Below are 69,192 nucleotides of genomic sequence, written 5' to 3'. Positions count from 1 at the left end.
CCATGCGGGCCATGGTTATATTTAGTCTTGCTGTGAAAGAGCAAATACGGAGGGTCCAGTTGCATGTGGGGCTGCAGAAAGTATCCCCTGGGGAGTTCATTTGTACCCAAAGCCTTCCTTTGGGGGCACTTCTGGATGGTCGAAAGGGGCTTGTAACGCATTTTCTGGGGCCCGAGTTTTCAGTCGTCTCCCATGCTTGCTAGGGCTATATTTAGTGTTGCTCGGAAAGTGAGAACCTGGAGGGTCGAGTTGCATGTGGGGCTGCGTAAAGGCTTCCCTGGGGAGTTCAGATGTACCCAAAGCCTTCCTTTGGGGGCACTTTTCGATGGTCCAAAGAGACTCGCAATGCGTTTTCTGAGTCCCGCTTTTTCAGTCTTCTCCCTTTGCGGCTAGGGCTATATTTAGGCTTGCGTTGAAAGCGTGAACGCGGATGGTCCAGTTGCATGTGGGGCTGCATAAAGGCTCCCCTGGGGAGTTCAGTTGTACCCAAAGCCTTCCTTTGGGGGCACTTTTGGATGGGCGAAAGGGTCTTGTAAGGCGTTTTCTTTGGCCCGATTTTTCAGTCATCTCCGAAGCCAGCTAGGGCTATATTTAGGCTTGCGGTGAAAGAGTGAACCCGGAGGGTCCAGTTGCATGTGGGGCTGCATAAAGGCTCCCCTGGGGAGTTCACTTTTACTCAAAGCCTTCCTCTGGGGGCACTTTTGGATGGTCCAAGGGGAATCGCAATGCGTTTTCTGGGTCCCGAGTTTTCATTCGTCTCCCATGCCGGCTAGGGCTATATTTAGGCTTGCTGTGAAAGAGCGAATACGGAGGGTCCAGTTGCATGTGGGGCTGCCTAAAGGCTTCCCTGGGGAGTTCAGTTGTACCCAAAACCTTCCTTTGGGGGCACTTTTGATTGGGCGAAAGGGGCTTGTAACGCATTTTCTGGGGCCCAGTTTTCAGTCGACTGCCAGGCGGGCCAGGGTTATATTTAGGCTTGCTGTGAAAGAGCGAATTCGGAGGGTCCAGTTGCATGTGGGGCTGCATAAAGGCTCCCCTGGGTAGTTCAGATGTACCCAAAGCCTTCCTTTGGGGGCACTTTTCGATGGTCCAAAGAGACTCATATTGCGTTTTCAGAGGCCCGCTTTTTCAATCTTCTCCCTTTATGGCTAGGGCTATATTTAGTCTTGTGTAGAAAGAGTGAACGCAGAGGGTCCAGTTGCATGTGGGGCTGCATAAAGGCTCCCCTGGGGAGTTCAGTTGTACCTAAAGCCTTCCTTTGGGAGCACTTCTGGATGGGCCAATGGGGCTTGTATGGAGCATTCTGTGGCCCGATTTTTCAGTCGTCTTCAATGCGGGCCAGGGCTATATTTAGGCTGGCTGTGAAAGAGCGAATACGGAGGGTCCAGTTGCATGTGGGGCTGCATAAAGGCTCCCCTGGGGAGTTCAGTTGTACTCAAAGCATTCCTCTGGGGGCACTTCTGGATGGGCGAATGGGGCTTGTAACGTGTTTCCTGGGGCCCGATTTTTCAGTCATCTTCCATGCGGGCCAGGGTTATATTTAGGTTTGCTGTGAAAGAGCGAATACGGAGGGTCCAGTTGCATGTGGGGCTGCATAAAGGCTCCCCTGGGGAGTTCACTTGTACCCAAAGCCTTCCTTTTGGGGCACTTTTGGATGGGCAAATGGGGCTTGTAACGCGTTTTCTGGGGCCCGAGTTTTCAGTCTTCTGCCATGCTGGCTGGTGTTATATTTGGGTTGCTCTAAAACATCGAACACAGAGGGTCCAGCTGCATGTGGGGCTGCATAAAGGCTCCCCTGGGTGTTCAGTTGTACCCAAAGATTTTTTTGGGGACACTTTTGGATGGTCCAAGGGGAATCGCAATGAGTTTTCTGAGGCCCGCTTTTTCAGTCTTCTCCCATTGCGCTGAGGGTTATATTTAGGCTTGCGGTGAAAGAGTGAACCCCGAGGGTCCAGTTGCATGTGGGGCTGCATAAAGGCTCCCCTGGGGAGTTCACTTGTACCCAATGCCTTCCTTTGGGGGCACTTCTGGATGGGTGAATGGGGCTTGAAACGCTTTTTCTGTGTACCCGTGTTTTCAGTCTTCTGCCATGCTGGCTACGGTTATATTTAGGGTTGCTCGTAAACAGCGAACATGGAGGGTCCAGTTGCATGTGGGGCTGCGTAAAGGCTCACCTGGTTAGTTCACTTGTACCCAAAGCCTTCCTTTGGGGGCACTTTTGGATGGAGAAAGGGGCTCGGAAAGCATTTTCTGGGGCCAAGTTTTCAGTCGTCTCCCATGCTGGCTAGGGCTATATTTAGGTTTGCTGTGAAAGAGCGACTACGGAGGGTCCAGTTGCATGTGGGGCTGCGTAAAGGCTCCCCTGGGGAGTTCACTTGTACTCAAAGCCTTCCTCTGGGGGCAATTTTGGATTGTCCAAGGGGAATCGCAATGCGTTTTCTGGGGCCCGACTTTCAGTCGTCTCCCATGCCGGCTAGGGCTATATTTAGGCTTGCGGTGAAAGAGTGAACCCGGAGAGTCCAGTTGCATGTGGGGCTGCATAAAGGCTCCCCTGGGGAGTTCACTTGTACCCAAAGCCTTCCTTTGGGGGCACTTTTGGATGGGCGAATGGGGCTTGTAACGCGTTTTCTGGGGCCCGAGTTTTCAGTCGTCTGCCATGCTGGCTAGTGTTATATTTGGGTTACTCTAAAACATCGAACACGGAGGGTCCAGTTGCATTTGGGGCTGCATAAAGGCTCCCCTGGGTGTTCAGTTGTACCCAAAGATTTTTTTGGGGACACTTTTGGATGGTCCAAGGGGAATCGCAATGAGTTTTCTGAGGCCTCCTTTTTCAGTCTTCTCCCATTGCGCTGAGGGTTATATTTAGGCTTGCGGTGAAAGAGTGAACCCCGAGGGTCCAGTTGAATGTGGGGCTGCATAAAGGCTCCCCTGGGGAGTTCACTTGTACCCAAAGCCTTCCTTTGGGGGCACTACTGGATGAGTGAATGGGGCTTGAAACGCTTTTTCTGTGTACCTGAGTTTTCAGTCTTCTGCCATGCTGGCTACGGTTATATTTAGGGTTGCTCGTAAACAGGGAACATGGAGGGTCCAGTTGCATGTGGGGCTGCATAAAGGCTCCCCTGGGGAGTTCACTTGTACCCAAAGCCTCCCTTTGGGGGCACTTTTGAATGGGCGAAAGGGGCTCGGAATGCGTTTTCTGGGGCCCGAGTTTTCAGTCGTCTCCCCTGCCGGCTAGGGCTATATTTAGGTTTGCTCGGAAAAGCGAACCCGGAGTGTCCAGTTTTATGTGGGGCTGCATAAAGGCTCCCCTGGGGAGTTCACTTGTACCCAAAGCCTTCCTTTCGGGCAGTTCTGCATGGGCGAAAGGGGCTTGTATCGCGTTTTCTATGGCCCAAGTTTTCAGTCGTCTTCCTACGGGCCAGGGTTATATTTAGGTTTGCTGTGAAAGAGCGAATACGGATGGTCCAGTTGCATGTGGGGCTGCATAAAGGCTCCCCTGGGGAGTTCAGTTGTACCCAAAGCCTTCCTTTGGGGGCACTTCTGGATGGGCGAAAGGGGCTTGTAACGCATTTTCTGGGGCCCAGTTTTCAGTCGACTGCTAGGCGGGCCAGGGCTATATTTAGGCTTACTGTGAAAGAGCGAATACGGAGGGTCCAGTTGCATGTGGGGCTGCGTTAAGGCTCCCCTGGGGAGTTCAGTTGTACCCAACGCCTTCCTTTGGGGGCACATTTAGATGGGCGAAAGGGTCTTGTAATGCGTTTGCTTTGGCCCGATTTTTCAGTCATCTCCGATGCCAGCTAGGGCTATATTTAGGCTTGCTGTGAAAGAGCGAATAAGGAGGGTCCAGTTGCATGTGGGGCTGCATAAAGGCTCCCCTGGGGAGATCACGTGTACACAAAGCCTACCTTTGGGGGCACTTTTGGATGGGCGAAAGGGGCTCAGATAGCGTTTTCTGGGGCCCGAGGTTTCAATCATCTCCCATGCTGGTCAGGGATATGGTTAGTGTTGCTCGGAAAGAGCGAACCCGGAGGGTCCAGTGGCATGTGGGGCTGCATAAAGGCTCCCCTGGAGAGTTCATATGTACCCAAAGCCTTCCTTTGGGGGCACTTTTCGATGGTCCCAAGAGAGTCGCAATGCGTTTTCTGAGGCCCACTTTTTCAGTCTTCTCCCTTTGCGGCTAGGGATATATTTAGGCTTGCGTAGAAAGAGTGAACGCGGAGGGTCCAGTTGCATGTGGGGCTGCATAAAGGCTCCCCTGGGGAGTTCAGATGTACCCAAAGCCTTCATTTGGGGTCACTTCTGGATGGGCGAATGGGGCTTGGAATGAGTTTTCTGTGGCCCGAGTTTTCAGTCTTCTTCCATGCTGGCTAGGGTTATATTTATGGTTGCTCGGAAACAGCGAATATGGAGGGTCCAGTTGCATGTGGGGCTGCATAAAGGCTCCCCTGGGGAGTTCACTTGTACCCAAAGCCTTCCTTTGAGGGCACTTCTGGATGGTCGAAAGGGCTTGTATCCCGTTTTCTGAGGCCCGCTTTTTCAGTCTTCTCCCTTTGCTGCTAGGGATATATTTAGGCTTGCGGTGAAAGAGTGAACCCGGAGGGTCCAGTTGCATGTGGGGCTGCATAAAGGCTCCCCTGGGGAGTTCACTTGTACCCAAAGCCTTCCTCTGGGGACACTTTTGCATGGTCAAAAGAGACTCGCAATGCGTTTTCTGAGGCCTGCTTTTTCAGTATTCTCCCTTTGCGGCTAGGGATATATTTAGGGTTGCTGTGAAAGAGTGAACCCGGAGGGTCCAGTTGCATGTGGGGCTGCATAAAGGCTCCCCTGGGGAGTTCAGCTGTACCCAAAGCCTTCCTTTAGGGGCACTTTTGGATGGGCGAATGGGGCTTGTAACGCGTTTTCTGGGGCCCGAGTTTTCAGATGTCTTCCATGAGGGCCAGGGTTATATTTAGGGTTGCTGTGAAAGAGCGAATACGGAGGGTCCAGTTGCATGTGGGGCTGCATAAACGCTCCCCTGGGGAGTTCACTTGTACCCAACGCCTTCCTTTGTGTGCACTTTTGGATGGGCGACTGGGGCTTGTAAAGCGTTTTCTGGGGCCCGAGTTTTCAGTCTTCTGCAATGCTGGCTAGTGTTATATTTGGGTTGCTCTAAAACATCGAACACGGAGGGTCCAGTTGCATGTGGGGCTGCATAAAGTCTCCCCTGGGGAGTTTAGTTGTACCCAAAGCCTTCCTTTAGGGGCACTTCTGGATGGGCGAATGGGGATTTTAACGCGTTTTCTGGGGCCCGAGTTTTCTGTCGTCTTCCATGCAGGCCGGTGATATATTTAGGTTTGCTGTGAAAGTGCGAATACGGAGGGTGCAGTTGCATGTGGGGCTGCATAAAGGCTCCCCTGGGGAGTTAAGTTGTACCCAAAGCCTTCCTTTAGGGGCACTTTTGGATGGGCGAAAGGGGCTCGGATAGCGTTTTCTGGGGCCCGAGTTTTCAGTCGTCTCCAATGCCGGCTACGGCTATATATAGTGTTGCTCGGAAACAGCGAACCCAAAGGGTCCAGTTGCATGTGGGGCTGCATAAAGGCTCCCCTGGGGAGTTCACTTGTACCCAAAGCCTTCCTTTGAGGGCACTTTTGCATGGTCAAAAGAGACTCGCAATGCGTTTTCTGAGGCCCGCTTTTTCAGTCTTCTCCCTTTGCGGCTAGGGATATATTTAGGCTTGCGTAGAAAGAGTGAATGCGAAGGGTTCAGTTGCATGTGGGGCTGCATAAAGGCTCCCCTGGGGAGTTCAGTTGTACCCAAAGCCTTCCTTTAGGGGCACTTTTGGATTGGCGAATTGGGCTTGTAAAGCATTTTCTGGGACCCGAGTTTTCAGTCGACTGCCATGCGGGCCAGGGTTATATTTAGGGTTGCTGTGCAAGAGCAAATACGGAGGGTCCAGTTGCATGTGGGGCTGCGTAAAAGCTCCCCTGGGGAGTTCACTTGTACCCAAAGGCTTCCTATGGGGGCAATTTTGAATGGTCCAAGGGGAATCGCAATGCGTTTTCTGAGGCCCGCTTTTTCAGTCTTCTCCCATTGCGCCGAGGGCTATATTTAGGCTTGCGGTGAAAGAGTGAACGCGGAGGGTCCGGTTGCATGTGGGGCTGCATAAAGGCTCCCCTGGGGAGTTCACTTGTACCCAAAGCCTTCCTTTGATGGCACTTTTGCATGGTCAAAAGAGACTCGCAATGCGTTTTCTGAGACCCGCTTTTTCAGTCTTCTCCCTTTGCGGCTAGGGATATATTTAGGCTTGCATAGAAAGAGTGAACGCGGATGGTCCAGTTGCATGTGGGGCTGCATAAAGGCTCCCCTGGGGAGTTCACTTGTACCCAAAGCCTTCCTTTAGGGGCACTTCTGTATGGTCGAATGGGTCTTGTAAAGCATTTTCTGGGGCCCGATTTTTTAGTCGACTGCCAGGCGGGCCAGGGATATATTTAGGTTTGCTGTGAAAGAGCGAATACAGAGGGTCCAGTTGCATGTGGGGCTGCATAAAGGCTCCCCTGGGGAGTTCAGTTGTACCCAAAGCCTTCCTTTGGGGGCAGTTTTGGATGGGCGAAAGGGTCTTGTAAGGCTTTTTCTTTGGCCCGATTTTTCAGTCATCTCCGATGCCGGCTAGGGTTATATTAAGTTTTGCGTAGAAAGAGTGAACGCGGAGGGTCCAGTTGCATTTGGGGCTGCATAAAGGCTCCCCTGGGGAGTACAGTTGTACCGAAAGCCTTCCTTTGGGGGCACTACTGGATGGGTGAATGGGGCTTCAAAAGCTTTTTCTGTAGCCCGAGTTTTCAGTCTTATGCAATGCTTGCTAGGGATATATTTAGTGTTGCTGTGAAAGAGCGAATACGGAGGGTCCAGTTGCATGTGGGGCTGCATAAAGGCTCCCCTGGGGAGTTCACTTGTACCCAAAGCCTTCCTTCGCGGGCACTTTTGGATGGGCGAAAGGGGCTCGGAAAACGTTTTCTAGGGCCCGAGTTTTCAGTCGTCTCCCATGCCGGCTAGGCCTATATTAAGTGTTGCTCGGAAAGATCGAAACCGGAGGGTCCAGTTGCATGTGGGGCTGCATAAAGGCTCCCCTTGGGAGTTCAGTTGTACCCAAAGCCTTCCTTTGGGGGCACTTCTGGATTGTCGAATGGGGCTTGTAACGTGTTTTCTGGGGCCCGAGTTTTCAGTCGTCTTCCATGCGGGCCAGGGTTATATTTAGGGTTGCTGTGAAAGAGCGAATACGAAGGGTCCAGTTGCATGTGGGGCTGCATAAAGGCTCCCCTGGAGAGTTCAGTTGTACCCAAAGCCTTACTTTGGGGGCACTTTTGGATGGGCAAAAGTGGCTCGGATAGCGTTTTCTGGGGCCCGAGTTTTCAGTCGTCTCCAATGCCGGCTACGGCTATATATAGTGTTTCTCGGAAACAGCGAACCCAAAGGGTCCAGTTGCATGTGGGGCTGCATAAAGGCTCCCCTGGGGAGTTCAGTTGTACCCAAAGCCTTCCTTTGGGGGCACTTCTGGATTGTCGAATGGGGCTTGTAAGGAGCATTCTGGGGCCCGAGTTTACAGTCGTCTCCCATGCCGGCTAGGGCTATGGTTAGTGTTGCTCGGAAACAGCGAACCCAAAGGGTCCAGTTGCATGTGGGGCTGCATAAAGGCTCCCCTGGAGAGTTCAGATGTACCCAAAGCCTTCCTTTGGGGGCACTTTTCGATGGTCCAAAGAGACTCGCAATGCGTTTTCTGAGGCCCGCTTTCTCAGTCTTCTCCCTTTGCGGCTAGGGATATATTTAGGCTTGCGTAGAAAGAGTGAATGCGAAGGGTCCAGTTGCATGTGGGGCTGCATAAAGGCTCCCCTGGGGAGTTCACTTGTACCCAAAGCCTTCCTTTAGGGGCACTTTTGGTTGGGCGAATTGGGTTTGTAAAGCATTTTCTGGGGCCCGAGTTTTCAGTCGTCTGCCATGCGGGCCAGGGGTATATTTAGGTTTGCTGTGAAAGAGCGAATACGGAGGGTCCAGTTGCATGTGGGGCTGCATAAAGGCTCCCCTGGGGAGTTCACTTGTACTCAAAGCCTTCCTCTGGGGGCACTTTTGGATGGTCCAAGGGGAATCGCAATGCGTTTTCTGGGGCCCGAGTTTTCAGTCTTCTGCCATGCTGGCTAGTGTTATATTTGGGTTGCTCTAAAACATCGAACACGGAGGGTCCAGTTGCATGTGGGGCTGCATAAAGTCTCCCCTGGGGAGTTCAGTTGTACCCAAAGCCTTCAATTAGGGGCACTTTTGGATGGGCGAATGCGGCTTGTAACGCGTTTTCTGGGGCCCGAGTTTACAGTCGTCTCCCATGCCGGCAAGGGCTATGGTTAGTGTTGCTCGGAAAGAGCGAACCCGGAGGGTCCAGTTGCATGTGGGGCTGCATAAAGGCTCCCCTGGAGAGTTCAGATGTACCCAAAGCCTTCCTTTCGGGGCACTTTTCGATGGTCCAAAGAGACTCGCAATGCGTTTTCTGAGGCCCGCTTTTTCAGTCTTCTCCCTTTGCGGCTAGGGATATATTTAGGCTTGCGTAGAAAGAGTGAACGCGGAGTGTCCAGTTGCATATGGGGCTGCATAAATGCTCCCCTGGGGAGTTCACTTGTACTCAAAGTCTTCCTTTGGGGGCACTTTTGGATGGGCGAATGGGGCTTGTAATGTGTTTTCTGAGGCCTGATTTTTCAGTCGTCTGCCATGTGGGCCAGGGTTATATTTATGTTTGCTGTGAAAGAGCGAATACGGAGGGTCCAGTTGCATGTGGGGCTGCATAAAGGCTCCCCTGGGGAGTTCACTTGTACCCAAAGCCTTCCTTTGGGGGCACTTCTGGATGGGCGAATGGGGCTTGAAACGCGTTTTCTGGGGCCCGAGTTTTCAGTCGACTGCCAGGCGAGCCAGGGTTACATTTAGTTTTGCTGTGAAAGTGCGAATACGGAGGGTCCAGTTGCATGTGGGGCTGCATAAAGGCTCCCCTGGGGAGTTCAGTTGTACCCAAAGCCTTCCTTTGGGGAAACTTCTGGATGGTCGAATGGGGCTTGTAACGCGTTTTCTGGGGCCCGAGTTTTCAGTCTTCTGCCATGCTGGCTAGTGTTATATTTGGGTTGCTCTAAAACATCGAACACGGAGGGTCCAGTTGCATGTGGGGCTGCATAAAGTCTCCCCTGGGGAGTTTAGTTGTACCCAAAGCCTTCCTTTAGGGGCACTTCTGGATGGGCGAATGGGTCTTGTAACGCGTTTTCTGGGGCCCGAGTTTACAGTCGTCTCCCATGCCGGCTAGGGCTATGGTTAGTGTTGCTCGGAAAGAGCAAACCCGGAGGGTCTAGTTGCATATGGGGCTGCGTAAAGGCTCCCCTGGGGAATTCAGTTGTACCCAAAGCCTTCCTTTAGGGGCACTTCTGGATGGGCGAATGGGGCTTTTAACGCGTTTTCTGGGGCCCGAGTTTTCTGTCGTCTTCCGTGCAGGCCAGCGATATATTTAGGTTTGCTGTGAAAGTGCAAATACGGAGGGTCCAGTTGCATGTGAGGCTGCATAAAGGCTCCCCTGGGGAGTTCACTTGTACCCAAAGCCTTCCTTTGAGGGCATTTTTGCATGGTCAAATGAGACTCGCAATGTGTTATCTGAGGCCCGCTTTTTCAGTCTTCTCCCTTTGCGGCTAGGGCTATATTTAGGCTTGCGTAGAAAGAGTAAACGCGGAGGGTCCAGTTGCATGTGGGGCTGCATAAAGGCTCCCCTGGGGAGTTCAGTTGTACCCAAAGGCTTCCTTTAGGGGCACTTTTGGATGGGCGAATTGGGCTTGTAAAGCATTTTCTGGGGCCCGAGTTTTCAGTCGACTGCCAGGCGGGCCAGGGTTATATTTAGGGTTGCTGTGCAAGAGCGAATACGGAGGGTCCAGTTGCATGTGGGGCTGCATAAAGGTTCCCTTTGGGGAGTTCAGTTGTACCCAACGCCTTCCTTTGGGGGCCATTTTGAATGGTCAAAAGAGACTCGCAATGCGTTATCTGAGGCCCGCTTTTTCAGTCTTCTCCCATTGCGCCGAGGGTTATATTTAGGCTTGCGGTGAAAGAGTGAACGCTGAGGGTCGAGTTGCATGTGGGGCTGCATAAAGGCTCCCCTGGGGAGTTCAGTTGTACCCAAAGGCTTCCTTTGGGGGCACTTCTGGATTGTCGAATGGGGCTTGTAAGGAGCATTCTGGGGCCCGAGTTTTCAGTCGTCTTCCATGCGGGCCAGGGCTATATTTAGGTTTTCTTTGAAAGAGCGAATACGGCGGGTCCAGTTGCATGTGGGTCTGCATAAAGGCTCCCCTGGGGAGTTCACTTGTACCCAAAGCCATCCTTTAGGGGCACTTTTGGTTGGGCGAATTGGGTTTGTAAAGCATTTTCTGGGGCCCGAGTTTTCAGTCGTCTTCCATGTGGGCCAGGGTTATATTTAGGTTTGCTGTGAAAGAGCGAATACAGAGGGTCCAGTTGCATGTGGGGCTGCATAAAGGCTCCCCTGGGGAGTTCAGTTGTACCCAAAGCCTTCAATTAGGGGCACTTTTGGATGGGCGAATGTGGCTTGTAACGCGTTTTCTGGGGCCCGAGTTTTCAGTCGTCTCCCATGCCGGCTAGGGCTATGGTTAGTGTTGCTCGGAAAGAGCGAACCCGGAGGGTCCAGTTGCATGTGGGGCTGCATAAAGGCTCCCCTGGAGAGTTCAGATGTACCCAAAGCCTTCCTTTGGGGGCACTTTTCGATGGTCCAAAGAGACTCGCAATGCGTTTTCTGAGGCCCGCTTTTTCAGTCTTCTCCCTTTGCGGCTAGGGATATATTTAGGCTTGCGTAGAAAGAGTGAACGCGGAGTATCCAGTTGCATATGGGGCTGCATAAACGCTCCCCTGGGGAGTTCACTTGTACTCAAAGTCTTCCTTTGGGGGCACTTTTGGATGGGCGAATGGGGCTTGTAATGTGTTGTCTGAAGCCTGATTTTTCAGTCGTCTGCCATGCGGGCCAGGGTTATATTTATGTTTGCTGTGAAAGAGCGAATACGGAGGGTCCAGTTGCATGTGCGGCTGCATAAAGGCTCCCCTGGGGAGTTCACTTGTACCCAAAGCCTTCCTTTGGGGGCACTTTTGGATGGGCGAATTGGGCTTGTAAAGCATTTTCTGGGGCCAGAGTTTTCAGTCGACTGCCAGGCGGGCCAGGGTTATATTTAGGGTTGCTGTGAAAGAGCGAATACGGAGGGTCCAGTTGCATGTGGGGCTGCGTAAAGGCTCCCCTGGGGAGTTCACTTGTACCCAAAGCCTTCCTTTGAGGGCACTTCTGGATGGGCGAATGGGGCTTGTAATGCGTTTTCTGGGGCCCGAGTTTTCAGTCTTCATCCATGCGGGCCAGGGTTATATTTAGGGTTGCTGTGAAAGAGCGAATACGGAGGGTCCAGTTGCATGTGGGGCTGCGTAAAGGCTCCCCTGGGGAGTTCACTTGTACCCAAAGCCTTTCTTTGGGGGCAATTTTGAATGGTCCAAGGGGAATCGCAATGCGTTTTCTGGGGCCCGAGTTTTCATTCTTCTCCCATGCGGGCCAGGGTTATATTTAGGTTTGCTGTGAAAGAGCGAATACAGAGGGTCCAGTTGCATGTGGGGCTCCATAAAGGCTCCCCTGGGGAGTTCACTTGTACCCAAAGCCTTCCTTTGAGGGCACTTTTGCATGGTCCAAAGAGACTCGCAATGCGTTTTCTGAGGCCCGCTTTTTCAGTCTTCTCCCTTTGCGGCTAGGGATGTATTTAGGCTTGCATAGAAAGGGTGAACGCGGAGGGTCCAGTTGCATGTGGGGCTGCATAAAGGCTCCCCTGGGGAGTTCACTTGTACCCAAAGCCTTCCTTTAGGGGCACTTTTGGATGGGCGAATGGGGCTTGTAAAGCATTTTGTGGGGCCCGAGTTTTCAGTCGACTGCCAGGCGGGCCAGGGTTATATTTAGGTTTGCTGTGAAAGAGCGAATACGGAGGGTCCAGTTGCATGTGGGGCTGCATAAAGGCTCCCCTGGGGAGTTCACTTGTACCCAAAACTTTCCTTTGAGGGCACGTTTGCATGGTCAAAAGAGACTCGCATTGCGTTTTCTGAGGCCCGCTTTTTCAGTCTTCTCCCTTTGCGGCTAGGAATATATTTAGGCTTGCATGGAAAGAGTGAACGGGAAGGGTCCAGTTGCATGTGGGGCTGCATAAAGGCTCCCCTGGGGAGTTCAGTTGTACCCAAAGCCTTCCTTTAGGGGCACTTTTGGATGGGCGAAAGGGGCTCGGATAGCGTTTTCTGGGGCCCGAGTTTTCAGTCGTCTCCAATGCCGGCTACGGATATATATAGTTTTGCTCGGAAACAGCGAACCCAAAGGGTCCAGTTGCATGTGGGGCTGCATAAAGGCTCCCCTGGGGAGTTCACTTGTACCCAAAGCCTTCCTTTGAGGGCACTTTTGCATGGTCAAAAGAGACTCGCAATGCGTTTTCTGAGACCCGCTTTTTCAGTCTTCTCCCATTGCGCCGAGGGTTATATTTAGGCTTGCGGTGAAAGAGTGAACGCTGAGGGTCCAGTTGCATGTGGGGCTGCATAAAGGCTCCCCTGGGGAGTTCAGTTGTACCCAAAGGCTTCCTTTGGGGGCACTTCTGGATTGTCGAATGGGGCTTGTAAGGAGCATTCTGGGGCCCGAGTTTTCAGTCGTTTTCCATGCGGGCCAGGGCTATATTTAGGTTTTCTTTGAAAGAGCGAATACGGCGGGTCCAGTTGCATGTGGGGCTGCATAAAGGCTCCCCTGGGGAGTTCACTTGTACCCAAAGCCATCCTTTAGGGGCACTTTTGGTTGGGCGAATTGGGTTTGTAAAGCATTTTCTGGGGCCCGAGTTTTCAGTCGTCTTCCATGCGGGCCAGGGTTATATTTATGTTTGCTGTGAAAGAGCGAATATGGAGGGTCCAGTTGCATGTGGGGCTGCATAAAGGCTCCCCTGGGGAGTTCACTTGTACTCAAAGCCTTCCTCTGGGGGCACTTTTGGATGGTCCAAGGGGAATCGCAATGCGTTTTCTGGGGCCCGAGTTTTCAGTCTTCTGCAATGCTGGCTAGTGTTATATTTGGGTTGCTCTAAAACATCGAACACGGAGGGTCCAGTTGCATGTGGGGCTGCATAAAGGCTCCCCTGGGGAGTTCAGTTGTACCCAAAGCCTTCAATTAGGGGCACTTTTGGATGGGCGAATGCGGCTTGTAACGCGTTTTCTGGGGCCCGAGTTTACAGTCGTCTCCCATGCCGGCTAGGGCTATGGTTAGTGTTGCTCGGAAAGAGCGAACCCGGAGGGTCCAGTTGCATGTGGGGCTGCATAAAGGCTCCCCTGGAGAGTTCAGATGTACCCAAAGCCTTCCTTTCGGGGCACTTTTCGATGGTCCAAAGAGACTCGCAATGCGTTTTCTGAGGCCCGCTTTTTCAGTCTTCTCCCTTTGCGGCTAGGGATATATTTAGGCTTGCATAGAAAGGGTGAACGCGGAGGGTCCAGTTGCATATGGGGCTGCATAAACGCTCCCCTGGGGAGTTCACTTGTACCCAAAGTCTTCCTTTGGGGGCACTTTTGGATGGGCGAATGGGGCTTGTAATGTGTTTTCTGAGGCCTGATTTTTCAGTCGTCTGCCATGCACGCCAGGGTTATATTTAGGTTTGCTGTGAAAGTGCGAATACGGAGGGTCCAGTTGCATGTGGGGCTGCATAAAGGCTCCCCTGGGGAGTTCACTTGTACCCAAAGCCTTCCTTTGGGGGCACTTCTGGATGGGCGAATGGGGCTTGTAACGCGTTTTCTGGGGCCCGAGTTTTCAGTCGACTGCCAGGCGAGCCAGGGTTATATTTAGTTTTGCTGTGAAAGTGCGAATACGGAGGGTCCAGTTGCATGTGGGGCTGCATAAAGGCTCCCCTGGGGAGTTCAGTTGTACCCAAAGCCTTCCTTTGGGGAAACTTCTGGATGGTCGAATGGGGCTTGTAACGCGTTTTCTGGGGCCCGAGTTTTCAGTCTTCTGCCATGCTGGCTAGTGTTATATTTGGGTTGCTCTAAAACATCGAACACGGAGGGTCCAGTTGCATGTGGGGCTGCATAAAGTCTCCCCTGGGGAGTTTAGTTGTACCCAAAGCCTTCCTTTAGGGGCACTTCTGGATGGGCGAATGGGTCTTGTAACGCGTTTTCTGGGGCCCGAGTTTACAGTCGTCTCCCATGCCGGCTAGGGCTATGGTTAGTGTTGCTCGGAAAGAGCAAACCCGGAGGGTCTAGTTGCATATGGGGCTGCGTAAAGGCTCCCCTGGGGAATTCAGTTGTACCCAAAGCCTTCCTTTAGGGGCACTTCTGGATGGGCGAATGGGCCTTTTAACGCGTTTTCTGGGGCCCGAGTTTTCTGTCGTCTTCCATGCAGGCCAGGGATATATTTAGGTTTGCTGTGAAAGTGCAAATACGGAGGGTCCAGTTGCATGTGGGGCTGCATAAAGGCTCCCCTGGGGAGTTAACTTGTACCCAAAGCCTTTCTTTGGAAGCAATTTTGCATGGTCAAATGAGACTCGCAATGCGTTATCTGAGGCCCGCTTTTTCAGTCTTCTCCCTTTGCGGCTAGGGCTATATTTAGGCTTGCGTAGAAAGAGTAAACGCGGAGGGTCCAGTTGCATGTGGGGCTGCATAAAGGCTCCCCTGGGGAGTTCAGTTGTACCCAAAGGCTTCATTTAGGGGCACTTTTGGATGGGCGAATTGGGCTTGTAAAGCATTTTCTGGGGCCCGAGTTTTCAGTCGACTGCCAGGCGGGCCAGGGTTATATTTAGGGTTGCTGTGCAAGAGCGAATACGGAGGGTCCAGTTGCATGTGGGGCTGCATAAAGGTTCCCCTGGGGAGTTCAGTTGTACCCAACGCCTTCCTTTGGGGGCCATTTTGAATGGTCAAAAGAGACTCGCAATGCGTTATCTGAGGCCCGCTTTTTCAGTCTTCTCCCATTGCGCCGAGGGTTATATTTAGGCTTGCGGTGAAAGAGTGAACGCTGAGGGTCCAGTTGCATGTGGGGCTGCATAAAGGCTCCCCTGGGGAGTTCACTTGTACCCAAAGGCTTCCTTTGGGGGCACTTCTGGATGGGCGAATGGGGCTTGTAAGGAGCATTCTGGGGCCCGAGTTTTCAGTCGTCTTCCATGTGGGCCAGGGCTATATTTAGGTTTTCTTTGAAAGAGCGAATACGGTGGGTCCAGTTGCATGTGGGTCTGCATAAAGGCTCCCCTGGGGAGTTCACTTGTTCCCAAAGCCATCCTTTAGGGGCACTTTTGGTTGGGCGAATTGGGTTTGTAAAGCATTTTCTGGGGCCCGAGTTTTCAGTCGTCTTCCATGCGGGCCAGGGTTATATTTAGGTTTGCTGTGAAAGAGCGAATACGGAGGGTCCAGTTGCATGTGGGGCTGCATAAAGGCTCCCCTGGGGAGTTCAGTTGTACCCAAGGCGTTCAATTAGGGGCACTTTTGGATGGGCGAATGCGGCTTGTAACGCGTTTTCTGGGGCCCGAGTTTACAGTCGTCTCCCATGCCGGCTAGGGCTATGGTTAGTGTTGCTCGGAAAGAGCGAACCCGGAGGGTCCAGTTGCATGTGGGGCTGCATAAAGGCTCCCCTGGAGAGTTCAGATGTACCCAAAGCCTTCCTTTGGGGGCACTTTTCGATGGTCCAAAGAGACTCGCAATGCGTTTTCTGAGGCCCGCTTTTTCAGTCTTCTCCCTTTGCGGCTAGGGATATATTTAGGCTTGCGTAGAAAGAGTGAACGCGGAGGGTCCAGTTGCATATGGGGCTGCATAAACGCTCCCCTGGGGAGTTCACTTGTACTCAAAGTCTTCCTTTAGGGGCACTTTTGGATGGGCGAATGGGGCTTGTAATGTGTTGTCTGAAGCCTGATTTTTCAGTCGTCTGCCATGCGGGCCAGGGTTATATTTAGGTTTGCTGTGAAAGTGCGAATACGGAGGGTCCAGTTGCATGTGGGGCTGCATAAAGGCTCCCCTGGGGAGTTCACTTGTACCCAAAGCCTTCCTTTGGGGGCACTTCTGGATGGGCGAATGGGGCTTGTAACGCGTTTTCTGGGGCCCGAGTTTTCAGTCGACTGCCAGGCGAGCCAGGGTTATATTTAGTTTTGCTGTGAAAGTGCGAATACGGAGGGTCCAGTTGCATGTGGGGCTGCATAAAGGCTCCCCTGGGGAGTTCAGTTGTACCCAAAGCCTTCCTTTGGGGAAACTTCTGGATAGTCGAATGGGGCTTGTAACGCGTTTTCTGGGGCCCGAGTTTTCAGTCTTCTTCCATGCCGGCCAGGGTTATATTTAGGTTTGCTGTGAAAGAGCGAATACGGAGGGTCCAGTTGCATGTGGGGCTGCATAAAGGCTCCCCTGGGGAGTTCACTTGTACCCAAAGCCTTCCTTTGAGGGCACTTTTGCATGGTCCAAAGAGACTCGCAATGCGTTTTCTGAGGCCCGCTTTTTCAGTCTTCTCCCTTTGCGGCTAGGGATATATTTAGGCTTGCATAGAAAGGGTGAACGCGGAGGGTCCAGTTGCATGTGGGGCTGCATAAAGGCTCCCCTGGGGAGTTCACTTGTACCCAAAGCCTTCCTCTAGGGGCACTTTTGGATGGGCGAATGGGGCTTGTAAAGCATTTTGTGGGGCCCGAGTTTTCAGTCGACTGCCAGGCGGGCCAGGGTTATATTTAGGTTTGCTGTGAAAGAGCGAATACGGAGGGTCCAGTTGCATGTGGGGCTGCATAAAGGCTCCCCTGGGGAGTTCACTTGTACCCAAAACTTTCCTTTGAGGGCACGTTTGCATGGTCAAAAGAGACTCGCATTGCGTTTTCTGAGGCCCGCTTTTTCAGTCTTCTCCCTTTGCGGCTAGGAATATATTTAGGCTTGCATGGAAAGAGTGAACGGGAAGGGTCCAGTTGCATGTGGGGCTGCATAAAGGCTCCCCTGGGGAGTTCAGTTGTACCCAAAGCCTTCCTTTAGGGGCACTTTTGGATGGGCGAAAGGGGCTCGGATAGCGTTTTCTGGGGCCCGAGTTTTCAGTCTTCTCCCTTTGCGGCTAGGGATATATTTAGGCTTGCGTAGAAAGAGTGAATGCGAAGGGTCCAGTTGCATGTGGGTCTGCATAAAGGCTCCCCTGGGGAGTTCACTTGTACCCAAAGCCATCCTTTAGGGGCACTTTTGGTTGGGCGAATTGGGTTTGTAAAGCATTTTCTGGGGCCCGAGTTTTCAGTCGTCTTCCATGCGGGCCAGGGTTATATTTATGTTTGCTGTGAAAGAGCGAATATGGAGGGTCCAGTTGCATGTGGGGCTGCATAAAGGCTCCCCTGGGGAGTTCACTTGTACTCAAAGCCTTCCTCTGGGGGCACTTTTGGATGGTCCAAGGGGAATCGCAATGCGTTTTCTGGGGCCCGAGTTTTCAGTCTTCTGCAATGCTGGCTAGTGTTATATTTGGGTTGCTCTAAAACATCGAACACGGAGGGTCCAGTTGCATGTGGGGCTGCATAAAGGCTCCCCTGGGGAGTTCAGTTGTACCCAAAGCCTTCAATTAGGGGCACTTTTGGATGGGCGAATGCGGCTTGTAACGCGTTTTCTGGGGCCCGAGTTTACAGTCGTCTCCCATGCCGGCTAGGGCTATGGTTAGTGTTGCTCGGAAAGAGCGAACCCGGAGGGTCCAGTTGCATGTGGGGCTGCATAAAGGCTCCCCTGGAGAGTTCAGATGTACCCAAAGCCTTCCTTTCGGGGCACTTTTCGATGGTCCAAAGAGACTCGCAATGCGTTTTCTGAGGCCCCGCTTTTTCAGTCTTCTCCCTTTGCGGCTAGGGATATATTTAGGCTTGCATAGAAAGGGTGAACGCGGAGGGTCCAGTTGCATATGGGGCTGCATAAACGCTCCCCTGGGGAGTTCACTTGTACCCAAAGTCTTCCTTTGGGGGCACTTTTGGATGGGCGAATGGGGCTTGTAATGTGTTTTCTGAGGCCTGATTTTTCAGTCGTCTGCCATGCACGCCAGGGTTATATTTAGGTTTGCTGTGAAAGTGCGAATACGGAGGGTCCAGTTGCATGTGGGGCTGCATAAAGGCTCCCCTGGGGAGTTCACTTGTACCCAAAGCCTTCCTTTGGGGGCACTTCTGGATGGGCGAATGGGGCTTGTAACGCGTTTTCTGGGGCCCGAGTTTTCAGTCGACTGCCAGGCGAGCCAGGGTTATATTTAGTTTTGCTGTGAAAGTGCGAATACGGAGGGTCCAGTTGCATGTGGGGCTGCATAAAGGCTCCCCTGGGGAGTTCAGTTGTACCCAAAGCCTTCCTTTGGGGAAACTTCTGGATGGTCGAATGGGGCTTGTAACGCGTTTTCTGGGGCCCGAGTTTTCAGTCTTCTGCCATGCTGGCTAGTGTTATATTTGGGTTGCTCTAAAACATCGAACACGGAGGGTCCAGTTGCATGTGGGGCTGCATAAAGTCTCCCCTGGGGAGTTTAGTTGTACCCAAAGCCTTCCTTTAGGGGCACTTCTGGATGGGCGAATGGGTCTTGTAACGCGTTTTCTGGGGCCCGAGTTTACAGTCGTCTCCCATGCCGGCTAGGGCTATGGTTAGTGTTGCTCGGAAAGAGCAAACCCGGAGGGTCTAGTTGCATATGGGGCTGCGTAAAGGCTCCCCTGGGGAATTCAGTTGTACCCAAAGCCTTCCTTTAGGGGCACTTCTGGATGGGCGAATGGGGCTTTTAACGCGTTTTCTGGGGCCCGAGTTTTCTGTCGTCTTCCATGCAGGCCAGGGATATATTTAGGTTTGCTGTGAAAGTGCAAATACGGAGGGTCCAGTTGCATGTGGGGCTGCATAAAGGCTCCCCTGGGGAGTTAACTTGTACCCAAAGCCTTTCTTTGGAAGCAATTTTGCATGGTCAAATGAGACTCGCAATGCGTTATCTGAGGCCCGCTTTTTCAGTCTTCTCCCTTTGCGGCTAGGGCTATATTTAGGCTTGCGTAGAAAGAGTAAACGCGGAGGGTCCAGTTGCATGTGGGGCTGCATAAAGGCTCCCCTGGGGAGTTCAGTTGTACCCAAAGGCTTCATTTAGGGGCACTTTTGGATGGGCGAATTGGGCTTGTAAAGCATTTTCTGGGGCCCGAGTTTTCAGTCGACTGCCAGGCGGGCCAGGGTTATATTTAGGGTTGCTGTGCAAGAGCGAATACGGAGGGTCCAGTTGCATGTGGGGCTGCATAAAGGTTCCCCTGGGGAGTTCAGTTGTACCCAACGCCTTCCTTTGGGGGCCATTTTGAATGGTCAAAAGAGACTCGCAATGCGTTATCTGAGGCCCGCTTTTTCAGTCTTCTCCCATTGCGCCGAGGGTTATATTTAGGCTTGCGGTGAAAGAGTGAACGCTGAGGGTCCAGTTGCATGTGGGGCTGCATAAAGGCTCCCCTGGGGAGTTCACTTGTACCCAAAGGCTTCCTTTGGGGGCACTTCTGGATGGGCGAATGGGGCTTGTAAGGAGCATTCTGGGGCCCGAGTTTTCAGTCGTCTTCCATGTGGGCCAGGGCTATATTTAGGTTTTCTTTGAAAGAGCGAATACGGTGGGTCCAGTTGCATGTGGGTCTGCATAAAGGCTCCCCTGGGGAGTTCACTTGTTCCCAAAGCCATCCTTTAGGGGCACTTTTGGTTGGGCGAATTGGGTTTGTAAAGCATTTTCTGGGGCCCGAGTTTTCAGTCGTCTTCCATGCGGGCCAGGGTTATATTTAGGTTTGCTGTGAAAGAGCGAATACGGAGGGTCCAGTTGCATGTGGGGCTGCATAAAGGCTCCCCTGGGGAGTTCAGTTGTACCCAAGGCGTTCAATTAGGGGCACTTTTGGATGGGCGAATGCGGCTTGTAACGCGTTTTCTGGGGCCCGAGTTTACAGTCGTCTCCCATGCCGGCTAGGGCTATGGTTAGTGTTGCTCGGAAAGAGCGAACCCGGAGGGTCCAGTTGCATGTGGGGCTGCATAAAGGCTCCCCTGGAGAGTTCAGATGTACCCAAAGCCTTCCTTTGGGGGCACTTTTCGATGGTCCAAAGAGACTCGCAATGCGTTTTCTGAGGCCCCGCTTTTTCAGTCTTCTCCCTTTGCGGCTAGGGATATATTTAGGCTTGCGTAGAAAGAGTGAACGCGGAGGGTCCAGTTGCATATGGGGCTGCATAAACGCTCCCCTGGGGAGTTCACTTGTACTCAAAGTCTTCCTTTAGGGGCACTTTTGGATGGGCGAATGGGGCTTGTAATGTGTTGTCTGAAGCCTGATTTTTCAGTCGTCTGCCATGCGGGCCAGGGTTATATTTAGGTTTGCTGTGAAAGTGCGAATACGGAGGGTCCAGTTGCATGTGGGGCTGCATAAAGGCTCCCCTGGGGAGTTCACTTGTACCCAAAGCCTTCCTTTGGGGGCACTTCTGGATGGGCGAATGGGGCTTGTAACGCGTTTTCTGGGGCCCGAGTTTTCAGTCGACTGCCAGGCGAGCCAGGGTTATATTTAGTTTTGCTGTGAAAGTGCGAATACGGAGGGTCCAGTTGCATGTGGGGCTGCATAAAGGCTCCCCTGGGGAGTTCAGTTGTACCCAAAGCCTTCCTTTGGGGAAACTTCTGGATAGTCGAATGGGGCTTGTAACGCGTTTTCTGGGGCCCGAGTTTTCAGTCTTCTTCCATGCCGGCCAGGGTTATATTTAGGTTTGCTGTGAAAGAGCGAATACGGAGGGTCCAGTTGCATGTGGGGCTGCATAAAGGCTCCCCTGGGGAGTTCACTTGTACCCAAAGCCTTCCTTTGAGGGCACTTTTGCATGGTCCAAAGAGACTCGCAATGCGTTTTCTGAGGCCCGCTTTTTCAGTCTTCTCCCTTTGCGGCTAGGGATATATTTAGGCTTGCATAGAAAGGGTGAACGCGGAGGGTCCAGTTGCATGTGGGGCTGCATAAAGGCTCCCCTGGGGAGTTCACTTGTACCCAAAGCCTTCCTCTAGGGGCACTTTTGGATGGGCGAATGGGGCTTGTAAAGCATTTTGTGGGGCCCGAGTTTTCAGTCGACTGCCAGGCGGGCCAGGGTTATATTTAGGTTTGCTGTGAAAGAGCGAATACGGAGGGTCCAGTTGCATGTGGGGCTGCATAAAGGCTCCCCTGGGGAGTTCACTTGTACCCAAAACTTTCCTTTGAGGGCACGTTTGCATGGTCAAAAGAGACTCGCATTGCGTTTTCTGAGGCCCGCTTTTTCAGTCTTCTCCCTTTGCGGCTAGGAATATATTTAGGCTTGCATGGAAAGAGTGAACGGGAAGGGTCCAGTTGCATGTGGGGCTGCATAAAGGCTCCCCTGGGGAGTTCAGTTGTACCCAAAGCCTTCCTTTAGGGGCACTTTTGGATGGGCGAAAGGGGCTCGGATAGCGTTTTCTGGGGCCCGAGTTTTCAGTCTTCTCCCTTTGCGGCTAGGGATATATTTAGGCTTGCGTAGAAAGAGTGAATGCGAAGGGTCCAGTTGCATGTGGGGCTGCATAAAGGCTCCCCTGGGGAGTTCACTTGTACCCAAAGCCTTCCTTTAGGGGCACTTTTGGATGGGCGAATTGGGCTTGTAAAGCATTTTCTGGGACCCGAATTTTCAGTCGTCTTCCATGCGGGCCAGGGTTATATTTAGGGTTGCTGTGAAAGAGCGAATACGGAGGGTCCAGTTGCATGTGGGGCTGCGTAAAGGCTCCCCTGGGGAGTTCACTTGTACCCAAAGCCTTTCTTTGGGGGCAATTTTGAATGGTCCAAGGGGAATCGCAATGCGTTTTCTGAGGCCCGCTTTTTCAGTCTTCTCCCATTGCGGCTAGGGATATATTTAGGCTTGCATAGAAAGAGTGAACGCGGAGGGTCCAGTTGCATGTGGGGCTGCATAAAGGCTCCCCTGGGGAGTTCAGTTGTACCCAAAGCCTTCCTTTGAGGGCACTTTTGCATGGTCAAAAGAGACTCGCAATGCGTTTTCTGAGACCCGCTTTTTCAGTCTTCTCCCTTTGCGGCTAGGGATATATTTAGGCTTGCATAGAAAGATTGAACGCGGAGGGTCCAGTTGCATGTGGGGCTGCATAAAGGCTCCCCTGGGGAGTTCACTTGTACCCAAAGCCTTCCTTTAGGGGCACTTTTGGATGGGCGAATGGGGCTTGTAAAGCATTTTGTGGGGCCCGAGTTTTCAGTCGACTGCCAGGCGGGCCAGGGTTATATTTAGGTTTGCTGTGAAAGAGCGAATACGGAGGGTCCAGTTGCATGTGGGGCTGCATAAAGGCTCCCCTGGGGAGTTCACTTGTACCCAAAACTTTCCTTTGAGGGCACGTTTGCATGGTCAAAAGAGACTCGCAATGCGTTTTCTGAGACCCGCTTTTTCAGTCTTCTCCCATTGCGCCGAGGGTTATATTTAGGCTTGCGGTGAAAGAGTGAACGCTGAGGGTCCAGTTGCATGTGGGGCTGCATAAAGGCTCCCCTGGGGAGTTCAGTTGTACCCAAAGGCTTCCTTTGGGGGCACTTCTGGATTGTCGAATGGGGCTTGTAAGGAGCATTCTGGGGCCCGAGTTTTCAGTCGTTTTCCATGCGGGCCAGGGCTATATTTAGGTTTTCTTTGAAAGAGCGAATACGGCGGGTCCAGTTGCATGTGGGTCTGCATAAAGGCTCCCCTGGGGAGTTCACTTGTACCCAAAGCCTTCCTTTGGGGAAACTTCTGGATAGTCGAATGGGGCTTGTAACGCGTTTTCTGGGGCCCGAGTTTTCAGTCGTCTTCCATGCGGGCCAGGGTTATATTTATGTTTGCTGTGAAAGAGCGAATATGGAGGGTCCAGTTCCATGTGGGGCTGCATAAAGGCTCCCCTGGGGAGTTCACTTGTACTCAAAGCCTTCCTCTGGGGGCACTTTTGGATGGTCCAAGGGGAATCGCAATGCGTTTTCTGGGGCCCGAGTTTTCAGTCTTCTGCAATGCTGGCTAGTGTTATATTTGGGTTGCTCTAAAACATCGAACACGGAGGGTCCAGTTGCATGTGGGGCTGCATAAAGGCTCCCCTGGGGAGTTCAGTTGTACCCAAAGCCTTCAATTAGGGGCACTTTTGGATGGGCGAATGCGGCTTGTAACGCGTTTTCTGGGGCCCGAGTTTACAGTCGTCTCCCGTGCCGGCTAGGGCTATGGTTAGTGTTGCTCGGAAAGAGCGAACCCGGAGGGTCCAGTTGCATGTGGGGCTGCATAAAGGCTCCCCTGGAGAGTTCAGATGTACCCAAAGCCTTCCTTTGGGGGCACTTTTCGATGGTCCAAAGAGACTCGCAATGCGTTTTCTGAGGCCCGCTTTTTCAGTCTTCTCCCTTTGCGGCTAGGGATATATTTAGGCTTGCGTAGAAAGAGTGAACGCGGAGTGTCCAGTTGCATATGGGGCTGCATAAACGCTCCCCTGGGGAGTTCACTTGTACCCAAAGTCTTCCTTTGGGGGCACTTCTGGATGGGCGAATGGGGCTTGTAACGCGTTTTCTGGGGCCCGAGTTTTCAGTCTTCTGCCATGCTGGCTAGTGTTATATTTGGGTTGCTCTAAAACATCGAACACGGAGGGTCCAGTTGCATGTGGGGCTGCATAAAGTCTCCCCTGGGGAGTTTAGTTGTACCCAAAGCCTTCCTTTAGGGGCACTTCTGGATGGGCGAATGGGTCTTGTAACGCGTTTTCTGGGGCCCGAGTTTACAGTCGTCTCCCATGCCGGCTAGGGCTATGGTTAGTGTTGCTCGGAAAGAGCAAACCCGGAGGGTCTAGTTGCATATGGGGCTGCGTAAAGGCTCCCCTGGGGAATTCAGTTGTACCCAAAGCCTTCCTTTAGGGGCACTTCTGGATGGGCGAATGGGGCTTTTAACGCGTTTTCTGGGGCCCGAGTTTTCTGTCGTCTTCCATGCAGGCCAGGGATATATTTAGGTTTGCTGTGAAAGTGCAAATACGGAGGGTCCAGTTGCATGTGGGGCTGCATAAAGGCTCCCCTGGGGAGTTCACTTGTACCCAAAGTCTTTCTTTGGGGGCAATTTTGCATGGTCAAATGAGACTCGCAATGCGTTTTCTGAGGCCCGCTTTTTCAGTCTTCTCCCTTTGCGGCTAGGGATATATTTAGGCTTGCGTAGAAAGAGTAAACGCGGAGGGTCCAGTTGCATGTGGGGCTGCATAAAGGCTCCCCTGGGGAGTTCAGTTGTACCCAAAGGCTTCCTTTAGGGGCACTTTTGGATGGGCGAATTGGGCTTGTAAAGCATTTTCTGGGGCCCGAGTTTTCAGTCGACTGCCAGGCGGGCCAGGGTTATATTTAGGGTTGCTGTGCAAGAGCGAATACGGAGGGTCCAGTTGCATGTGGGGCTGCATAAAGGTTCCCCTGGGGAGTTCAGTTGTACCCAACGCCTTCCTTTGGGGGCCATTTTGAATGGTCAAAAGAGACTCGCAATGCGTTATCTGAGGCCCGCTTTTTCAGTCTTCTCCCATTGCGCCGAGGGTTATATTTAGGCTTGCGGTGAAAGAGTGAACGCTGAGGGTCCAGTTGCATGTGGGGCTGCATAAAGGCTCCCCTGGGGAGTTCAGTTGTACCCAAAGGCTTCCTTTGGGGGCACTTCTGGATTGTCGAATGGGGCTTGTAAGGAGCATTCTGGGGCCCGAGTTTTCAGTCGTCTTCCATGTGGGCCAGGGCTATATTTAGGTTTTCTTTGAAAGAGCGAATACTGCGGGTCCAGTTGCATGTGGGTCTGCATAAAGGCTCCCCTGGGGAGTTCACTTGTTCCCAAAGCCATCCTTTAGGGGCACTTTTGGTTGGGCGAATTGGGTTTGTAAAGCATTTTCTGGGGCCCGAGTTTTCAGTCGTCTTCCATGCGGGCCAGGGTTATATTTAGGTTTCCTGTGAAAGAGCGAATACGGAGGGTCCAGTTGCATGTGGGGCTGCATAAAGGCTCCCCTGGGGAGTTCAGTTGTACCCAAGGCGTTCAATTAGGGGCACTTTTGGATGGGCGAATGCGGCTTGTAACGCGTTTTCTGGGGCCCGAGTTTACAGTCGTCTCCCATGCCGGCTAGGGCTATGGTTAGTGTTGCTCGGAAAGAGCGAACCCGGAGGGTCCAGTTGCATGTGGGGCTGCATAAAGGCTCCCCTGGAGAGTTCAGATGTTCCCAAAGCCTTCCTTTGGGGGCACTTTTCGATGGTCCAAAGAGACTCGCAATGCGTTTTCTGAGGCCCGCTTTTTCAGTCTTCTCCCTTTGCGGCTAGGGATATATTTAGGCTTGCGTAGAAAGAGTGAACGCGGAGGGTCCAGTTGCATATGGGGCTGCATAAACGCTCCCCTGGGGAGTTCACTTGTACTCAAAGTCTTCCTTTGGGGGCACTTTTGGATGGGCGAATGGGGCTTGTAATGTGTTGTCTGAAGCCTGATTTTTCAGTCGTCTGCCATGCGGGCCAGGGTTATATTTATGTTTGCTGTGAAAGTGCGAATACGGAGGGTCCAGTTGCATGTGGGGCTGCATAAAGGCTCCCCTGGGGAGTTCACTTGTACCCAAAGCCTTCCTTTGGGGGCACTTCTGGATGGGCGAATGGGGCTTGTAACGCGTTTTCTGGGGCCCGAGTTTTCAGTCGACTGCCAGGCGAGCCAGGGTTATATTTAGTTTTGCTGTGAAAGTGCGAATACGGAGGGTCCAGTTGCATGTGGGGCTGCATAAAGGCTCCCCTGGGGAGTTCAGTTGTACCCAAAGCCTTCCTTTGGGGAAACTTCTGGATAGTCGAATGGGGCTTGTAACGCGTTTTCTGGGGCCCGAGTTTTCAGTCTTCTTCCATGCCGGCCAGGGTTATATTTAGGTTTGCTGTGAAAGAGCGAATACGGAGGGTCCAGTTGCATGTGGGGCTGCATAAAGGCTCCCCTGGGGAGTTCACTTGTACCCAAAGCCTTCCTTTGAGGGCACTTTTGCATGGTCCAAAGAGACTCGCAATGCGTTTTCTGAGGCCCGCTTTTTCAGTCTTCTCCCTTTGCGGCTAGGGATATATTTAGGCTTGCATAGAAAGGGTGAACGCGGAGGGTCCAGTTGCATGTGGGGCTGCATAAAGGCTCCCCTGGGGAGTTCACTTGTACCCAAAGCCTTCCTTTAGGGGCACTTTTGGATGGGCGAATGGGGCTTGTAAAGCATTTTGTGGGGCCCGAGTTTTCAGTCGACTGCCAGGCGGGCCAGGGTTATATTTAGGTTTGCTGTGAAAGAGCGAATACGGAGGGTCCAGTTGCATGTGGGGCTGCATAAAGGCTCCCCTGGGGAGTTCTCTTGTACCCAAAACTTTCCTTTGAGGGCACGTTTGCATGGTCAAAAGAGACTCGCATTGCGTTTTCTGAGGCCCGCTTTTTCAGTCTTCTCCCTTTGCGGCTAGGAATATATTTAGGCTTGCATGGAAAGAGTGAACGGGAAGGGTCCAGTTGCATGTGGGGCTGCATAAAGGCTCCCCTGGGGAGTTCAGTTGTACCCAAAGCCTTCCTTTAGGGGCACTTTTGTATGGGCGAAAGGGGCTCGGATAGCGTTTTCTGGGGCCCGAGTTTTCAGTCTTCTCCCTTTGCGGCTAGGAATATATTTAGGCTTGCGTAGAAAGAGTGAATGCGAAGGGTCCAGTTGCATGTGGGGCTGCATAAAGGCTCCCCTGGGGAGTTCAGTTGTACCCAAAGCCTTCCTTTAGGGGCACTTTTGGATGGGCGAATTGGGCTTGTAAAGCATTTTCTGGGACCCGAATTTTCAGTCGTCTTCCATGCGGGCCAGGGTTATATTTAGGGTTGCTGTGAAAGAGCGAATACGGAGGGTCCAGTTGCATGTGGGGCTGCGTAAAGGCTCCCCTGGGGAGTTCACTTGTACCCAAAGCCTTTCTTTGGGGGCAATTTTGAATGGTCCAAGGGGAATCGCAATGCGTTTTCTGAGGCCCGCTTTTTCAGTCTTCTCCCATTGCGCCGAGGGCTATATTTAGGCTTGCGGTGAAAGAGTGAACCCGGAGGGTCCAGTTGCATGTGGGGCTGCATAAAGGCTCCCCTGGGGAGTTCAGTTGTACTCAAAGCCTTCCTTTGAGGGCACTTTTGCATGGTCAAAAGAGACTCGCAATGCGTTTTCTGAGACCCGCTTTTTCAGTCTTCTCCCTTTGCGGCTAGGGATATATTTAGGCTTGCATAGAAAGAGTGAACGCGGAGGGTCCAGTTGCATGTGGGGCTGCATAAAGGCTCCCCTGGGGAGTTCACTTGTACCCAAAGCCTTCCTTTAGGGGCACTTCTGTATGGTCGAATGGGTCTTGTAAAGCATTTTCTGGGGCCCGAGTTTTTAGTCGACTGCCAGGCGGGCCAGGGATATATTTAGGTTTGCTGTGAAAGAGCGAATACAGAGGGTCCAGTTGCATGTGGGGCTGCATAAAGGCTCCCCTGGGGAGTTCAGTTGTAACCAAAGCTTTCCTTTGGGGGCAGTTTTGGATGGGCGAAAGGGTCTTGTAAGGCTTTTTCTTTGGCCCGATTTTTCAGTCATCTCCGATGCCGGCTAGGGTTATATTAAGTTTTGCGTAGAAAGAATGAACGCGGAGGGTCCAGTTGCATTTGGGGCTGCATAAAGGCTCCCCTGGGGAGTACAGTTGTACCGAAAGCCTTCCTTTGGGGGAACTACTGGATGGGTGAATGGGGCTTCAAAAGCTTTTTCTGTAGCCCGAGTTTTCAGTCTTATGCAATGCTGGCTAGGGATATATTTAGTGTTGCTGTGAAAGAGCGAATACGGAGGGTCCAGTTGCATGTGGGGCTGCATAAAGGCTCCCCTGGGGAGTTCACTTGTACCCAAAGCCTTCCTTCGCGGGCACTTTTGGATGGGCGAAAGGGGCTCGGAAAACGTTTTCTAGGGCCCGAGTTTTCAGTCGTCTCCCATGCCGGCTAGGCCTATATTAAGTGTTGCTCGGAAAGATCGAAACCGGAGGGTCCAGTTGCATGTGGGGCTGCATAAAGGCTCCCCTGGGGAGTTCAGTTGTACCCAAAGCCTTCCTTTGGGGGCACGTCTGGATGGGCGAATGGGGCTTGTAACGTGTTTTCTGGGGCCCGAGTTTTCAGTCGTCTTCCATGCGGGCCAGGGTTATATTTAGGGTTGCTGTGAAAGAGCGAATACGAAGGGTCCAGTTGCATGTGGGGCTGCATAAAGGCTCCCCTGGAGAGTTCAGTTGTACCCAAAGCCTTACTTTGGGGGCACTTTTGGATGGGCAAAAGTGGCTCGGATAGCGTTTTCTGGGGCCCGAGTTTTCAGTCGTCTCCAATGCCGGCTACGGCTATATATAGTGTTTCTCGGAAACAGCGAACCCAAAGGGTCCAGTTGCATGTGGGGCTGCATAAAGGCTCCCCTGGGGAGTTCACTTGTACCCAAAGCCTTCCTTTGGGGGCACTTCTTTATGGTCCATGGGGAATCGCAATGCGTTTTCTGAGGCCAGCTTTTTCAGTCTTCTCCCAATGCACCGAGGGCTATATTTAGGCTTGCGGTGAAAGAGTGATTGCGGAGGGTCCAGTTGCATGTGGGGCTGCATAAAGGCTCCCCTGGGGAGTTCAGTTGTACCCAAAGCCTTCCTTTGAGGGCACGTCTGGATGGGCGAATGGGGCTTGTAATGCGTTTTCTGGGGCCCGAGTTTTCAGTCTTCTCCCATGCGGGCCAGGGTTATATTTAGGTTTGCTGTGAAAGAGCGAATACAGAGGGTCCAGTTGCATGTGGGGCTCCATAAAGGCTCCCCTGGGGAGTTCACTTGTACCCAAAGCCTTCCTTTGAAGGCACTTTTGCATGGTCCAAAGAGACTCGCAATGCGTTTTCTGAGGCCCGCTTTTTCAGTCTTCTCCCTTTGCGGCTAGGGATATATTTAGGCTTGCATAGAAAGAGTGAATGCGAAGGGTCCAGTTGCATGTGGGGCTGCATAAAGGCTCCCCTGGGGAGTTCAGTTGTACCCAAAGCCTTCCTTTAGGGGCACTTTTGGATGGGCGAATTGGGCTTGTAAAGCATTTTCTGGGGCCCGAGTTTTCAGTCGACTGCCATGCGGGCCAGGGTTATATTTGTGGTTGCTGTGCAAGAGCGAATACGGAGGGTCCAGTTGCATGTGGGGCTGCATAAAGGCTCCCCTGGGGAGTTCAGTTGTACCCAAAACTTTCCTTTGAGGGCACGTTTGCATGGTCAAAAGAGACTCGCATTGCGTTTTCTGAGGCCCGCTTTTTCAGTCTTCTCCCTTTGCGGCTAGGAATATATTTAGGCTTGCATGGAAAGAGTGAACGGGAAGGGTCCAGTTGCATGTGGGGCTGCATAAAGGCTCCCCTGGGGAGTTCAGTTGTACCCAAAGCCTTCCTTTAGGGGCACTTTTGGATGGGCGAAAGGGGCTCGGATAGCGTTTTCTGGGGCCCGAGTTTTCAGTCTTCTCCCTTTGCGGCTAGGGATATATTTAGGCTTGCGTAGAAAGAGTGAATGCGAAGGGTCCAGTTGCATGTGGGGCTGCATAAAGGCTCCCCTGGGGAGTTCAGTTGTACCCAAAGCCTTCCTTTGGGGGCACTTTTGGATGGGCGAATTGGGCTTGTAAAGCATTTTCTGGGACCCGAATTTTCAGTCGTCTTCCATGCGGGCCAGGGTTATATTTAGGGTTGCTGTGAAAGAGCGAATACGGAGGGTCCAGTTGCATGTGGGGCTGCGTAAAGGCTCCCCTGGGGAGTTCACTTGTACCCAAAGCCTTTCTTTGGGGGCAATTTTGAATGGTCCAAGGGGAATCGCAATGCGTTTTCTGAGGCCCGCTTTTTCAGTCTTCTCCCATTGCGCCGAGGGCTATATTTAGGCTTGCGGTGAAAGAGTGAACCCGGAGGGTCCAGTTGCATGTGGGGCTGCATAAAGGCTCCCCTGGGGAGTTCAGTTGTACTCAAAGCCTTCCTTTGAGGGCACTTTTGCATGGTCAAAAGAGACTCGCAATGCGTTTTCTGAGGCCCGATTTTTCAGTCTTCTCCCTTTGCGGCTAGGGATATATTTAGGCTTGCATAGAAAGAGTGAACGCGGAGGGTCCAGTTGCATGTGGGGCTGCATAAAGGCTCCCCTGGGGAGTTCAGTTGTACCCAAAGCCTTCCTTTGAGGGCACTTTTGCATGGTCAAAAGAGACTCGCAATGCGTTTTCTGAGACCCGCTTTTTCAGTCTTCTCCCTTTGCGGCTAGGGATATATTTAGGCTTGCATAGAAAGAGTGAACGCGGAGGGTCCAGTTGCATGTGGGGCTGCATAAAGGCTCCCCTGGGGAGTTCACTTGTACCCAAAGCCTTCCTTTAGGGGCACTTCTGTATGGTCGAATGGGTCTTGTAAAGCATTTTCTGGGGCCCGAGTTTTTAGTCGACTGCCAGGCGGGCCAGGGATATATTTAGGTTTGCTGTGAAAGAGCGAATACAGAGGGTCCAGTTGCATGTGGGGCTGCATAAAGGCTCCCCTGGGGAGTTCAGTTGTAACCAAAGCTTTCCTTTGGGGGCAGTTTTGGATGGGCGAAAGGGTCTTGTAAGGCTTTTTCTTTGGCCCGATTTTTCAGTCATCTCCGATGCCGGCTAGGGTTATATTAAGTTTTGCGTAGAAAGAATGAACGCGGAGGGTCCAGTTGCATTTGGGGCTGCATAAAGGCTCCCCTGGGGAGTACAGTTGTACCGAAAGCCTTCCTTTGGGGGAACTACTGGATGGGTGAATGGGGCTTCAAAAGCTTTTTCTGTAGCCCGAGTTTTCAGTCTTATGCAATGCTGGCTAGGGATATATTTAGTTTTTCTGTGAAAGAGCGAATACGGAGGGTCCAGTTGCATGTGGGGCTGCATAAAGGCTCCCCTGGGGAGTTCACTTGTACCCAAAGCCTTCCTTCGCGGGCACTTTTGGATGGGCGAAAGGGGCTCGGAAAACGTTTTCTAGGGCCCGAGTTTTCAGTCGTCTCCCATGCCGGCTAGGCCTATATTAAGTGTTGCTCGGAAAGATCGAAACCGGAGGGTCCAGTTGCATGTGGGGCTGCATAAAGGCTCCCCTTGGGAGTTCAGTTGTACCCAAAGCCTTCCTTTGGGGGCACGTCTGGATGGGCGAATGGGGCTTGTAATGTGTTTTCTGGGGCCCGAGTTTTCAGTCGTCTTCCATGCGGGCCAGGGTTATATTTAGGGTTGCTGTGAAAGAGCGAATACGAAGGGTCCAGTTGCATGTGGGGCTGCATAAAGGCTCCCCTGGAGAGTTCAGTTGTACCCAAAGCCTTACTTTGGGGGCACTTTTGGATGGGCAAAAGTGGCTCGGATAGCGTTTTCTGGGGCCCGAGTTTTCAGTCGTCTCCAATGCCGGCTACGGCTATATATAGTGTTTCTCGGAAACAGCGAACCCAAAGGGTCCAGTTGCATGTGGGGCTGCATAAAGGCTCCCCTGGGGAGTTCACTTGTACCCAAAGCCTTCCTTTGGGGGCACTTCTTTATGGTCCATGGGGAATCGCAATGCGTTTTCTGAGGCCAGCTTTTTCAGTCTTCTCCCAATGCACGGAGGGATATATTTAGGCTTGCGGTGAAAGAGTGAACGCGGAGGGTCCAGTTGCATGTGGGGCTGCGTAAAGGCTCCCCTGGGGAGTTCAGTTGTACCCAAAGCCTTCCTTTGAGGGCACTTCTGGATGGGCGAATGGGGCTTGTAATGCGTTTTCTGGGGCCCGAGTTTTCAGTCTTCTCCCATGCGGGCCAGGGTTATATTTAGGTTTGCTGTGAAAGAGCGAATACAGAGGGTCCAGTTGCATGTGGGGCTCCATAAAGGCTCCCCTGGGGAGTTCACTTGTACCCAAAGCCTTCCTTTGAGGGCACTTTTGCATGGTCCAAAGAGACTCGCAATGCGTTTTCTGAGGCCCGCTTTTTCAGTCTTCTCCCTTTGCGGCTAGGGATATATTTAGGCTTGCATAGAAAGGGTGAACGCGGAGGGTCCAGTTGCATGTGGGGCTGCATAAAGGCTCCCCTGGGGAGTTCACTTGTACCCAAAGCCTTCCTTTAGGGGCACTTTTGGATGGGCGAATGGGGCTTGTAAAGCATTTTGTGGGGCCCGAGTTTTCAGTCGACTGCCAGGCGGGCCAGGGATATATTTAGGTTTGCTGTGAAAGAGCGAATACAGAGGGTCCAGTTGCATGTGGGGCTGCATAAAGGCTCCCCTGGGGAGTTCACTTGTACCCAAAACTTTCCTTTGAGGGCACGTTTGCATGGTCAAAAGAGACTCGCATTGCGTTTTCTGAGGCCCGCTTTTTCAGTCTTCTCCCTTTGCGGCTAGGAATATATTTAGGCTTGCATGGAAAGAGTGAACGGGAAGGGTCCAGTTGCATGTGGGGCTGCATAAAGGCTCCCCTGGGGAGTTCAGTTGTACCCAAAGCCTTCCTTTAGGGGCACTTTTGGATAGGCGAAAGGGGCTCGGATAGCGTTTTCTGGGGCCCGAGTTTTCAGTCGTCTCCAATGCCGGCTACGGCTATATATAGAGTTTCTCGGAAACAGCGAACCCAAAGGGTCCAGTTGCATGTGGGGCTGCATAAAGGCTCCCCTGGGGAGTTCACTTGTACCCAAAGCCATCCTTTAGGGGCACTTTTGGTTGGGCGAATTGGGTTTGTAAAGCATTTTCTGGGGCCCGAGTTTTCAGTCGTCTTCCATGCGGGCCAGGGTTATATTTAGTTTTGCTGTGAAATAGCGAATACGGAGGGTCCAGTTGCATGTGGGGCTGCATAAAGGCTCCCCTGGGGAGTTCACTTGTACTCAAAGCCTTCCTCTGGGGGCACTTTTGCATGGTCCAAGGGGAATCGCAATGCGTTTTCTGGGGCCTGAGTTTTCAGTCTTCTGCCATGCTGGCTAGTGTTATATTTGGGTTGCTCTAAAACATCGAACACGGAGGGTCCAGTTGCATGTGGGGCTGCATAAAGGCTCCCCTGGGGAGTTCAGTTGTACCCAAGGCGTTCAATTAGGGGCACTTTTGGATGGGCGAATGCGGCTTGTAACGCGTTTTCTGGGGCCCGAGTTTACAGTCGTCTCCCATGCCGGCTAGGGCTATGGTTAGTGTTGCTCGGAAAGAGCGAACCCGGAGGGTCCAGTTGCATGTGGGGCTGCATAAAGGCTCCCCTGGAGAGTTCAGATGTACCCAAAGCCTTCCTTTGGGGGCACTTTTCGATGGTCCAAAGAGACTCGCAATGCGTTTTCTGAGGCCCGCTTTTTCAGTCTTCTCCCTTTGCGGCTAGGGATATATTTAGGCTTGCGTAGAAAGAGTGAACGCGGAGGGTCCAGTTGCATATGGGGCTGCATAAACGCTCCCCTGGGGAGTTCACTTGTACTCAAAGTCTTCCTTTGGGGGCACTTTTGGATGGGCGAATGGGGCTTGTAATGTGTTTTCTGAGGCCTGATTTTTCAGTCGTCTGCCATGCGGGCCAGGGTTATATTTATGTTTGCTGTGAAAGTGCGAATACGGAGGGTCCAGTTGCATGTGGGGCTGCATAAAGGCTCCCCTGGGGAGTTCACTTGTACCCAAAGCCTTCCTTTGGGGGCACTTCTGGATGGGCGAATGGGGCTTGTAACGCGTTTTCTGGGGCCCGAGTTTACAGTCGTCTCCCATGCCGGCTAGGGCTATGGTTAGTGTTGCTCGGAAAGAGCAAACCCGGAGGGTCCAGTTGCATGTGGGGCTGCATAAAGGCTCCCCTGGGGAGTTCAGTTGTACCCAAAGCCTTCCTTTGAGGGCACTTCTGGATGGGCGAATGGGGCTTGTAATGCGTTTTCTGGGGCCCGAGTTTTCAGTCTTCTCCCATGCGGGCCAGGGTTATATTTAGGTTTGCTGTGAAAGAGCGAATACAGAGGGTCCAGTTGCATGTGGGGCTCCATAAAGGCTCCCCTGGGGAGTTCACTTGTACCCAAAGCCTTCCTTTGAGGGCACTTTTGCATGGTCCAAAGAGACTCGCAATGCGTTTTCTGAGGCCCGCTTTTTCAGTCTTCTCCCTTTGCGGCTAGGGATATATTTAGGCTTGCATAGAAAGGGTGAACGCGGAGGGTCCAGTTGCATGTGGGGCTGCATAAAGGCTCCCCTGGGGAGTTCACTTGTACCCAAAGCCTTCCTTTAGGGGCACTTTTGGATGGGCGAATGGGGCTTGTAAAGCATTTTGTGGGGCCCGAGTTTTCAGTCGACTGCCAGGCGGGCCAGGGATATATTTAGGTTTGCTGTGAAAGAGCGAATACAGAGGGTCCAGTTGCATGTGGGGCTGCATAAAGGCTCCCCTGGGGAGTTCACTTGTACCCAAAACTTTCCTTTGAGGGCACGTTTGCATGGTCAAAAGAGACTCGCATTGCGTTTTCTGAGGCCCGCTTTTTCAGTCTTCTCCCTTTGCGGCTAGGAATATATTTAGGCTTGCATGGAAAGAGTGAACGGGAAGGGTCCAGTTGCATGTGGGGCTGCATAAAGGCTCCCCTGGGGAGTTCAGTTGTACCCAAAGCCTTCCTTTAGGGGCACTTTTGGATAGGCGAAAGGGGCTCGGATAGCGTTTTCTGGGGCCCGAGTTTTCAGTCGTCTCCAATGCCGGCTACGGCTATATATAGAGTTTCTCGGAAACAGCGAACCCAAAGGGTCCAGTTGCATGTGGGGCTGCATAAAGGCTCCCCTGGGGAGTTCACTTGTACCCAAAGCCATCCTTTAGGGGCACTTTTGGTTGGGCGAATTGGGTTTGTAAAGCATTTTCTGGGGCCCGAGTTTTCAGTCGTCTTCCATGCGGGCCAGGGTTATATTTAGTTTTGCTGTGAAATAGCGAATACGGAGGGTCCAGTTGCATGTGGGGCTGCATAAAGGCTCCCCTGGGGAGTTCACTTGTACTCAAAGCCTTCCTCTGGGGGCACTTTTGCATGGTCCAAGGGGAATCGCAATGCGTTTTCTGGGGCCTGAGTTTTCAGTCTTCTGCCATGCTGGCTAGTGTTATATTTGGGTTGCTCTAAAACATCGAACACGGAGGGTCCAGTTGCATGTGGGGCTGCATAAAGGCTCCCCTGGGGAGTTCAGTTGTACCCAAGGCGTTCAATTAGGGGCACTTTTGGATGGGCGAATGCGGCTTGTAACGCGTTTTCTGGGGCCCGAGTTTACAGTCGTCTCCCATGCCGGCTAGGGCTATGGTTAGTGTTGCTCGGAAAGAGCGAACCCGGAGGGTCCAGTTGCATGTGGGGCTGCATAAAGGCTCCCCTGGAGAGTTCAGATGTACCCAAAGCCTTCCTTTGGGGGCACTTTTCGATGGTCCAAAGAGACTCGCAATGCGTTTTCTGAGGCCCGCTTTTTCAGTCTTCTCCCTTTGCGGCTAGGGATATATTTAGGCTTGCGTAGAAAGAGTGAACGCGGAGGGTCCAGTTGCATATGGGGCTGCATAAACGCTCCCCTGGGGAGTTCACTTGTACTCAAAGTCTTCCTTTGGGGGCACTTTTGGATGGGCGAATGGGGCTTGTAATGTGTTTTCTGAGGCCTGATTTTTCAGTCGTCTGCCATGCGGGCCAGGGTTATATTTATGTTTGCTGTGAAAGTGCGAATACGGAGGGTCCAGTTGCATGTGGGGCTGCATAAAGGCTCCCCTGGGGAGTTCACTTGTACCCAAAGCCTTCCTTTGGGGGCACTTCTGGATGGGCGAATGGGGCTTGTAACGCGTTTTCTGGGGCCCGAGTTTACAGTCGTCTCCCATGCCGGCTAGGGCTATGGTTAGTGTTGCTCGGAAAGAGCAAACCCGGAGGGTCCAGTTGCATGTGGGGCTGCATAAAGGCTCCCCTGGGGAATTCAGTTGTACCCAAAGCCTTCCTTTGGGGAAACTTCTGGATGGTCGAATGGGGCTTGTAACGCGTTTTCTGGGGCCCGAGTTTTCAGTCTTCTGCCATGCTGGCTAGTGTTATATTTGGGTTGCTCTAAAACATTGAACACGGAGGGTCCAGTTGCATGTGGGGCTGCATAAAGTCTCCCCTGGGGAGTTTAGTTGTACCCAAAGCCTTCCTTTAGGTGCACTTCTGGATGGGCGAATGGGGCTTGTAACGCGTTTTCTGGGGCCCGAGTTTACAGTCGTCTCCCATGCCGGCTAGGGCTATGGTTAGTGTTGCTCGGAAAGAGCAAACCCGGAGGGTCCAGTTGCATGTGGGGCTGCATAAAGGCTCCCCTGGGGAATTCAGTTGTACCCAAAGCCTTCCTTTAGGGGCACTTCTGGATGGTCGAATGGGGCTTGTAACGCGTTTTCTGGGGCCCGAGTTTTCAGTCTTCTTCCATGCGGGCCAGGGTTATATTTAGGTTTGCTGTGAAAGAGCGAATACGGAGGGTCCAGTTGCATGTGGGGCTGCATAAAGGCTCCCCTGGGGAGTTCACTTGTACCCAAAGCCTTCCTTTGAGGGCATTTTTGCATGGTCAAATGAGACTCGCAATGCGTTTTCTGAGGCCCGCTTTTTCAGTCTTCTCCCTTTGTGGCTAGGGATATATTTAGGCTTGCGTAGAAAGAGTGAACGCGGAGGGTCCAGTTGCATATGGGGCTGCATAAACGCTCCCCTGGGGAGTTCACTTGTACTCAAAGTCTTCCTTTGGGGGCACTTTTGGATGGGCGAATGGGGCTTGTAATGTGTTTTCTGAGGCCTGATTTTTCAGTCGTCTGCCATGCGGGCCAGGGTTATATTTATGTTTGCTGTGAAAGTGCGAATACGGAGGGTCCAGTTGCATGTGGGGCTGCATAAAGGCTCCCCTGGGGAGTTCACTTGTACCCAAAGCCTTCCTTTGGGGGCACTTCTGGATGGGCGAATGGGGCTTGTAACGCGTTTTCTGGGGCTCGAGTTTACAGTCGTCTCCCATGCCGGCTAGGGCTATGGTTAGTGTTGCTCGGAAAGAGCAAACCCGGAGGGTCCAGTTGCATGTGGGGCTGCATAAAGGCTCCCCTGGGGAGTTCAGTTGTACCCAAAGCCTTCCTTTGGGGAAACTTCTGGATGGTCGAATGGGGCTTGTAACGCGTTTTCTGGGGCCCGAGTTTTCAGTCTTCTGCCATGCTGGCTAGTGTTATATTTGGGTTGCTCTAAAACATCGAACACGGAGGGTCCAGTTGCATGTGGGGCTGCATAAAGTCTCCCCTGGGGAGTTTAGTTGTACCCAAAGCCTTCCTTTAGGGGCACTTCTGGATGGGCGAATGGGGCTTGTAACGCGTTTTCTGGGGCCCGAGTTTACAGTCGTCTCCCATGCCGGCTAGGGCTATGGTTAGTGTTGCTCGGAAAGAGCAAACCCGGAGGGTCCAGTTGCATGTGGGGCTGCATAAAGGCTCCCCTGGGGAATTCAGTTGTACCCAAAGCCTTCCTTTAGGGGCACTTCTGGATGGTCGAATGGGGCTTGTAACGCGTTTTCTGGGGCCCGAGTTTTCAGTCTTCTTCCATGCGGGCCAGGGTTATATTTAGGTTTGCTGTGAAAGAGCGAATACGGAGGGTCCAGTTGCATGTGGGGCTGCATAAAGGCTCCCCTGGGGAGTTCACTTGTACCCAAAGCCTTCCTTTGAGGGCATTTTTGCATGGTCAAATGAGACTCGCAATGCGTTTTCTGAGGCCCGCTTTTTCAGTCTTCTCCCTTTGCGGCTAGGGATATATTTAGGCTTGCATAGAAAGGGTGAACGCGGAGGGTCCAGTTGCATGTGGGGCTGCATAAAGGCTCCCCTGGGGAGTTCACTTGTACCCAAAGCCTTCCTTTAGGGGCACTTTTGGATGGGCGAATGGGGCTTGTAAAGCATTTTGTGGGGCCCGAGTATTCAGTCGACTGCCAGGCGGGCCAGGGTTATATTTAGGTTTGCTGTGAAAGAGCGAATACGGAGGGTCCAGTTGCATGTGGGGCTGCGTAAAGGCTCCCCTGGGGAGTTCACTTGTACCCAAAACTTTCCTTTGAGGGCACGTTTGCATGGTCAAAAGAGACTCGCATTGCGTTTTCTGAGGCCCGCTTTTTCAGTCTTCTCCCTTTGCGGCTAGGAATATATTTAGGCTTGCATGGAAAGAGTGAACGGGAAGGGTCCAGTTGCATGTGGGGCTGCATAAAGGCTCCCCTGGGGAGTTCAGTTGTACCCAAAGCCTTCCTTTAGGGGCACTTTTGGATAGGCGAAAGGGGCTCGGATAGCGTTTTCTGGGGCCCGAGTTTTCAGTCGTCTCCAACGCCGGCTACGGCTATATATAGAGTTTCTCGGAAACAGCGAACCCAAAGGGTCCAGTTGCATGTGGGGCTGCATAAAGGCTCCCCTGGGGAGTTCACTTGTACCCAAAGCCATCCTTTAGGGGCACTTTTGGTTGGGCGAATTGGGTTTGTAAAGCATTTTCTGGGGCCCGAGTTTTCAGTCGTCTTCCATGCGGGCCAGGGTTATATTTAGTTTTGCTGTGAAATAGCGAATACGGAGGGTCCAGTTGCATGTGGGGCTGCATAAAGGCTCCCCTGGGGAGTTCACTTGTACTCAAAGCCTTCCTCTGGGGGCACTTTTGGATGGTCCAAGGGGAATCGCAATGCGTTTTCTGGGGCCTGAGTTTTCAGTCTTCTGCCATGCTGGCTAGTGTTATATGTGGGTTGCTCTAAAACATCGAACACGGAGGGTCCAGTTGCATGTGGGGCTGCATAAAGGCTCCCCTGGGGAGTTCAGTTGTACCCAAAGCCTTCAATTAGGGGCACTTTTGGATGGGCGAATGCGGCTTGTAACGCGTTTTCTGGGGCCCGAGTTTACAGTCGTCTCCCATGCCGGCTAGGGCTATGGTTAGTGTTGCTCGGAAAGAGCGAACCCGGAGGGTCCAGTTGCATGTGGGGCTGCATAAAGGCTCCCCTGGAGAGTTCAGATGTACCCAAAGCCTTCCTTTGGGGGCACGTTTCGATGGTCCAAAGAGACTCGCAATGCGTTTTCTGAGGCCCGCTTTTTCAGTCTTCTCCCTTTGCGGCTAGGGATATATTTAGGCTTGCGTAGAAAGAGTGAACGCGGAGGGTCCAGTTGCATATGGGGCTGCATAAACGCTCCCCTGGGGAGTTCACTTGTACTCAAAGTCTTCCTTTGGGGGCACTTTTGGATGGGCGAATGGGGTTGTAATGTGTTTTCTGAGGCCTGATTTTTCAGTCGTCTGCCATGCGGGCCAGGGTTATATTTATGTTTGCTGTGAAAGTGCGAATACGGAGGGTCCAGTTGCATGTGGGGCTGCATAAAGGCTCCCCTGGGGAGTTCACTTGTACCCAAAGCCTTCCTCTGGGGGCACTTCTGGATGGGCGAATGGGGCTTGTAACGCGTTTTCTGGGGCCCGAGTTTACAGTCGTCTCCCATGCCGGCTAGGGCTATGGTTAGTGTTGCTCGGAAAGAGCAAACCCGGAGGGTCCAGTTGCATGTGGGGCTGCATAAAGGCTCCCCTGGGGAATTCAGTTGTACCCAAAGCCTTCCTTTGGGGAAACTTCTGGATGGTCGAATGGGGCTTGTAACGCGTTTTCTGGGGCCCGAGTTTTCAGTCTTCTGCCATGCTGGCTAGTGTTATATTTGGGTTGCTCTAAAACATCGAACACGGAGGGTCCAGTTGCATGTGGGGCTGCATAAAGGCTCCCCTGGGGAGTTCACTTGTACCCAAAGCCTTCCTTTAGGGGCACTTCTGGATGGGCGAATGGGGCTTGTAACGCGTTTTCTGGGGCCCGAGTTTACAGTCGTCTCCCATGCCGGCTAGGGCTATGGTTAGTGTTGCTCGGAAAGAGCAAACCCGGAGGGTCCAGTTGCATGTGGGGCTGCATAAAGGCTCCCCTGGGGAATTCAGTTGTACCCAAAGCCTTCCTTTAGGGGCACTTCTGGATGGTCGAATGGGGCTTGTAACGCGTTTTCTGGGGCCCGAGTTTTCAGTCTTCTTCCATGCGGGCCAGGGTTATATTTAGGTTTGCTGTGAAAGAGCGAATACGGAGGGTCCAGTTGCATGTGGGGCTGCATAAAGGCTCCCCTGGGGAGTTCACTTGTACCCAAAGCCTTCCTTTGAGGGCATTTTTGCATGGTCAAATGAGACTCGCAATGCGTTTTCTGAGGCCCGCTTTTTCAGTCTTCTCCCTTTGTGGCTAGGGATATATTTAGGCTTGCGTAGAAAGAGTGAACGCGGAGGGTCCAGTTGCATATGGGGCTGCATAAACGCTCCCCTGGGGAGTTCACTTGTACTCAAAGTCTTCCTTTGGGGGCACTTTTGGATGGGCGAATGGGGCTTGTAATGTGTTTTCTGAGGCCTGATTTTTCAGTCGTCTGCCATGCGGGCCAGGGTTATATTTATGTTTGCTGTGAAAGTGCGAATACGGAGGGTCCAGTTGCATGTGGGGCTGCATAAAGGCTCCCCTGGGGAGTTCACTTGTACCCAAAGCCTTCCTTTGGGGGCACTTCTGGATGGGCGAATGGGGCTTGTAACGCGTTTTCTGGGGCCCGAGTTTACAGTCGTCTCCCATGCCGGCTAGGGCTATGGTTAGTGTTGCTCGGAAAGAGCAAACCCGGAGGGTCCAGTTGCATGTGGGGCTGCATAAAGGTTCCCCTGGGGAGTTCAGTTGTACCCAACGCCTTCCTTTGGGGGCCATTTTGAATGGTCAAAAGAGACTCGCAATGCGTTATCTGAGGCCCGCTTTTTCAGTCTTCTCCCATTGCGCCGAGGGTTATATTTAGGCTTGCGGTGAAAGAGTGAACGCAGAGGGTCCAGTTGCATGTGGGGCTGCATAAAGGCTCCCCTGGGGAGTTCAGTTGTACCCAAAGGCTTCCTTTGGGGGCACTTCTGGATTGTCGAATGGGGCTTGTAAGGAGCATTCTGGGGCCCGAGTTTTCAGTCGTCTTCCATGCGGGCCAGGGCTATATTTAGGTTTTCTTTGAAAGAGCGAATACGGCGGGTCCAGTTGCATGTGGGGCTGCATAAAGGCTCCCCTGGGGAGTTCAGTTGTACCCAAAGCCTTCAATTAGGGGCACTTTTGGATGGGCGAATGCGGCTTGTAACGCGTTTTCTGGGGCCCGAGTTTACAGTCGTCTCCCATGCCGGCTAGGGCTATGGTTAGTGTTGCTCGGAAAGAGCGAACCCGGAGGGTCCAGTTGCATGTGGGGCTGCATAAAGGCTCCCCTGGAGAGTTCAGATGTACCCAAAGCCTTCCTTTCGGGGCACTTTTCGATGGTCCAAAGAGACTCGCAATGCGTTTTCTGAGGCCCGCTTTTTCAGTCTTCTCCCTTTGCGGCTAGGGATATATTTAGGCTTGCGTAGAAAGAGTGAACGCGGAGGGTCCAGTTGCATATGGGGCTGCATAAACGCTCCCCTGGGGAGTTCACTTGTACTCAAAGTCTTCCTTTGGGGGCACTTCTGGATGGGCGAATGGGGCTTGTAATGTGTTTTCTGAGGCCTGATTTTTCAGTCGTCTGCCATGCGGGCCAGGGTTATATTTAGGTTTGCTGTGAAAGTACGAATACGGAGGGTCCAGTTGCATGTGGGGCTGCATAAAGGCTCCCCTGGGGAGTTCACTTGTACCCAAAGCCTTACTTTGGGGGCACTTCTGGATGGGCGAATGGGGCTTGTAACGCGTTTTCTGGGGCCCGAGTTTTCAGTCGACTGCCAGGCGAGCCAGGGTTATATTTAGTTTTGCTGTGAAAGTGCGAATACGGAGGGTCAAGTTGCATGTGGGGCTGCATAAAGGCTCCCCTGGGGAGTTCAGTTGTACCCAAAGCCTTCCTTTGGGGAAACTTCTGGATGGTCGAATGGGGCTTGTAACGCGTTTTCTGGGGCCCGAGTTTTCAGTCTTCTTCCATGCGGGCCAGGGTTATATTTAGGTTTGCTGTGAAAGAGCGAATACGGAGGGTCCAGTTGCATGTGGGGCTGCATAAAGGCTCCCCTGGGGAGTTCACTTGTACCCAAAGCCTTCCTTTGAGGGCATTTTTGCATGGTCAAATGAGACTCGCAATGCGTTTTCTGAGGCCCGCTTTTTCATTCTTCTCCCTTTGTGGCTAGGGATATATTTAGGCTTGCGTAGAAAGAGTGAACGCGGAGGGTCCAGTTGCATGTGGGGCTGCATAAAGGCTCCCCTGGGGAGTTCAGTTGTACCCAAAGGCTTCCTTTAGGGGCACTTTTGGATGGGCGAATTGGGCTTGTAAAGCATTTTCTGGGGCCCGAGTTTTCAGTCGACTGCCAGGCGGGCCAGGGTTATATTTAGGGTTGCTGTGCAAGAGCGAATACGGAGGGTCCAGTTGCATGTGGGGCTGCATAAAGGTTCCCCTGGGGAGTTCAGTTGTACCCAACGCCTTCCTTTGGGGGCCATTTTGAATGGTCAAAAGAGACTCGCAATGCGTTATCTGAGGCCCGCTTTTTCAGTCTTCTCCCATTGCGCCGAGGGTTATATTTAGGCTTGCGGTGAAAGAGTGAACGCAGAGGGTCCAGTTGCATGTGGGGCTGCATAAAGGCTCCCCTGGGGAGTTCACTTGTACCCAAAACTTTCCTTTGAGGGCACTTCTGGATGGGCGAATGGGGCTTGTAATGCCTTTTCTGGGGCCCGAGTTTTCAGTCTTCTCCCATGCGGGCGAGGGTTATATTTAGGTTTGCTGTGAAAGAGCGAACTCGGAGGATCCAGTTGCATGTGGGGCTGCGTAATGGCTCCCCTGGGGAGTTCACTTGTACCCAAAGCCTTCCTTTAGGGGCACTTTTGGATGGGCGAAAGGGGCTCGGATAGCGTTTTCTGGGGCCCGAGTTTTCAGTCGTCTCCAATGCCGGCTACGGCTATATATAGTGTTGCTCGGAAACAGCGAACCCAAAGGGTCCAGTTGCATGTGGGGCTGCATAAAGGCTCCCCTGGGGAGTTCACTTGTACCCAAAGCCTTCCTTTGAGGGCACTTTTGCTTGGTCAAAAGAGACTCGCAATGCGTTTTCTGAGGCCCGCTTTTTCAGTCTTCTCCCTTTGCGGCTAGGGATATATTTAGGCTTGCGTAGAAAGAGTGAACGCGGAGGGTCCAGTTGCATATGGGGCTGCATAAACGCTCCCCTGGGGAGTTCACTTGTACTCAAAGTCTTCCTTTGGGGGCACTTTTGGATGGGCGAATGGGGCCTGTAATGTGTTTTCTGAGGCCTGATTTTTCAGTCGTCTGCCATGCGGGCCAGGGTTATATTTATGTTTGCTGTGAAAGTGCGAATACGGAGGGTCCAGTTGCATGTGGGGCTGCATAAAGGCTCCCCTGGGGAGTTCACTTGTACCCAAAGCCTTCCTTTGGGGGCACTTCTGGATGGGCGAATGGGGCTTGTAACGCGTTTTCTGGGGCCCGAGTTTTCAGTCGACTGCCAGGCGAGCCAGGGTTATATTTAGTTTTGCTGTGAAAGTGCGAATACGGAGGGTCCAGTTGCATGTGGGGCTGCATAAAGGCTCCCCTGGGGAGTTCAGTTGTACCCAAAGCCTTCCTTTGGGGAAACTTCTGGATGGTCGAATGGGGCTTGTAACGCGTTTTCTGGGGCCCGAGTTTTCAGTCTTCTGCCATGCTGGCTAGTGTTATATTTGGGTTGCTCTAAAACATCGAAGACGGAGGATCCAGTTGCATGTGGGGCTGCATAAAGTCTCCCCTGGGGAGTTTAGTTGTACCCAAAGCCTTCCTTTAGGGGCACTTCTGGATGGGCGAATGGGGCTTGTAACGCGTTTTCTGGGGCCCGAGTTTACAGTCGTCTCCCATGCCGGCTAGGGCTATGGTTAGTGTTGCTCAGAAAGAGCAAACCCGGAGGGTCTAGTTACATATGGGGCTGCGTAAAGGCTCCCCTGGGGAATTCAGTTGTACCCAAAGCCTTCCTTTAGGGGCACTTCTGGATGGGCGAATGGGGCTTTTAACGCGTTTTCTGGGGCCTGAGTTTTCTGTCGTCTTCCATGCAGGCCAGGGATATATTTAGGTTTGCTGTGAAAGTGCAAATACGGAGGGTCCAGTTGCATGTGGGGCTGCATAAAGGCTCCCCTGGGGAGTTCACTTGTACCCAAAGCCTTCCTTTGAGGGCATTTTTGCATGGTCAAATGAGACTCGCAATGCGTTTTCTGAGGCCCGCTTTTTCAGTCTTCTCCCTTTGCGGCTAGGGATATATTTAGGCTTGCGTAGAAAGAGTAAACGCGGAGGGTCCAGTTGCATGTGGGGCTGCATAAAGGCTCCCCTGGGGAGTTCAGTTGTACCCAAAGGCTTCCTTTAGGGGCACTTTTGGATGGGCGAATTGGGCTTGTAAAGCATTTTCTGGGGCCCGAGTTTTCAGTCGACTGCCAGGCGGGCCAGGGTTATATTTAGGGTTGCTGTGCAAGAGCGAATACGGAGGGTCCAGTTGCATGTGGGGCTGCATAAAGGTTCCCCTGGGGAGTTCAGTTGTACCCAACGCCTTCCTTTGGGGGCCATTTTGAATGGTCAAAAGAGACTCGCAATGCGTTATCTGAGGCCCGCTTTTTCAGTCTTCTCCCATTGCGCCGAGGGTTATATTTAGGCTTGCGGTGAAAGAGTGAACGCAGAGGGTCCAGTTGCATGTGGGGCTGCATAAAGGCTCCCCTGGGGAGTTCAGTTGTACCCAAAGGCTTCCTTTGGGGGCACTTCTGGATTGTCGAATGGGGCTTGTAAGGAGCATTCTGGGGCCCGAGTTTTCAGTCGTCTTCCATGCGGGCCAGGGCTATATTTAGGTTTTCTTTGAAAGAGCGAATACGGCGGGTCCAGTTGCATGTGGAGCTGCATAAAGGCTCCCCTGGGGAGTTCAGTTGTACCCAAAGCCTTCCTTTAGGGGCACTTTTGGATGGGCGAATGCGGCTTGTAACGCGTTTTCTGGGGCCCGTATTTTCAGTCTTCTTCCATGCGGGCCAGGGTTATATTTAGGTTTGCTGTGAAAGAGCGAATACGGAGGGTCCAGTTGCATGTGGGGCTGCATAAAGGCTCCCCTGGGGAGTTCACTTGTACCCAAAGCCTTCCTTTGAGGGCACTTTTGCATGGTCAAAAGAGACTCGCAATGCGTTTTCTGAGGCCCGCTTTTTCAGTCTTCTCCCTTTGCGGCTAGGGATATATTTAGGCTTGCGTAGAAAGAGTGAACGCGGAGGGTCCAGTTGCATGTGGGGCTGCGTAAAGGCTCCCCTGGGGAGTTCAGTTGATCCCAAAGCCTTCCTTTGGGGGCACTTTTGGATGGGCGAATTGGGCTTGTAAAGCATTTTCTGGGGCCCGAGTTTTCAGTCGACTGCCAGGCGGGCCAGGGTTATATTTAGGGTTGCTGTGAAAGAGCGAATACGGAGGGTCCAGTTGCATGTGGGGCTGCGTAAATGCTCCCCTGGGGAGTTCACTTGTACCCAAAACTTTCCTTTGAGGGCACTTCTGGATGGGCGAATGGGGCTTGTAATGCCTTTTCTGGGGCCCGAGTTTTCAGTCTTCTCCCATGCGGGCCAGGGTTATATTTAGGTTTGCTGTGAAAGAGCGAATACAGAGGGTCCAGTTGCATGTGGGGCTCCATAAAGGCTCCCCTGGGGAGTTCACTTGTACCCAAAGCCTTCCTTTGAGGGCACTTTTGCATGGTCCAAAGAGACTCGCAATGCGTTTTCTGAGGCCCGCTTTTTCAGTCTTCTCCCTTTGCGGCTAGGGATATATTTAGGCTTGCGTAGAAAGAGTGAACGCGGAGGGTCCAGTTGCATGTGGGGCTGCATAAAGGCTCCCCTGGGGAGTTCAGTTGTACCCAAAGCCTTCCTTTGAGGGCACTTTTGCATGGTCAAAAGAGACTCGCAATGCGTTTTCTGAGGCCCGAGTTTTCAGTCGTCTCCAATGCCGGCTACGGCTATATATAGTGTTGCTCGGAAACAGCGAACCCAAAGGGTCCAGTTGCATGTGGGGCTGCATAAAGGCTCCCCTGGGGAGTTCACTTGTACCCAAAGCCTTCCTTTGAGGGCACTTTTGCATGGTCCAAAGAGACTCGCAATGCGTTTTCTGAGGCCCGCTTTTTCAGTCTTCTCCCTTTGCGGCTAGGGATATATTTAGGCTTGCGTAGAAAGAGTAAACGCGGAGGGTCCAGTTGCATGTGGGGCTGCATAAAGGCTCCCCTGGGGAGTTCAGTTGTACCCAAAGGCTTCCTTTAGGGGCACTTTTGGATGGGCGAATTGGGCTTGTAAAGCATTTTCTGGGGCCCGAGTTTTCAGTCGACTGCCAGGCGGGCCAGGGTTATATTTAGGGTTGCTGTGCAAGAGCGAATACGGAGGGTCCAGTTGCATGTGGGGCTGCATAAAGGTTCCCCTGGGGAGTTCAGTTGTACCCAACGCCTTCCTTTGGGGGCCATTTTGAATGGTCAAAAGAGACTCGCAATGCGTTATCTGAGGCCCGCTTTTTCAGTCTTCTCCCATTGCGCCGAGGGTTATATTTAGGCTTGCGGTGAAAGAGTGAACGCAGAGGGTCCAGTTGCATGTGGGGCTGCATAAAGGCTCCCCTGGGGAGTTCAGTTGTACCCAAAGGCTTCCTTTGGGGGCACTTCTGGATTGTCGAATGGGGCTTGTAAGGAGCATTCTGGGGCCCGAGTTTTCAGTCGTCTTCCATGCGGGCCAGGGCTATATTTAGGTTTTCTTTGAAAGAGCGAATACGGCGGGTCCAGTTGCATGTGGGGCTGCATAAAGGCTCCCCTGGGGAGTTCAGTTGTACCCAAAGCCTTCAATTAGGGGCACTTTTGGATGGGCGAATGCGGCTTGTAACGCGTTTTCTGGGGCCCGAGTTTTCAGTCTTCTTCCATGCGGGCCAGGGTTATATTTAGGTTTGCTGTGAAAGAGCGAATACGGAGGGTCCAGTTGCATGTGGGGCTGCATAAAGGCTCCCCTGGGGAGTTCACTTGTACCCAAAGCCTTCCTTTGAGGGCACTTTTGCATGGTCAAAAGAGACTCGCAATGCGTTTTCTGAGGCCCGCTTTTTCAGTCTTCTCCCTTTGCGGCTAGGGATATATTTAGGCTTGCGTAGAAAGAGTGAACGCGGAGGGTCCAGTTGCATGTGGGGCTGCGTAAAGGCTCCCCTGGGGAGTTCAGTTGATCCCAAAGCCTTCCTTTGGGGGCACTTTTGGATGGGCGAATTGGGCTTGTAAAGCATTTTCTGGGGCCCGAGTTTTCAGTCGACTGCCAGGCGGGCCAGGGTTATATTTAGGGTTGCTGTGAAAGAGCGAATACGGAGGGTCCAGTTGCATGTGGGGCTGCGTAAATGCTCCCCTGGGGAGTTCACTTGTACCCAAAACTTTCCTTTGAGGGCACTTCTGGATGGGCGAATGGGGCTTGTAATGCCTTTTCTGGGGCCCGAGTTTTCAGTCTTCTCCCATGCGGGCCAGGGTTATATTTAGGTTTGCTGTGAAAGAGCGAATACAGAGGGTCCAGTTGCATGTGGGGCTCCATAAAGGCTCCCCTGGGGAGTTCACTTGTACCCAAAGCCTTCCTTTGAGGGCACTTTTGCATGGTCCAAAGAGACTCGCAATGCGTTTTCTGAGGCCCGCTTTTTCAGTCTTCTCCCTTTGCGGCTAGGGATATATTTAGGCTTGCGTAGAAAGAGTAAACGCGGAGGGTCCAGTTGCATGTGGGGCTGCATAAAGGCTCCCCTGGGGAGTTCAGTTGTACCCAAAGGCTTCCTTTAGGGGCACTTTTGGATGGGCGAATTGGGCTTGTAAAGCATTTTCTGGGGCCCGAGTTTTCAGTCGACTGCCAGGCGGGCCAGGGTTATATTTAGGGTTGCTGTGCAAGAGCGAATACGGAGGGTCCAGTTGCATGTGGGGCTGCATAAAGGTTCCCCTGGGGAGTTCAGTTGTACCCAACGCCTTCCTTTGGGGGCCATTTTGAATGGTCAAAAGAGACTCGCAATGCGTTATCTGAGGCCCGCTTTTTCAGTCTTCTCCCATTGCGCCGAGGGTTATATTTAGGCTTGCGGTGAAAGAGTGAACGCAGAGGGTCCAGTTGCATGTGGGGCTGCATAAAGGCTCCCCTGGGGAGTTCAGTTGTACCCAAAGGCTTCCTTTGGGGGCACTTCTGGATTGTCGAATGGGGCTTGTAAGGAGCATTCTGGGGCCCGAGTTTTCAGTCGTCTTCCATGCGGGCCAGGGCTATATTTAGGTTTTCTTTGAAAGAGCGAATACGGCGGGTCCAGTTGCATGTGGGGCTGCATAAAGGCTCCCCTGGGGAGTTCAGTTGTACCCAAAGCCTTCAATTAGGGGCACTTTTGGATGGGCGAATGCGGCTTGTAACGCGTTTTCTGGGGCCCGAGTTTACAGTCGTCTCCCATGCCGGCTAGGGCTATGGTTAGTGTTGCTCGGAAAGAGCGAACCCGGAGGGTCCAGTTGCATGTGGGGCTGCATAAAGGCTCCCCTGGAGAGTTCAGATGTACCCAAAGCCTTCCTTTGGGGGCACTTTTCGATGGTCCAAAGAGACTCGCAATGCGTTTTCTGAGGCCTGCTTTTTCAGTCTTCTCCCTTTGCGGCTAGGGATATATTTAGGCTTGCGTAGAAAGAGTGAACGCGGAGGGTCCAGTTGCATGTGGGGCTGCATAAAGGCTCCCCTGGGGAGTTCAGTTGTACCCAAAGCCTTCCTTTGAGGGCACTTTTGCATGGTCAAAAGAGACTCGCAATGCGTTTTCTGAGGCCCGAGTTTTCAGTCGTCTCCAATGCCGGCTACGGCTATATATAGTGTTGCTCGGAAACAGCGAACCCAAAGGGTCCAGTTGCATGTGGGGCTGCATAAAGGCTCCCCTGGGGAGTTCACTTGTACCCAAAGCCTTCCTTTGAGGGCACTTTTGCATAGTCCAAAGAGACTCGCAATGCGTTTTCTGAGGCCCGCTTTTTCAGTCTTCTCCCTTTGCGGCTAGGGATATATTTAGGCTTGCGTAGAAAGAGTGAATGCGAAGGGTCCAGTTGCATGTGGGGCTGCATAAAGGCTCCCCTGGGGAGTTCAGTTGTACCCAAAGGCTTCCTTTGGGGGCACTTCTGGATTGTCGAATGGGGCTTGTAAGGAGCATTCTGGGGCCCGAGTTTTCAGTCGTCTTCCATGCGGGCCAGGGCTATATTTAGGTTTTCTTTGAAAGAGCGAATACGGCGGGTCCAGTTGCATGTGGAGCTGCATAAAGGCTCCCCTGGGGAGTTCAGTTGTACCCAAAGCCTTCAATTAGGGGCACTTTTGGATGGGCGAATGCGGCTTGTAACGCGTTTTCTGGGGCCCGAGTTTTCAGTCTTCTTCCATGCGGGCCAGGGTTATATTTAGGTTTGCTGTGAAAGAGCGAATACGGAGGGTCCAGTTGCATGTGGGGCTGCATAAAGGCTCCCCTGGGGAGTTCAGTTGTACCCAAAGCCTTCCTTTGAGGGCACTTTTGCATGGTCAAAAGAGACTCGAAATGCGTTTTCTGAGGCCCGCTTTTTCAGTCTTCTCCCTTTGCGGCTAGGGATATATTTAGGCTTGCGTAGAAAGAGTGAACGCGGAGGGTCCAGTTGCATGTGGGGCTGCGTAAAGGCTCCCCTGGGGAGTTCAGTTGTACTCAAAGCCTTCCTTTGGGGGCACTTTTGGATGGGCGAATGGGGCTTGTAAAGCATTTTCTGGGGCCCGAGTTTTCAGTCGACTGCCAGGCGGGCCAGGGTTATATTTAGGTTTGCTGTGAAAGAGCGAATACGGAGGGTCCAGTTGCATGTGGGGCTGCGTAAAGACTCCCCTGGGGAGTTCACTTTTACCCAAAACTTTCCTTTGAGGGCACGTTTGCATGGTCAAAAGAGACTCGCATTGCGTTTTCTGAGGCCCGCTTTTTCAGTCTTCTCCCTTTGCGGCTAGGAATATATTTAGGCTTGCATGGAAAGAGTGAACGGGAAGGGTCCAGTTGCATGTGGGGCTGCATAAAGGCTCCCCTGGGGAGTTCAGTTGTACCCAAAGCCTTCCTTTAGGGGCACTTTTGGATGGGCGAAATGGGCTCGGATAGCGTTTTCTGGGGCCCAAGTTTTCAGTCGTCTCCAATGCCGGCTACGGCTATATATAGTGTTGCTCGGAAACAGCGAACCCAAAGGGTCCAGTTGCATGTGGGGCTGCATAAAGGCTCCCCTAGGGAGTTCAGTTGTACCCAAAGCCTTCCTTTGAGGGCACTTCTGGATGGGCGAATGGGGCTTGTAACGCGTTTTCTGGGGCCCGAGTTTTCAGTCGTCTGCCATGTGGGCCAGGGTTATATTTAGGGTTGCTGTGAAAGAGCGAATACGGAGGGTCCAGTTGCATGTGGGGCTGCGTAAAGGCTCCCCTGGGGAGTTCACTTGTACCCAAAGCCTTCCTTTGAGGGCACTTTTGCATGGTCCAAAGAGACTCGCACTGCGTTTTCTGAGGCCCGCTTTTTCAGTCTTCTCCCTTTGCGGCTAGGGCTATATTTAGTCTTGCGGTGAAAGAGCGAATACGGAGGGTCCAGTTGCATGTGGGGCTGCATAAAGGCTCCCCTGGGGAGTTCAGTTGTACCCAAAGCCTTCCTTTGGGGGCACTACTGGATGGGTGAATGGGGTTTGAATCGCTTTTTCTGTGGCTCGAGTTTTCAGTCTTCTGCAATGCTGTCTAGGGATATATTTAGGGTTGCTCGTAAACAGCGAACCCGGAGGGTCCAGTTGCATGTGGGGCTGCATGAAGGCTCGCCTGGGGAGTTCACTTGTACCCAAAGACTTCTTTTGGGGGCACTTTTGGATGGGCGAAAGGGGCTCGGAAAGCGTTTTCTAGGGCCCGAGTTTTCAGTCGTCTCCCATGCCGTCTAGGCATATATTAAGTGTTGCTCGGAAAGATCGAACCCGGAGGGTCCAGTTGCATGTGGGGCTCCATAAAGGCTCCCCTGGGGAGTTCAGTTGTACCCAAAGCCTTCCTTTGGGGGCACTACTGGATGGGTGAATGGGGCTTCAAAAGCTTTTTCTGTAGCCCGAGTTTTCAGTCTTCTACAATGCTGGCTAGGGATATAGATAGGGTTGCTCGGAAACAGCGAACACGGAGGGTCCAGTTGTATGTGGGGCTGCATAAAGGCTCCCCTGGGGAGTTCACTTGTACCCAAAGCCTTCCTTCGTGGGTACCTTTGGATGGGCGAAAGGGGCTCGGAAAACGTTTTCTAGGGCCCGAGTTTTCAGTCGTCTCCCATGCCGGCTAGGCCTATATTAAGTGTTGCTCGGAAAGATCGAAACCGGAGGGTCCAGTTGCATGTGGGGCTGCATAAAGGCTCCCCTTGGGAGTTCAGTTGTACCCAAAGCCTTCCTTTGGGGGCACGTCTGGATGGGCGAATGGGGCTTGTATCGTGTTTTCTTTGGCCCGAGTTTTCAGTCGTCTTCCATGCGGGCCAGGGTTATATTTAGGGTTGCTGTGAAAGAGCGAATACGGAGGGTCCAGTTGCATGTGGGGCTGCGTAATGGCTCCCCTGGAGAGTTCAGTTGTACCCAAAGCCTTACTTTGGGGGCACTTTTGGATGGGCAAAAGTGGCTCGGATAGCGTTTTCTGGGGCCCGAGTTTTCAGTCGTCTCCAATGCCGGCTACGGCTATATATAGTGTTTCTCGGAAACAGCGAACCCAAAGGGTCCAGTTGCATGTGGGGCTGCATAAAGGCTCCCCTGGGGAGTTTAGTTGTACCCAAAGCCTTCCTTTGGGGGCACTTCTTTATGGTCCATGGGGAATCGCAATGCGTTTTCTGAGGCCAGCTTTTTCAGTCTTCTCCCAATGCGCCGAGGGCTATATTTAGGCTTGCGGTGAAAGAGTGAACACGGAGGGTCCAGTTGCATGTGGGGCTGCATAAAGGCTCCCCTGGGGAATTCACTTGTACCCAAAGCCTTCCTTTGAGGGCATTTTTGCATGGTCCAAAGAGACTCGCAATGCGTTTTTCTGAGGCCCGCTTTTTCAGTCTTCTCCCTTTGCGGCTAAGGCTATATTTAGGTAGCGTAGAAAGAGCAAAGCCGGAGGGTCCAGTTGCATGTGGGGCTGCATAAAGGCTCCCCTGGGGAGTTCAGATGTACCCAAAGCCTTCCTTTAGGGGCACTTTTGGATGGGAGAATTGGGCTTGTAACGCGTTTTCTGGGGCCCGAGTTTTTAGTCGACTGCCATGTGGGCCATGGATATATTTAGGTTTGCTGTGAAAGAGCGAATTCGGAGGGTCCAGTTGCATGTGGGGCTGCATAAAGGCTCCCTTGGGGAGTTCACTTGTACCCAAAGCCTTCCATTGGGGGCCATTTTGAATGGTCAAAAGAGACTCGCAATGCGTTTTCTGAGGCCCGCTTTTTCAGAAGTCTCCCATTGCGCAGAGGGCTATATTTAGGCTTGCGGTGAAAGAGGTAACGCGGAGGGTCCAGTTGCATGTGGGGCTGCATAAAGGCTCCCCTGGGGAGTTCACTTGTACCCAAAGCCTTCCTTTGGGGGCACGTCTGGATGGGCGAATTGGGCTTATAACGCGTTTTCTGGGGCCCGAGTTTTCAGTCGTCTGCCATGCGGGCCAGGGTTATATTTAGGTTTGCTGTGAAAGAGCGAATACGGAATGTCCAGTTGCATGTGGGGCTGCATAAAGGCTCCCCTCGGGAGTTCACTTGTACCCAAAGCCTTCCTTTGGGGGCACTTTTAGATGGGTGAAAGGGTCTTGTAAGGCGTTTTCTTTGGCCCGATTTTTCAGTCACCTCCGAAGCCAGCTAGGGTTATATTTATGCTTGCTGTGAAAGAGCGAACACGGAGGGTCCAGTTGCATGTGGGGCTACATAAAGGCTCCCCTGGGGAGTTCAGTTGTACCCAAAGCCTTCCTTTGGGGGCACTTTTGGATGGGCGAAACGGGCTCGGAAAGCGTTTTTTGGGGCCCGAGTTTTGAGTCGTCTCCCATGCCTGCTAGTGCTATGTTTAGTGTTGCACGGAAAGAGTGAACCGGGAGTGTACAGTTGCATGTAGGGCTGCATAAAGGCTCCCCTGGGGAGTTCACTTGTACCCAAAGCCTTCCTTTGGGGGCCCTTTTGGATGGTCAAAGAGACTCGCAATGCGTTTTCTGAGGCCCGCTTTTTCAGTCTTCTCCCATTGCGCCGAGGGCTATATTTAGGCTTGCGTAGAAAGAGTGAACGGGGAGCATCCAGTTGCATGTGGGGCTGCATAAAGGCTCCCCTGGGGAGTTCACTTGTACCCAAAGCCTTCCTTTGGGGGCACTTCTGGATGGTCCAAGCGGAATCTCAATGCATATTCTAAGGCCCGCTTTTTCAGTCTTCTCCCATAGTGCCGAGAGATATATTTTGGCTTACGGTGAAAGAGTGAACCCTAAGGGTCCAGTTGCATGTGGGGCTGCATAAAGGCTCCCCTGGGGAGTTCACTTGTACCCAAAGCCTTCCTTTGGGGGCACTTTTGGATGGGCGAAAGGGGCTTGTAACGCGTTTTCTGGAGCCCGAGTTTTCAGTCGGCTGCCATGACGGTCAGGGTTATATTTAGTGTTGCTGTGAAAGAGCGAATACGGAGGGTCCAGTTGCATGTGGGGCTGCATAAAGGCTCCCCTGGGGAGTTCACTTGTACCCAAAGCCTTCCTTTGGGGGCACTTCTGGATGGGCTAAAGGATCTTGTAAGGCGTTTTTTTTGGCCCGATTTTTCAGTCATCTCCGATGCCGTCTAGGGCTATATTTAGGCTTGCTGTGAAAGAGCGAACCCGGAGGGTCCAGTTGCATGTGGGGCTACATAAAGGCTCCCCTGGGGAGTTCACTTGTACCCAAAGCCTTCCTTTGGGTGCACTTTTGGTTGGGCGAATGGGGCTCGGAATGCGTTTTCTGAGGCCCGATTTTTCAGTCGTCTCCCATGCGGGCCACGGTTATATTTAGGGTTCCTGTGAAAGAGGAAATACGGAGGGTCCAGTTGCATGTGGGGCTGCATAAAGGCTCCCCTGGGGAGTTCAGTTGTACCCAAAGCCTTCCTTTGTGGGTACTTTTGGATGGGCGAATGGGGCTTGTAACGCATTTTCTGGGGTCCGAGTTTTCAGTAGTCTGCCTTGCGGGCCAGGGTTATATTTTTTGTTGCTGTGAAAGAGCGAATACGGAGGGTCCAGTTGCATGTGGGGCTGCATAAAGGCTCCCCTGGAGATTTCAGATGTACCCAAAGCCTTCCTTTGGGGCCCTTTTGGATGAGGGAATGGGGCTTGTAACACATTTTCTGGGGCCCGAGTTTTCAGTCGACTATCAGGCGGGCCAGGGCTATATTTAGTGTTGCTGTGAAAGAGCGAACCCGGAGGGTCCAGTTGCATGTGGGGCTGCATAAAGGCTCCCCTGGGGAGTTCACTTGTACCCAAAGCCTTCCTTTGGGGGCACTTTTGGATGGTCCAAGGGGAATCGCAATGCGTTTTCTGAGGCCCACTTTTTCAGTCTTCTCCCATAGCGCGGAGGGCTATACATAGGCTTGCGCTGAAAGAGTGAACGCGGAGGGTCCAGTTGCATGTGGGGCTGCATAAAGGCTTCTCTGGGGAGTTCACTTGTACCCAAAGCCTTCCTTTGGGGGCACTTCTGCATGGGCGAATGGGGCTTGTAACGCGTTTTCTGGGGACCGAGTTTTCAGTCGTCTGCCATGCGGGAAATGGAATATACATAGGCTTGCGGTGAAAGAGTGAACCCGGAGGGTTCAGCTGCATGTGGGGCTGCATAAAGGCTCCCCTGGGGAGTTCAGTTGTACCCAAAGCCTTCCTTTGGGGGCACTTCTGGATGGGCGAATGGGGCTTGTAACCTTTTTTCTGGGGACCGATTTTTCAGTTGTCTGCCATGACGGCCAGGACTATATATAGGGTTGCTGTGAAAGAGCGAATACGGAGGGTCCAGTTGCATGTGGGGCTGCATAAAGGAAACCCTGGGGAGTTCACTTGTACTCAAAACCTTCCTTTAAGGGCACTTTTGGATGGTCAAAGGGGAATCACAATGCGTTTTCTGAGGCCCGCTTTTTCAGTCTTCTCCCATTGCGCCGAGGGTTATATTTAGGCTTGCGGTGAAAGAGTGAACCCGGGGGGTCCAGTTGCATGTGGGGCTGCATAGAGGCTTCTCTGGGGAGTTCACTTGTACCCAAAGCCTTCCTTTGGGGGCACTTCTGCATGGGCGAATGGGGCTTGTAACGCGTTTTCTGGGGACCGAGTTTTCAGTAGTCTGCCATGCGGGCCAGGACTATACATAGGCTTGCGGTGAAAGAGTGAATCCGGACGGTCCAGCTGCATGTGGGGCAGCATAAAGGCTCCCCTGGGGAGTTCAGATGTACCCAAAGCCTTCCTTTGGGGGCACTTCAGTTGAGCGAATGGGGTTTGAAACGCGTTTTCTGAGGCCCGATTTTTCAGTCGTCTCCCTTTCCAGCTAGGGCTATATTTAGCCCTATAATAGGGCTATATTTAGGGCTATATATAATAGAGCTTTATTTAGTCTTGCGGTGAAAGAGTGAACCCGGAGGGTCCAGTTGCATGTAGGGCTGCGTAAAGGCTCCCCTGGGGAGTTCACTTGTACCCAAAGCCTTCCTTTCGGGGCACTTCTGGATGGGCGAATGGGGCTTTTAACGCATTTTCGGGGGCCCGAGTCTTCAGTCGTCGGCCATGCGGGCCAGGGTTATATTTAGGGTTGCTGTGAAAGAGCGAATACGGAGGGTCCAGTTGCATGTGGGGCTGCATAAAGGCTCCCCGGGGGAGTTCACTTGTACTCAAAGCCTTCATCTGGGGGCACTTTTGAATGGGCGAAAGTGGCTTGGAATGCGTTTTCCGGGGCCCGAGTATTCACTCGTCTCCAATGCCGGCTAGGGCTATATGTAGTGTTTCTCGTAAACAGCGAACCCGGAGGGCCCAGTTGCATGTGGGGCTGCATAAAGGCTCCCCTGGGGAGTTCAGTTGTACTCAAAGCCTTCCTTTGGGGGCACGTCTGGATGGGCGAAAGGGGCTTGTAATGAGTTTTCTGGGGCCCGATTTTTCAGTCTTTTGCCATGCGGGCCAGGGTTATATTTAGCGTTGCTGTGAAAGAGCGAAAAAGGAGGGTCCAGTTGCATGTGGGGCTGCATAAAGGCTCCCCTGGGGAGTTCAGATGTACCCAAAGCTTTCCTTTGGGGGCACTTTTGGATTGGCGAAAGGGGCTCGGAATGCGTTTTCTGAGGCCCGAGTTTTCAGTGTTCTCCAATGCCAGCTAGGGCTATATTTAGTGTTGCTCGGAAACAGGGAACCCGGAGGGTCCAGTTGCATGTGGGGCTGCGTAAAGGCTCTCCTGGGGAGTTCAGTTGTACCCAAAGCCTTCCTTTGGGGGCACTTTTGTATGGGCGAATGGGGCTTGTAACGCATTTTCTGGGGCCCGATATTTCAGTCGTCTGCCATGACGGCCAGTGTTATATTTAGGGTTGCTGTGAAACAGCGAATACGGAGGGTCCAGTTGCATGTGGGGCTGCATAACGGCTCCCCTGGGGAGTTCACTTGTACCCAAAGCCTTCCTTTGGGGGAACTTTTCGATGGTCCAAGGGGAATCGCAATGCGTTTTCTGAGGCCCGCTTTTTCAGCCTTCTCCCTTTGCGGCTAGGGATATATTTAGGCTTTCGGTGAAAGAGTGAACCCAGAGGGTCCAATTGCATGTGGGGCTGCCTAAAGGCTCCCCTGGGGAGTTCAGATGTACCCAAAGCCTTCCTCTGGGAGGCACTTTGGATGGGCAAAATGGGCTCGGAATGCCTATTCTGGGGCCGGAGTTTTCAGTCGTCTCCCATGCCGGCTAGGGCTATGTTTAGTGTTGCTCGGAAAGAGCGAACCCGGAGGGTCCAGTTGCATGTGGGGCTGCATAAAGGCTCCCCTGGGGAGTTCACTTGTACCAAAGCCTTCCTTTAGGGGCACTTTTCTATTGTCCAAGGGGAATCGCAATGCGTTTTCTGAGGCCCGCTTTTTCAGTCGTCTCCCTTTGCTGGTAGGGCTATATATAGGCTTGCGTAGAAAGAGTGAACGTGGAGGGTCCAGTTGCATGTGGGGCTGCATAAAGGCTCCCCTGGGGAGTTCACTTGTACTCAAAGCCTTCCTCTGGGGGCACTTTTGGATGGGCGAAAGGAGCTCGGAATGCCTTTTCTGGGGCCCGAGTTTTCAGTCGTCTCCCATGCCGGCTGGGGCTATATGTAGTGTTGCTCGGAAACAGCGAACCCGGAGGGTCCAGTTGCATGTGGGACTGCATAAAGACTCCCCTGGGGAGTTCACTTGTACCCAAAGCCTTCCTTTGGGGGCACTTTTGGATGGGCGAATGGGGCTTGTAACGCGTTTTCTGAGGCCCGCTTTTTCAGTCTTCTCCCTTTGCGTATAGGGATATACTTAGTCTTGCGTAGAAAGAGTGAACCCGGAGGGTCCAGTTGCATGTGGGGCTGCGTAATGGCTCCCCTAGGGTGTTCAGTTGTACGCAAAGCCTTCCTTTGGTGCACTTTTGTATGGGCGAATGGGGCTTGTAACGCATTTTCTGGGGCCCGAGTTTTCAGTCGACTTCCAGGCGGGCCAGGGTTATATTTAGCGTTGCTGTGAAAGAGCGAAAAAGGAGGGTCCAGTTGCATGTGGGGCTGCATAAAGGCTCCCCTGGGCAATTCAGTTGTACCCAAAGCCTTCCTTTGGGGGCTCTTTTGGATGGGCGAAAGGGTCTTGTAAGGCGTTTTCTTTGGCCCGATTTTTCATTCTTCTCCCTTTGCGGCTAGGGCTATACTTAGTCTTGCGGTGAAAGAGTGAACCCGGAGGATCCAGTTGCATGTGGGGCTGCGTAATGGCTCCCCTGGGGTGTTCAGTTGTACCCAAAGCCTTCCTTTGGGGGCACTTTTGAATGGTCCAAGGGGAATCGCAATGCGTTTTCTGAGGCACGCTTTTTCAGTCTTCTCCCATTGCGCCGAGGGATATATTTAGGCTTGCGGTGAAAGAGTGAACCTGGAGGTCCAGTTGCATGTGGGGCTGCATAAAGGCTCCCCTGGGGAGTTCACTTGTACCCAAAGCCTTCCTCTGGGGGCACTTTTGAATGGGCGAAGGGGGCTCGGAATGCGTTTTCTGAGGCCCGAGTTTTCAGTCCTCTCCAATGCCAGCTAGGGCTATATTTAGTGTTTCTCGGAAACAGGGAACCCGGAGGGTCCAGTTGCATGTGGGGCTGCGTAAAGGCTCTCCTGGGGAGTTCAGTTGTACCCAAAGCCTTCCTTTGGGTGCACTTCTGGATGGGCGAAAGGGGCTTCGAATGAGTTTTCTGGGGCCCGAGTTTTCAGTCGTCTCCCATGCCGGCTAGGGCTATATTTAGTTTTCCTCGGAAAGAGCGAACCCGGAGGGTCCAGCTGCATGTGGGGCTGCATATAGGCTCCCCTGGGGAGTTCACTTGTACTCAAAGCCTTCCTCTGGGGGCACTTCTGGATGGGCGAAAGGGGCGTGGAATGAGTTTTCTGGGGCCCGAATTTTAGGTTCTCTCCAAAGCCGGCTAGTGCTATATTTAGTGTTGCTCGGAAAGAGCGAACCCGGAGGGTCCAGTTGCATGTGGGGCTGCGTAAAGGCTCCCCTGGGGAGTTCACTTGTACCCAAAGCCTTCCTTTGGGGGCACTTTTGTATGGGCGAATGGGGCTTGTAACGCATTTTCTGGGGCCCGATTTTTCAGTCGTCTGCCATGACGGCCAGTGTTATATTTAGGGTTGCTGTGAAACAGCGAATACGGAGGGTCCAGTTGCATGTGGGGCTGCATAACGGCTCCCCTGGGGAGTTCACTTGTACCCAAAGCCTTCCTTTGGGGGAACTTTTGGATGGTCCAAGGGGAATCGCAATGCGTTTTCTGAGGCCCGCTTTTTCAGTCTTCTCCCTTTGCGGCTAGGGATATATTTAGGCTTGCGGTGAAAGAGTGAACCCAGAGGGTCCAATTGCATGTGGGGCTGCCTAAAGGCTCCCCTGGGGAGTTCAGATGTACCCAAAGCCTTCCTCTGGGAGGCACTTTGGATGGGCAAAATGGGCTCGGAAAGCGTATTCTGGGGCCGGAGTTTTCAGTCGTCTCCCATGCCGGCTAGGGCTATACTTAGTGTTGCTCGGAAAGAGCGAAAAAGGAGGGTCCAGTTGCATGTGGGGCTGCATAAAGGCTCCCCTGGGGAGTTCACTTGTACTCAAAGCCTTCCTTTAGGGGCACTTTTGAATGGGCGAAGGGGGCTCGGAATGCGTTTTCTGAGGCCCGAGTTTTCAGTGTTCTCCAAAGCAGCTAGGGCTATATTTAGTGTTGCTCGGAAACAGGGAACCCGGAGGGTCCAGTTGCATGTGGGGCTGCGTAAAGGCTCTCCTGGGGAGTTCAGTTGTACCCAAAGCCTTCCTTTGGGTGCACTTCTGGATGGGCGAAAGGGGCTTCGAATGAGTTTTCTGGGGCCCGAGTTTTCAGTCGTCTACCATGCCGGCTAGGGCTATATTTAGTGTTGCTCGGAAAGAGCGAACCCGGAGGGTCCAGTTGCATGTGGGGCTGCATATAGGCTCCCCTGGGGTGTTCACTTGTACTCAAAGCCTTCCTCTGGGGGCACTTCTGGATGGGCGAATGGGGCTCGGAATGCGTTTTCTGGGGCCCGAGTTTTCAGTCGTCTCCAATGCCGGCTAGGGCTATATTTAGTGTTGCTCGGAAAGGGCGAACCCGGAGGGTCCAGTTGCATGTGGGGCTGCATAAAGGCTCCCCTGGGGAGTTCAGTTGTACCCAAAGCCTTCCTCTGGGTGCACTTTTGGATGGGCAAAAGGGTCTTGTAAGGCGTTTTCTTTGACCCGATTTTTCAGTCATCTCCGATGCCGGCTAGGGATATATTTAGGCTTGCTGTGAAAGAGCGAACACGGAGGGGCCAGTTGCATGTGGGGCTGCATAAAGGCTCCCCTGGGGAGTTCACTTGTACCCAAAGCCTTCCTTTGGGGGCACTTTTGGATGGTCCAAGGGGAATCACAATGCGTTTTCTGAGGCCCGCTTTTTCAGTCTTCTCCCATTGCGCCGAGGGCTATATTTAGGCTTGCAGTTAAAGAGTGAACGCGGAGGGTCCAGTTGCATGTGGGGCTGCCTAAAGGCTCCCCTGGGGAGTTCAGTTGTACTCAAAGCCTTCCTTTGGGGGCACGTCTGGATGGGCGAATGGGGCTTGTAATGAGTTTTCTGGGGCCCGATTTTTCAGTCTTTTGCCATGCGGGCCAGGGTTATATTTAGCGTTGCTGTGAAAGAGCGAAAAAGGAGGGTCCAGTTGCATGTGGGGTTGCATAAAGCTCCCCTGGGGAGTTCAGATGTACCCAAAGCTTTCCTTTGGGGGCACTTTTGGATTGGCGAAAGGGGCTCGGAATGCGTTTTCTGAGGCCCGAGTTTTCAGTGTTCTCCAATGCCAGCTAGGGCTATATTTAGTGTTGCTCGGAAACAGGGAACCCGGAGGGTCCAGTTGCATGTGGGGCTGCGTAAAGGCTCTCCTGGGGAGTTCAGTTGTACCCAAAGCCTTCCTTTGGGTGCACTTCTGGATGGGCGAAAGGGGCTTCGAATGAGTTTTCTGGGGCCCGAGTTTTCAGTCGTCTACCATGCCGGCTAGGGCTATATTTAGTTTTCCTCGGAAAGAGCGAACCCGGAGGGTCCAGCTGCATGTGGGGCTGCATACAGGCTCCCCTGGGGAGTTCACTTGTACTCAAAGCCTTCCTTTGGGGGCACTTCTGGATGGGCGAATGGGGCTCGGAATGCGTTTTCTGGGGCCTGAGTTTTCAGTCATCTCCAATGCCGGCTAGGGTTATATTTAGTGTTGCTCGGAAAGGGCGAACCCGGAGGGTCCAGTTGCATGTGGGGCTGCATATAGGCTCACCTGGGGAGTTCAGTTGTACTCAAAGCCTTCCTTTGGGGGCACGTTTGGATGGGCGAATGGGGCTTGTAATGAGTTTTCTGGGGCCCGATTTTTCAGTCTTTTGCCATGCGGGCCAGCGTTATATTTAGCGTTGCTGTGAAAGAGCGAAAAAGGAGGGTCCAGTTGCATGTGGGGCTGCATAAAGGCTCCCCTGGGGAGTTCAGATGTACCCAAAGCTTTCCTTTGGGGGCACTTTTGGATTGGCGAAAGGGGCTCGGAATGCGTTTTCTGAGGCCCGAGTTTTCAGTGTTCTCCAATGCCAGCTAGGGCTATATTTAGTGTTGCTCGGAAACAGGGAACCCGGAGGGTCCAGTTGCATGTGGGGCTGCGTAAAGGCTCTCCTGGGGAGTTCAGTTGTACCCAAAGCCTTCCTTTGGGTGCACTTCTGGATGGGCGAAAGGGGCTTCGAATGAGTTTTCTGGGGCCCGAGTTTTCAGTCGTCTCCCATGCCGGCTAGGGCTATATTTAGTTTTCCTCGGAAAGAGCGAACCCGGAGGGTCCAGCTGCATGTGGGGCTGCATAAAGGCTCCCCTGGGGAGTTCACTTGTACTCAAAGCCTTCCTTTGGGGGCACTTCTGGATGGGCGAATGGGGCTCGGAATGCGTTTTCTGGGGCCTGAGTTTTCAGTCATCTCCAATGCCGGCTAGGGTTATATTTAGTGTTGCTCGGAAAGGGCGAACCCGGAGGGTCCAGTTGCATGTGGGGCTGCATAAAGGCTCCCCTGGGCAGTTCAGTTGTACCCAAAGCCTTCCTCTGGGTGCACTTTTGGATGGGCAAAAGGGTCTTGTAAGGCGTTTTCTTTGACCCGATTTTTCAGTCATCTCCGATGCCGGCTAGGGATATATTTAGGCTTGCTGTGAAAGAGCGAACACGGAGGGGCCAGTTGCATGTGGGGCTGCATAAAGGCTCCCCTGGGGAGTTCACTTGTACCCAAAGCCTTCCTTTGGGGGCACTTTTGGATGGTCCAAGGGGAATCACAATGCGTTTTCTGAGGCCCGCTTTTTCAGTCTTCTCCCATTGCGCCGAGGGCTATATTTAGGCTTGCAGTTAAAGAGTGAACGCGGAGGGTCCAGTTGCATGTGGGGCTGCCTAAAGGCTCCCCTGGGGAGTTCAGTTGTACTCAAAGCCTTCCTTTGGGGGCACGTCTGGATGGGCGAATGGGGCTTGTAATGAGTTTTCTGGGGCCCGATTTTTCAGTCTTTTGCCATGCGGGCCAGGGTTATATTTAGCGTTGCTGTGAAAGAGCGAAAAAGGAGGGTCCAGTTGCATGTGGGGTTGCATAAAGGCTCCACTGGGGAGTTCAGATGTACCCAAAGCTTTCCTTTGGGGGCACTTTTGGATTGGCGAAAGGGGCTCGGAATGCGTTTTCTGAGGCCCGAGTTTTCAGTGTTCTCCAATGCCAGCTAGGGCTATATTTAGTGTTGCTCGGAAACAGGGAACCCGGAGGGTCCAGTTGCATGTGGGGCTGCGTAAAGGCTCTCCTGGGGAGTTCAGTTGTACCCAAAGCCTTCCTTTGGGTGCACTTCTGGATGGGCGAATGGGGCTCGGAATGCGTTTTCTGGGGCCCGAGTTTTCAGTCGTCTACCATGCCGGCTAGGGCTATATTTAGTTTTCCTCGGAAAGAGCGAACCCGGAGGGTCCAGCTGCATGTGGGGCTGCATAAAGGCTCCCCTGGGGAGTTCACTTGTACTCAAAGCCTTCCTTTGGGGGCACTTCTGGATGGGCGAATGGGGCTCGGAATGCGTTTTCTGGGGCCTGAGTTTTCAGTCATCTCCAATGCCGGCTAGGGTTATATTTAGTGTTGCTCGGAAAGGGCGAACCCGGAGGGTCCAGTTGCATGTGGGGCTGCATATAGGCTCACCTGGGGAGTTCACTTGTACTCAAAGCCTTCCTCTGGGGGCACTTCTGGATGGGCGAAAGGGGCGTGGAATGAGTTTTCTGGGGCCCGAATTTTAGGTTCTCTCCAAAGCCGGCTAGTGCTATATTTAGTGTTGCTCGGAAAGAGCGAACCCGGAGGGTCCAGTTGCATGTGGGGCTGCATATAGGCTCCCCTGGGGAGTTCACTTGTACTCAAAGCCTTCCTCTGGGGGCACTTCTGGATGGGCGAATGGGGCTCGGAATGCGTTTTCTGGGGCCCGAGTTTTCAGTCGTCTCCAATGCCGGCTAGGGTTATATTTAGTGTTGCTCGGAAAGGGCGAACCCGGAGGGTCCAGTTGCATGTGGGGCTGCATAAAGGCTCCCCTGGGCAGTTCAGTTGTACCCAAAGCCTTCCTCTGGGTGCACTTTTGGATGGGCAAAAGGGTCTTGTAAGGCGTTTTCTTTGACCCGATTTTTCAGTCATCTCCGATGCCGGGTAGTGATATATTTAGGCTTGCTGTGAAAGAGCGAACACGGAGGGGCCAGTTGCATGTGGGGCTGCATAAAGGCTCCCCTGGGGAGTTCACTTGTACCCAAAGCCTTCCTTTGGGGGCACTTTTGGATGGTCCAAGGGGAATCACAATGCGTTTTCTGAGGCCCGCTTTTTCAGTCTTCTCCCATTGCGCCGAGGGCTATATTTAGGCTTGCAGTTAAAGAGTGAACGCGGAGGGTCCAGTTGCATGTGGGGCTGCCTAAAGGCTCCCCTGGGGAGTTCAGTTGTACTCAAAGCCTTCCTTTGGGGGCACGTCTGGATGGGTGAATGGGGCTTGTAATGAGTTTTCTGGGGCCCGATTTTTCAGTCTTTTGCCATGCGGGCCAGGGTTATATTTAGCGTTGCTGTGAAAGAGCGAAAAAGGAGGGTCCAGTTGCATGTGGGGTTGCATAAAGGCTCCCCTGGGGAGTTCAGATGTACCCAAAGCTTTCCTTTGGGGGCACTTTTGGATTGGCGAAAGGGGCTCGGAATGCGTTTTCTGAGGCCCGAGTTTTCAGTGTTCTCCAATGCCAGCTAGGGCTATATTTAGTGTTGCTCGGAAACAGGGAACCCGGAGGGTCCAGTTGCATGTGGGGCTGCGTAAAGGCTCTCCTGGGGAGTTCAGTTGTACCCAAAGCCTTCCTTTGGGTGCACTTCTGGATGGGCGAAAGGGGCTTCGAATGAGTTTTCTGGGGCCCGAGTTTTCAGTCGTCTACCATGCCGGCTAGGGCTATATTTAGTTTTCCTCGGAAAGAGCGAACCCGGAGGGTCCAGCTGCATGTGGGGCTGCATACAGGCTCCCCTGGGGAGTTCACTTGTACTCAAAGCCTTCCTTTGGGGGCACTTCTGGATGGGCGAATGGGGCTCGGAATGCGTTTTCTGGGGCCTGAGTTTTCAGTCATCTCCAATGCCGGCTAGGGTTATATTTAGTGTTGCTCGGAAAGGGCGAACCCGGAGGGTCCAGTTGCATGTGGGGCTGCATATAGGCTCACCTGGGGAGTTCAGTTGTACTCAAAGCCTTCCTTTGGGGGCACGTTTGGATGGGCGAATGGGGCTTGTAATGAGTTTTCTGGGGCCCGATTTTTCAGTCTTTTGCCATGCGGGCCAGCGTTATATTTAGCGTTGCTGTGAAAGAGCGAAAAAGGAGGGTCCAGTTGCATGTGGGGCTGCATAAAGGCTCCCCTGGGGAGTTCAGATGTACCCAAAGCTTTCCTTTGGAGGCACTTTTGGATTGGCGAAAGGGGCTCGGAATGCGTTTTCTGAGGCCCGAGTTTTCAGTGTTCTCCAATGCCAGCTAGGGCTATATTTAGTGTTGCTCGGAAACAGGGAACCCGGAGGGTCCAGTTGCATGTGGGGCTGCGTAAAGGCTCTCCTGGGGAGTTCAGTTGTACCCAAAGCCTTCCTTTGGGTGCACTTCTGGATGGGCGAAAGGGGCTTCGAATGAGTTTTCTGGGGCCCGAGTTTTCAGTCGTCTACCATGCCGGCTAGGGCTATATTTAGTTTTCCTCGGAAAGAGCGAACCCGGAGGGTCCAGCTGCATGTGGGGCTGCATAAAGGCTCCCCTGGGGAGTTCACTTGTACTCAAAGCCTTCCTTTGGGGGCACTTCTGGATGGGCGAATGGGGCTCGGAATGCGTTTTCTGGGGCCTGAGTTTTCAGTCATCTCCAATGCCGGCTAGGGTTATATTTAGTGTTGCTCGGAAAGGCGAACCCGGAGGGTCCAGTTGCATGTGGGGCTGCATATAGGCTCACCTGGGGAGTTCACTTGTACTCAAAGCCTTCCTCTGGGGGCACTTCTGGATGGGCGAAAGGGGCGTGGAATGAGTTTTCTGGGGCCCGAATTTTAGGTTCTCTCCAAAGCCGGCTAGTGCTATATTTAGTGTTGCTCGGAAAGAGCGAACCCGGAGGGTCCAGTTGCATGTGGGGCTGCATATAGGCTCCCCTGGGGAGTTCACTTGTACTCAAAGCCTTCCTCTGGGGGCACTTCTGGATGGGCGAATGGGGCTCGGAATGCGTTTTCTGGGGCCCGAGTTTTCAGTCGTCTCCAATGCCGGCTAGGGCTATATTTAGTGTTGCTCGGAAAGGGCGAACCCGGAGGGTCCAGTTGCATGTGGGGCTGCATAAAGGCTCCCCTGGGCAGTTCAGTTGTACCCAAAGCCTTCCTCTGGGTGCACTTTTGGATGGGCAAAAGGGTCTTGTAAGGCGTTTTCTTTGACCCGATTTTTCAGTCATCTCCGATGCCGGCTAGTGATATATTTAGGCTTGCTGTGAAAGAGCGAACACGGAGGGGCCAGTTGCATGTGGGGCTGCATAAAGGCTCCCCTGGGGAGTTCACTTGTACCCAAAGCCTTCCTTTGGGGGCACTTTTGGATGGTCCAAGGGGAATCACAATGCGTTTTCTGAGGCCCGCTTTTTCAGTCTTCTCCCATTGCGCCGAGGGCTATATTTAGGCTTGCAGTTAAAGAGTGAACGCGGAGGGTCCAGTTGCATGTGGGGCTGCCTAAAGGCTCCCCTGGGGAGTTCAGTTGTACTCAAAGCCTTCCTTTGGGGGCACGTCTGGATGGGCGAATGGGGCTTGTAATGAGTTTTCTGGGGCCCGATTTTTCAGTCTTTTGCCATGCGGGCCAGGGTTATATTTAGCGTTGCTGTGAAAGAGCGAAAAAGGAGGGTCCAGTTGCATGTGGGGCTGCATAAAGGCTCCCCTGGGGAGTTCACTTGTACCCAAAGCTTTCCTTTGGGGGCACTTTTGGATTGGCGAAAGGGGCTCGGAATGCGTTTTCTGAGGCCCGAGTTTTCAGTGTTCTCCAATGCCAGCTAGGGCTATATTTAGTGTTGCTCGGAAACAGGGAACCCGGAGGGTCCAGTTGCATGTGGGGCTGCGTAAAGGCTCTCCTGGGGAGTTCAGTTGTACCCAAAGCCTTCCTTTGGGGTCACTTTTGTATGGGCGAATGGGGCTTGTAACGCATTTTCTGGGGCCCGATTTTTCAGTCGTCTGCCATGACGGCCAGTGTTATATTTAGGGTTGCTGTGAAACAGCGAATACGGAGGGTCCAGTTGCATGTGGGGCTGCATAACGGCTCCCCTGGGGAGTTCACTTGTACCCAAAGCCTTCCTTTGGGGGAACTTTTGGATGGTCCAAGGGGAATCGCTATGCGTTTTCTGAGGCCCGCTTTTTCAGTCTTCTCCCTTTGCGGCTAGGGATATATTTAGGCTTGCGGTGAAAGAGTGAACCCAGAGGGTCCAATTGCATGTGGAGCTGCCTAAAGGCTCCCCTGGGGAGTTCAGATGTACCCAAAGCCTTCCTCTGGGAGGCACTTTGGATGGGCAAAATGGGCTCGGAATGCGTATTCTGGGGCCGGAGTTTTCAGTCGTCTCCCATGCCGGCTAGGGCTATGTTTAGTGTTGCTCGGAAAGAGCGAACACGGAGGGTCCAGTTGCATGTGGGGCTGCATAAAGGCTCCCCTGGGGAGTTCAGTTGTACCCAAAGCCTTCCTTTGGGGGCACTTCTGGATGGGCGAATGGGGCTTGTAACGCGTTTTCTGGGGCCCGATTTTTCAGTCGTCTGCCATGCCGGCTAGGGATATATTTAGGGTAGCTGTGAAAGAGCGAATACGGAGGGTCCAGTTGCATGTGGGGCTGCATAAAGGCTCCCCTGGGGAGTTCACTTGTACTCAAAGCCTTCCTCTGGGGGCACTTTTGGATGGGCCAAAGGAGCTCGGAATGCCTTTTCTGGGGCCCGAGTTTTCAGTCGTCTCCCATGCCGGCTGGGGCTATATTTAGTGTTGCTCGGAAACAGCGAACCCGGGGGGTCCAGTTGTATCTGGGACTGCATAAAGACTCCCCTGGGGAGTTCACTTGTACCCAAAGCCTTCCTTTGGTGCACTTTTGGATGGGCGAATGGGGCTTGTAACGCATTTTCTGGGGCCCGAGTTTTCAGTCGACTTCCAGGCGGGCCAGGGTTATATTTAGCGTTGCTGTGAAAGAGCGAAAAAGGAGGGTCCAGTTGCATGTGGGGCTGCATAAAGGCTCCCCTGGGCAGTTCAGTTGTACCCAAAGCCTTCCTTTGGGGGCTCTTTTGGAATGGGTGAAAGGGTCTTGTAAGGCGTTTTCTTTGGCCCGATTTTTCATTCTTCTCCCTTTGCGGCTAGGGCTATACTTAGTCTTGCGGTGAAAGAGTGAACCCGGAGGATCCAGTTGCATGTGGGGCTGCGTAATGGCTCCCCTGGGGTGTTCAGTTGTACCCAAAGCCTTCCTTTGGTGCACTTTTGGATGGGCGAATGGGGCTTGTAACGCATTTTTGGGGCCCGATTTTTCAGTCGTCTGCCATGACGGCCAGTGTTATATTTAGTGTTGCTGTGAAACAGTGAATACGGAGGGTCCAGTGTCATGTGGGGCTGCATAAAGGCTCCCCTGGGGAGTTCAGTTGTACCCAAAGCCTTCCTTTGGGGGCACTTCTGGATGGGCGAAAGGGGCTTGGAATGCATTTTCTGGGGCCCGAGTTTTCAGTCGTCTCCCATGCCGGCTAGGGTTATATTTAATGTTGCTCGGAAAGAGCGAACACGGAGGGGCCAGTTGCATGTGGAGCTGCATAAAGGCTCCCCTGGGGAGTTCAGTTGTACCCAAAGCCTTCCTTTGGGGGCACTTTTGGATGGTCCAAGGGGAATCGCAATGCGTTTTCTGAGGCCCGCTTTTTCAGTCTTCTCCCATTACGCCGAGGGATATATTTAGGCTTGCGGTGAAAGAGTGAACCCGGAGGTCCACTTGCATGTGGGGCTGCCTAAAGGCTCCCCTGGGGAGTTCAGATGTACCCAAAGCCTTCCTCTGGGAGGCACTTTGGATGGGCAAAATGGGCTCGGAATGCGTATTCTGGGGCCGGAGTTTTCAGTGGTCTCCCATGCCGGCTAGGGCTATACTTAGTGTTGCTCGGAAAGAGCGAAAAAGGAGGGTCCAGTTGCATGTGGGGCTGCATAAAGGCTCCCCTGGGGAGTTCACTTGTACTCAAAGCCTTCCTTTAGGGGCACTTTTGAATGGGCGAAGGGGGCTCGGAATGCGTTTTCTGAGGCCCGAGTTTTCAGTGTTCTCCAATGCCAGCTAGGGCTATATTTAGTGTTGCTCGGAAACAGGGAACCCGGAGGGTCCAGTTGCATGTGGGGCTGCGTAAAGGCTCTCCTGGGGAGTTCAGTTGTACCCAAAGCCTTCCTTTGGGTGCACTTCTGGATGGGCGAAAGGGGCTTCGAATGAGTTTTCTGGGGCCCGAGTTTTCAGTCGTCTACCATGCCGGCTAGGGCTATATTTAGTTTTCCTCGGAAAGAGCGAACCCGGAGGGTCCAGCTGCATGTGGGGCTGCATAAAGGCTCCCCTGGGGAGTTCACTTGTACTCAAAGCCTTCCTTTGGGGGCACTTCTGGATGGGCGAATGGGGCTCGGAATGCGTTTTCTGGGGCCTGAGTTTTCAGTCGTCTCCAATGCCGGCTAGGGTTATATTTAGTGTTGCTCGGAAAGGGCGAACCCGGAGGGTCCAGTTGCATGTGGGGCTGCATAAAGGCTCCCCTGGGGAGTTCAGTTGTACCCAAAGCCTTCCTCTGGGTGCACTTTTGGATGGGCAAAAGGGTCTTGTAAGGCGTTTTCTTTGGCCCGATTTTTCAGTCATCTCCGATGCCGGCTAGGGATATATTTAGGCTTGCTGTGAAAGAGCGAACACGGAGGGGCCAGTTGCATGTGGGGCTGCATAAAGGCTCCCCTGGGGAGTTCACTTGTACCCAAAGCCTTCCTTTGGGGGCACTTTTGGATGGTCCAAGGGGAATCACAATGCGTTTTCTGAGGCCCGCTTTTTCAGTCTTCTCCTACTGCGCCGATGGCTATATTTAGGCTTGCAGTTAAAGAGTGAACGCGGAGGGTCCAGTTGCATGTGGGGCTGCCTAAAGGCTCCCCTGGGGAGTTCAGTTGTACTCAAAGCCTTCCTTTGGGGGCACGTCTGGATGGGCGAAAGGGGCTTGTAATGAGTTTTCTGGGGCCCGATTTTTCAGTCTTTTGCCATGCGGGCCAGGGTTATA

Source organism: Anas acuta, chromosome 7, assembly GCF_963932015.1.
Source record: "Anas acuta chromosome 7, bAnaAcu1.1, whole genome shotgun sequence".
In the NCBI taxonomy this organism is placed as follows: domain Eukaryota; kingdom Metazoa; phylum Chordata; class Aves; order Anseriformes; family Anatidae; genus Anas; species Anas acuta.
This window is presented reverse-complemented; position numbering follows the sequence as displayed.